This window comes from Drosophila persimilis, unplaced genomic scaffold (assembly GCF_003286085.1).
Source record: "Drosophila persimilis strain 14011-0111.01,24,50 unplaced genomic scaffold, DperRS2 tig00000622-arrow-arrow-pilon, whole genome shotgun sequence".
In the NCBI taxonomy this organism is placed as follows: domain Eukaryota; kingdom Metazoa; phylum Arthropoda; class Insecta; order Diptera; family Drosophilidae; genus Drosophila; species Drosophila persimilis.
The window spans coordinates 2,027,371-2,092,515 of NW_020825326.1; the positions used below are offsets into that span (position 1 = coordinate 2,027,371).

Sequence of the window (65,145 nt, forward strand, 5' to 3'; positions counted from 1 at the left end):
AATTATGGATTATCTATGTGTAATTTAATAAGAGGAAGGGAATTAGTGGTGGATATAATATGGTAGAGGGAATTATAATCCGAGCAAAAGACCCTAAACGGTTCATGCATGGCATAATTCGATCTACAATAATAATCGTGAAGTTTATGCGGCTCAAAAAATCAGGGCTATCTACGTCTCCCTAGATCAAGTTGCGCATACAAATCTCTCCAAGCTTTTTTCGACGGTTAATATATCCGCACATTAATATATCCGCACATTACTCCACTTATGGAGTAGATATACATACATACATACGAGTATATGTGGGTACACACAAATTTACGGATCGACTGTCGAGGATTCAAATATTTCAAAAATGTTTCGAATGGGATGTATAAATTGTCATTTATGTAGTTCTAATAGGTCTAGCAAATTGATTCAATCTACTTCTCATAAAACTGTTAGTGTCATTAGTATTATATATCAGTGGAGAATAGGCATAAAAACATCCTTAATCCTAAAATATGTATAAGTGCAGTCATGGATGCCAGTCCAGGCACTATGAAGAAGGCTGGGCTGACGAAGAAGACCAAGTCTTTGAGCAAGTCCACGCTAAATTACTTGATCGAAAAAGCTGTAGAGCTGAAACTCAAGCAAGCCTGCGAGATGCTTCGCAAGAAGCCCCATCAGGAGTAGTAGTACGACTCTTTCTCTTATCCCTGGGCGTAATTTTCGTAAGTGTTTGTGTGTTGCCCTGTCCACACAAGTAACGAATATTTCCAGTCCCCACAATTGCTGGACTTCGCTTCGAACACCAATATTGATGCTACCACCATCCTATCGATGAATCATTATGTGGTCCTGGCAATGTTAGTCCTGGTCATCCTTATTGTCATCCTTATATATTTTCAAAATTTGTTGTAAGAATGTTATACCTTTCAAGAATTAAAAATGTTTGATTTTGGGCAATTGGGAAATGTTATAGCAATATATGTATGTGTGTACATTTAAAATACATTTACATAATTCCTTCCACTTCCCAACCCATTCCAACGAGCTTCTGCTTTAATACTCAAGGAGAACGGGGTGGGGGGGAGTGGGGGCTATGCAACAATTTTTATTTCCTCTCACTTTTGCATGTCATTCAAACGTTTTGGTTGACATCCTGTCAGCGTTGACGTCGCCGTCGCAGTCGTTGTCGTTGTCGCCATGGTGGATTTTGGTGTTTGGCCTCTGGCTGACTTCTAAATGCATCACACACACACACACACAAACAGAGGGACATGTGTGTGTGTGTGTGTGTCCGAGCATTCATTATTGTTGCTGCATGCGCCCTCTTTCTCCCGTTCTCTCTCTCTCTCTTTCTCTCTTGGTGCGCGTTCCTTGTGCTGCTGCATTGTTGCTGGCACTTATTAAAAATGTTCTGGTATTTTTTCCTGGTTTTGTTACAGCCTCACCCAGTCCCAGTCCCAGTCCCAGTCGTAGTCGCAGTCCCACTCTCCCTGTCCCTATATTTCTCGCATCCTTTGGGTCTTTGTTTCCACTGCCCTGACCCACCTACCCACTACAAGGAGGAGGAAGAGATGGCGTACAGAGAATTGGTGGCCACATGGCACAACAAGACGGGGCGGCACGAAGAGAGAGAAGAGTATCTTCTTTTGTTTATTTATCTTTTCGCTCGGTTTCGAATAACAAATCCTTTTGGCTTTACACATATTATGCGGCGGCAACGGCCACCTCTCTCCCCACCGCTCTCTGTGGCTGCCTACTGTCGCTGGCCTATCCCTCATTGTGCAACGTGCAGCGTGCAGCATGCAGCCGTTGCAGTTGACTCCACTTTTGTCAGGCGTATTGTTCGCGGACCCCACCCCACTGCTGCTCCCCACGATCCCCAATCTACAATCCCCATATCCCCATTGCCCATTCCCCAAGACCGAGTCCCAACCCAAGCCCAAACCCAAGCCCAAGCCGATCCGTATTCATTCTGGCTCTTCTTCTTTCCCCGGTGGCGGTTTCTGCGTGTTTCCACTGCCTTTCCTTTGCTGCCTCCAAGCTTTTCTTTTTTTCTTTTTTATTGTTGCCACACAGATTGTCATAGATACAGACACTAACGTGTTTCTTTTTCTTTCCTTCGTTTTTGTGTTTTTTTGTGTTTTTTGGATTGTGTATCCGATTCCTGCCTTAGATACATTTTATTGTTTTTGCTCTGGCGGCGCTTCTTCATCAATCTTGGTTGCTTTTTATGCTGCTGCGAAGGAGGTAAAGGAGGATGTGCATGGGGCAGGAGGCTGGAGGCTGGAGGCTGGTGACAGAGGCACATTTCTATTGTTATTGCCGCGTTTGCCTCGCCTCTACAACACATTTTGCATTCATTGTTGTACTTTGGTTTCCATCGTTGTTGTTGTTGTTGTTGTTGGTGTTGTTCTTGTAGTTACTGTAGTTATTGTTGTGTCTAACTGCATAAATGTCAGCATCAGGATTGTCAGCATTGTTTGTGCTGGTAGGCTTGTGGCTCAAAACTCATTACAACTCCATCATCGTCATCGTCATCCTCATTATTATCCACAGCTCTACATCTGTACAAGCAATCCCCATCGATTGATGTGCATCCGCCTTCCACTTTGGACAGAGTGTTCAGTGCAAGTGGGTGTTGACACACTGTCCATGTCTAATAGCATCCATAGATATTTTGATTATGGATATTCCCTTATAGACACTTGCGAATTGCCAATGAGCCAGAGCTCGCCTCACGGTTTCTTCATTCCGGATGATCCAATTTCCCATCTTGACAGTGATCGCTGTACTGTATCACTTTACTAGCACTGAATTCACTGTAACAGTGCCAGCACTGAAATATTCCTACAATCGGAAATACTTAGAGTGCTCTCAGACTGGGGGGCGGTTTCTTTAAAATGGAATGCAGATATCAGAATCATCTCCATCATTATGTAATTTAAATATTAACGAATAGGGGACAGTGAGCTCACCTTGGACACGACACCTTAAGCCCGAATGTGATGTGTAAGTCCAGCAGTACGTTATAAGCCGTTTTCCATAAGATTCTTATACGGTCACACTGGCGACGAGTGTGCCCCCTAAGCTGCTTTGCTCGTAGCTCTTCTAGTTCAACCAATCCTCCAACTAGGCGATGGCTGAGGGTGAAGGTGCAGACCAACGGCTTAAGCCTGTCAAACTGTTGCACCTTAAATTGTGGTCGCCAACGCCACCGTCACCGTCACCGTCACCGTCATCGCCCCCTGCCAGTGCTGCCCACTGCTGACTGGCACTGGCTCACAGGTCGGTTCCTGTTCCTTTTCCTTTTCGTGCTTGGGCCCAGAGCTGTGCCGACCTCTTATCGCGTCGCCAGTCTGCGCTTCACGCTCCAGAAGCGAAACCGGATGTGACATCCTTTTAAAGTCGGAAGTACTTATGCTTAAGCGTGCGTCGACGTAGTCGTAGCCCAAAACCATGCCCGCTCGCTGTCAGTCTGAAATACCTACCACTCTCCATCGCCATTCTCAAACTCAACTCCAACATCAACCCCATCGCCAACGCCATCGCCATCGCCATCGCCATTGCCATCGCCATCGCAAAAGCCATCGTCTCGTCGTCTGTCTTGCGTCATTTTTGTGCTACTTAAAAGTTGTTGCCGACATTAAAAACGCCCACCAGCTGGCCTCTGCCCTCCACTGCCTCCCTATACTTGGACATGGGCCAGGACAATATGATGCTTCCTCGTGGAGAATACATAATATCTCCCAGAAGAGGCACACGAAATACGGCACAGCGGCGGGGACAGCATGGAATGCGCTGATTGCTGTTACGCCTCTGGTTTCCTCATTCATTTGCTTGTGATAGAGGATGATCGCTGACCAGAGAAAGTAGCACTAGTAGAAAACACACTTAACGGACTAGAAAAGCGTTTTTATAAAGCTTGAAATGCATTCAAAGTCAAGGATTACGCATTTGTCGAGCTGATCCAATTACATCAAATACACGCAGCTAATTGAAATATAATTTCCAATGTATATACGTATGTATAATAATCGTGCCTGTTTCCTCTTTTTCGTCTGTATTATTTGTATAAGTTTCAGATACTCCAAACCTAAAAGTAGTCTCGTTTCGTGAAGCAAAACTTACCGGATTAGCACAGATCAGATTGTTTTAACTGGGCCTCCAATGATAGATTTAATATTTTGTCACTGAGGCTGGGGCTGCTGGTCATAGGGCCGCTGCGTCCATTGTGATCAACTGTCAAAAATTGCCGTTCAACATTTTTTTGTAGGAGGACTGTGAACAATCTTTTTTCTACTGAATTGCTCCATTTAGACAAGAACTATAGAGAGACAAGCAGGAATAATCCAACATCAGGGATTCAGCTGGATAAAAAGTCGACAAGCAGAGCTGTCCATACGGCCGTTTGAGGGCGACTCTCTCCAAACTGAGTGGAGTGCCCGGCTCGGTTGGTCAAAGCCCCCCATACAAACGGCGTCGCGACCGTCTGCAGTATTTGGGTTCCAGTGTAAATATTTATTTGAAACAGACACGCGACTAGTGCATATTTTATAAGCGTTAATGTTAATGTGGTCCGCTGGCGGCTCGGGCATCGTCTGGAAGAGCTCTCGTTACAAATTGTAATAAACCTGCACATCCGCTGCCATTAAGTGACTTCTAATCAACTTTATGGCATCATTTTTTTCGGCTTACTTTTCTTCCAAAGGTGAGAGACGCCTCTGTTCAGGTGTTAATGATTCAATAACATTTGCCTCTGATAGCTGATAGCTGGCGGTGCTTGTGCTCGTGCCTGTGTTGGCGATGATGGAGGTGGTGGTGGTGGGGGTGGTTTCAAGACAACCGACATTAAAGTGGTGGCCAGGGCTACTTTCCCTTTCTGGGGAAGCCCACCCCTGCTCCCTGCTCCCTGCTATCAGCTCCCCAGCTGATCAATTGTGGCGTGACTCTCAATTTATAAAACATTTTCGCTTTTAATGGGAGCCGCCAGGACCTGGGGTATCCTGGGGTGTCCTGGGGTGTCCTGGAGTGTCCTGTCCCTAATGCATTCACCCTGATTTTGTGTGCTCCCTTTAAACCTAATCAATTTGGCTGTCTGGTCACACGGCCCGGCCCGACCCGGCTAGCGGAAGCTGAAGTCCTCCGAAAGTCGGGGCCAAGTCGGAGTCCGACTCGACTGGAGCATTAAAAGCAGTCATTAACTTTTAAATGAAGCAACGGAAACAAGATAAGCACGTGAAGCGACAGGCGACCCTGCTGCCCCATACCATGCCACATGGCGGGGCAGATGGTATCGCTGCCACGCCCACCACGTCGCCGCTCACAAATGACCCATAATTATTCAATAAGAAATAATAAAGTATGGGCGGGAGCAGACACTACGGCAGCAGAAGCAGAAGCAGGGGCTGAAGCACGGGAGCAAGGGAACAAGGGGCTTGGCATACATTGATGGACAGGCTCAAGCTGTGGATGGAGGGGGGTGGGGGGGTTGGTCAGCGTCGTATTCGTGTCTGTCCACCCATTTTGGCCCCCCCACGTTGACGTTGACGTTGACCCAGGCCAAATGATTGTTGCGTGACTGGCTACTTTTTTTTCAATGAAAATTCCTTAATTTGCCAGGCCATAAGGCCCTGGATTCCGCCTCACCGACAACACCCTATGGCAATGTTGTCGCTGTTAAGTAGTTACATTTTGTAGCGATTTGCCCCGACAACACCAATAAAGCATAGAGGAAAGCCCAGAGAGTGCGCTGACAGAGAGGAGGAGGGAGAGGGACCAGAGTTTGTTGATTTTTAAACATCAAAGAATGGCATGGGAAAATCGTCGTATGTCTGTCTGTTTGTCCTTTATGTGGGAAAAGAATGTCGGGACTGCGTTCGCGGAGCGGTCATCAAGGGCAGTGGCGGAGGCGGAGGCGGAGGCAGTGGCGGGCGGGGTAAACCTAGTCCCTCAATCACAGATGATTGTTGGTGGTAAAGGTGTTGTTCCCAGAAATATAAGCGCAGTCTAAGAAGGCTGTTGGAAGTACTACCTCTGCAGGCAGGGGGACTGGGCTGGCACAGAGCCGCTCATTCGGCTACATTATCGTTTGGCTTTGTGTATAAATAAAGTTCGATTTCTCTTTTGAAGAAGGTAGGTAGCCAATTTCAAATCGGCTGAAACCTTTAAATGTAAATAAAAATTCTAGTAAATCCTACTAAAAGCTGCATGCGGCATGCGGCAAGTCCTGGACTTTTTATAATGTTTGGATTGAGAAATACTTCAGGTTTCGTTCTTAGAGGTTGTTGTATGCTATGAGAAGTATCTGAATATGGATACAGACTCAGATTTAATTTGAATGGCAGTCTGTTGTCAGTGATTCACATCTCATGCACTCTTTTTTCTCCCAGCGCCATTTTCAGTTTTCTATCTTTGCTTTTTATATTAATAACCGAGGCCTCATCGAATATCTGACTCTGCCTTCATAGCTTCATTCGACTGTTTCTGTCTGTTTCCCTGCCCAGCAACTTCCCAGTAACAGAGCTCCCACAGAGCTATCTGTCATCTATATATGTACATCCTATATAGAACATACGCATTACGTATGCATCTACTGTGTTCTGGACAAAAACCTAATTTGACTTACTTTTGTTCATAATCATGTGTTGATCTGTCACCTGCTTCAAATTTCAGCTTTCGCTCATTGTTTCGTTGTTCATTTGAAAGTGCTCTCGGCTGTGGTTATTGTTGTTGTTGTAGTTTTAGTTGTAGTTGTCGGTCCCCAGTGAATAGATGGATGGAAGGATGGATGGGCGGATGGGCGAATGGATTGCATTGTTATGCAAAAGTTTCGACCACCCAACAAAAGCAAATCACATTGATGATGGGCTTGGGTTTCGTTTACGGTTTGGGTTTGGGTTTGGGTTTGGGTTTGGGCCTCTGTGTCTGTGGGTCTGGCCTAGGGATGGGAGATTGGGGCTTGGGGATTGGGGATTGGGGCTTGGAAGAGTATTTAGTGTCACATCATTAAAATCGACAAACAACTTTTGTCAAACAACAATTCAGCAGAAACTACATCAAGACCCACCCAGTGTACCCCAATCCCAATCCCAATCCCAGTCCCTATTCCTATTCATTTCCCTTCCCATATAAACTACAAGTGGAAATCTGCAAAATTAATGAGTCATCGTAAAAGTTAACAACTTGCACAAAATTGTTTATCTAAAGTGCTAAGCTCTTCTGCCTCTGCCTCTGCCTCTGCCTCTCCCATTGCTGCGTCCTGCCTCCCTCGCCTTCCCGACTATATCTAATATAAATTGATGTTCTCGATTGGATTGGGTGCCTCAAGCAGGTTCTGGGAGAATGTTCTGGGATGTGGGAGGGGTAAAGAACACGCAGACGTAATCACTTTTTAAGTGTTGGACAATTTATGATACATGAAAATGTTCTTCCTGCTTAGCTCTCCACAATCAACCGCACACCTGCACCCCATCTCACCCGCTGAATCCAAGCTTTCCCCCCCCTCTCAATACAGAGCTGAGAGAGGGTTGACAGTAAGACTCAAAGATTACTTTGGTCTCGGGCTTGTCCTCAAAGGGTTTTCTTCTCCAGCCACCCTCCACACTCCACACTCCCCTGCGCCGCCATTCAGAGGCTTCTCTGTAACTGTTGTTTCCCCCACAAAGCTATCGCCCTCCACCCCGCGGCCGCACCTGTGTGCGCAATAAACACCTCAAAGTTGATGACATTTCATTAAGATCAAGGTGTGGTGGGCCTGGGCCTGGGCCTGGGCCCAGAACGGAGAACGGAGGCTGGCAGGCGTGCCAAATGAATTTACTTATGGAGCATGAAAGTGGGTTTCTTTGGTTACTTTCGGTTAACTCGCCTCGCCCCCACTGCTACACCCCCAGTTCCCATGCTTTACCCCTAGCATGCCCCAACAGCATTGATGAAAATTTTCGTGTTCATTTGGTGAAAAGGTTTTGCAGAACGATGAACGTTGACAGCGACGCCACGGCTTCGTCGACGCATTGAATTTCATTAAAACAAGCGCAAAAGTGCTTTTACGTATCCCCACATATGAGAAGCGGGAGGGGGCGTGGGGACGTGGTGGCTTGGTGGCTTGGTGGCTTGGAGGAGACTTATGATAGGCAGAAGACGCCGGCAAGGACTCTCGCTCTCACCCACATCCACTAGGACACACACTGACGGTAAGAGAGACTAAGTGTTGCCGCCTTTCTGCCTTTATTGGTCTCCTTGATTTGCCTAAGTGATGTGACGAGATGTGTGAGTGTGTGTGTGTGCATTTTCCTCTTAATACTAGGGAGAAGGGGACGGATACATAAAGAACCCTGTAGGTGAGTTTTCAAAAGAGCGAGGCGACTTTGATTGCGAAAACCGCAGATCACTTACAATTCGAAAGCTGGCATATTCGATGGGAGTCCGTCTTACTGCATTTTTAGTTTTTCTTGGTGATGGAGAGAGGGAGATCTCCAGAGGACGATCATCAAACTAGTTCGCTCAGTCGAACTAAATCCCGAGCCCGTACTATATTCAATTAAAATTGCCCCTTTTTTCTAACTTCTCTCTAGGATATTTTAAGTTTCAAATATTCAAAATGACACCCAATCTTTCGATAATGCCAATATCGAATCTTTATATTCAGTAATTTCGTTTTTTCCAGAAAACAATCCGGTAAACTGGCTGTCCATATTTGGGGTATTGGACCCTCAGTCAAAATTCAATACGAAACTCAGTTTGAATCATTTCTTTTCTGATATTTTCTCGTCAGACGATTCTCGCTCTCGCGGAAAGTTTTCAAATGAACTCCATACATCTCGAAAATTCCTGTATGCAATGCATATTCCGTGCTTACCTCTTTAACTAAGGAACTATCCAAACATTATAAGTCTTTCTGCTTTTTTTTAAAAACGCAACTCAAGGTCGATTTGGTCTTCCTTGCTCTAAAATAATAACGGCCTTATACCTGTCATCTGTACATATGTAGATGTATACATATTTATATAAATCCGAAGATAAGTGCAACTTCAATGACCGATCGAATCAGTTAGCGTGAATCAACCTGTTGACCATTCTTATTCTTTTCGTTCGGCATAAGAAACCTGCTTCTAAGAGAAAGGTATCTAAATCGGATTGAATTGGTGCTTGATTGGTTTTTTTGCAGGTCAGGTCGATGTTGAAGATAAAACTAAAAAAAAAAACATTTTTAAACTACTTTTGTTTACTGAATAATGCTTGGAATGAATAAGCCGAATAAATTAAACCAACAGACAGAATCTAAAGTTAAGTCTAAAGGCTTAAAGATGTACCGAAGAAAAGGGTCAGTTTTAAGCGCTTACATATATGTATCTTCTAAACACTGCTTTAAAAACCTTAAGACTTACTCAACCAATGAGGTAACAAATACTCATCCAAAGTCGAGTCAAAGAACAGCCCGAACGGAACTAAAGCGTAGAAGAGCCGAATGTGAATTCAAAAAGCACCACATCCAGTCAAAATCATAATAAATACTGGTATGGAGATGAGCCAAAAAGCTGACCTGAATCAAAACTTAATTACAGCCGAGCCCCAGCGCAGAGCAAACATGAAGCTCAAGAATCTGCAATGAAAAGAGCCTGATACTCGTAAAATGAAGCAAAGCTAACCGAAAAAAAAAAACAAATACGAAAAGAGAGGGAACGTTGCGATAGTACCTTGTCGCGGCTCTACTTTATAGCCGGTACTCAGTCAGTATTTGTTCACATATGTGAGCTTATTATTTATGTGATCTATGCAATGGATTTTAAAGTCGTTTAATATCGCTGTTCTAAAAAAAGGGATAAACTGGTTTTTGGCAAAAAAATCGTATCTTAAAAATTCTGGATGCCACCGATATTGTTTTTTGTAGGAGCGCAGAGGGGCGTGGCAAAATTTTGAAATAAACTTGATTCAGTGTGATATCACAGTCTGAACACAGAATTTCGTTGCTCTCTGTCAGAAATCTGAGATAACCCCCGTTGAAAATGCTGTACTTTTTTACTGCGCGGCCTGAACTGGGATGTATGTCGAAGATTTGCATCCTACCCCAATAGATTGCTTTTAATACACGTTCCATCCTTAGTTAATCGTAGAAAAATGCTTGATGTGATGGTTATGCGCAACTTGATCAAAGGAGACGTAGATAGCCCTGATTTGTCGAGCCGCATAAACTTTACGATTCCTATTATATTCACTGGAAACTGCATAAATACCGTTGTCCCTTCCGTTTTGTAGATCGAATTATTTCTTTCATGACCCGTTTTCGGACTTATTCCCTCTACAATGATATATTTACTACTAGTTCCTTTCCTCTTGTCAAATTACTAATACTAGCATATAGCATATCTTTCTCATAATTAGTATTCGTTTTAGTATTTTCAATGCATGCTCAGATCTGTTACACAGGACACCAGACACCAGATTCTACTTTTGAGTGAAGTGTGGATGTGGAGTGCACACTTCGAAGATGGCCAGGGACAGCGCAACAGCTACGAGACAGGTAAGCAATCTGCTCGAGAGTAAGATGCTGGCAACATGTTGCCAAAGGACTGAAGCCCACTCCCACTGAGCCGCTAGCTCGGGCAGCCCGAATGCCGAGGAGGACTTGGCCGAACTGCCAGCGAGTGCTGTGAGCCTCGTCTGGCTTCGGCTTCGTCTGACTTCGCTTGCTCCGCTTCGCTCCGAATGGCAGCGACTTCGTCGCGCGTGGGGACAGGACAGGAAATAACGGGACAGGACGAGCAGAGTAGCCGAATTACGAGCGCGTTGTGTAAGGTCGGTCCAATGCGAGCAGAGCTTGGCGCGACAGGTTCAGTGCTCGGGCAACTTCCTAGCGCGTCGGTTTGGTTCAGTCCTCAGAACTCAGAACTCAGCTCCCAATCTCAACTCTGAATCGGGTTCCCCGCTTACCGTTACAAAATCATTTTGAAAACAGTTTTCCAACGGCCGCAGAAAAACGCAAGTCGCAAAAAGCGAATCGAATCAAGTCCAATCAAATCAAAACAAAACAACCAAATCAAGAAAAGATTAATTTAAAAAAGTGAAAACCACTTCAATAAAACTAAATAAAGAGAATTCCATATCTCAAAGTTGCGAGTATTTTATGTATATATTGCCGATTTGGTTTGAAAAGTGTTTTTGAAAAACCTTGTTTGTTTTTGCATATTTTTTTCGAGTGCTGGCAGGTGTTTGGAATCGGCTTGTGAACCGGCACAGGTAATCAAAATCTATCAAAATTTAAAGCTTAAGATTCTTCCTTTGAGTTCCCCGTGAGTGTTTGGAGTGTTTCGCAAGGACTTCAACTATCCGGGGAAGAAAATTATCGCAGGCCAAAACCACGACCTCGCTGCGGTCCTCTGGTTCTTTGAAATCCTCAAGTCTTCCGCCAGTGTCGACCGTTAGTCTCACTAATTTGCTCGTTCATGTAACGAATTATGGATTGTGTGCATTTTCATCAGCACTCCTTTTTCGATCACTTATGTACACTGTACATTCTTTTTGTCATAGCTCCAACCGCAAATTTAAATACATATGTACATATGTACTTATGTGTACATACGAGTATGAGTATTCTATGTCACAATCATTTACACAACCACTTGTATTTCACTGTAGCTTGCTTGTGAGTGTGTGTTTCTAATTAATAATCACTATTTTAAAACGTCGGACTGTATTCGATTGATTGGAATATTTTACTTTCATCAGACTTTTGTGTGTTCATTTACTTAGGCCATTGCCTGTTCGTGTATTCAGTCATTCATTTCTACATTCACCTGATTATCCTCTTCAAGGACCTTAACCTTAGTATTTTCCATTTCTGTGCTTAGCCATTTCATAGACAATACTTGTAGTATTTGAATCAATCCTTGACTGCTTACCTTTTAGTAATGAAATTCATTGTCTATAGCATGCCTTATTTCCTCCGTATTCAAATTCGTACTCTGTCCATTCATTCCGGCAATTTTGTCTCTGCATCATTCAAACATTGCGGTGCTTTTGTAAAGTTATTCACATGTTGTCTAGTGGATTTATTTTGTATTCACATTTTTTCGGTTGCTTGTATCCTTGTAATTTGTTAAGTTATTATTCATGAACTCACAAAATTATTTTGTCACATCATGCATTCAGTTGTTCGTTGCATCACCCATTCATCCTCTACTGTCTTCGATTACCCCACTCTTTTACCTCTTCAGAGTCTGTTCATCCCAAATTTGTAAGCTATCCCTTCACCCCTCACACACGTTCTTCTAAAATTAATTTTTTAAGGAAAACTCAAACTTTATACCATCGTCTTGCGCCTAACAAAGGGCGCCAAAAATGAAACTGCAGTTGCCATCCTTGACTCCTTCACCCCATTCGGCCGTCTTTCTGACCAGCCGCTTCAAGTTTTTAGCTGGCCGTGATTTATATTTTATTAATATTAAAAGTGATTTATTAGCCATGAAATTTGTGTGCAAAACTTGGCCATGCCCAGGGCCAGGTGAAACCTTCACCGTCGCTGCATGCACGATTGTTTAATTACATGGGGACCGCCGTCTCCGTCTCCATCTCCGGCTTGTGCTCCTGCGCCTTCGCCGATGCAATTTGGCAGTTGGCGCCACGTTCCGTAATATGTATTTTTAAGCGAGAGTCCTAGAGCAGCACTCATTAACCCGCTTTCGACTGCCCTGCCCGATCGCCCAAACTCAACCTAAACTGCAAAGTGAGATTAAAATTATAAATGACAGCAAGACTGACAGGACAGGACAGGACAGGACGAAGGAGTGGAAGCAGGACCAAGAGCCGCACCCGGAGCGGTAGCATCTGTTCATCCTGGCTGTTCTTTCACGTCATTTCGCCTTCTGTGTGTGTTTCACACTCTCCCGCGTCGCGTCTCTATTTGGCGTCGCATTTTGTCGTGTTTTTAATGAAAATTAATTAATCAAATAACATTTTTCACTTATTCGCTCGTTGCACAGTGGGACATTCGGCCATTTCAGCTAGCTAAATGAATAACTTGTGATCGAATAAAGAATCTTCATGAAATAAACTGCATTTGAAAGGAAAACGATTCTACTATGCCTAGAGCCTTTAGTGCATATTTTTATACATACATAAATTCTAAACTTTCATTTCTTTTTATTAAATTTTGGTTGAATCATTTCTGTTCTGTGTTCTTCTTATACATATGTACCTGCGCCACCGCTATTTTGGTTGTTTTGTCTGCGACGGTGCGACTCTTAAATCGTTCTAGAAGCAAAATCTCACAATAGCTCAGGTTTCGTTTCAACCAGTTCGTATGTTTTCTGCTATCTCGCACACTGCACGAGGAAGAGTGTGTGTGTGATAGAGAGAGAGCGAGAGAGAATGAGTAAGCGCGTGGTTGCCACTGCAATATCTTTTGTTCCTTCTGGCAATAATAATGATTCGATCTGATCCAGATCTTCAAAATTTAATCCTTTCTGGGGGCGGGCGAATTCTTGAAATACACCCTTAACAGTGGGTTATCCCAGGAGTCTGGATATAACATTTTGTTGCTCGCGCTCTTATGGTCTGGAAAAACTAGGCGTCAAACATGGCGGACAAAACGTCGGACTCGGCAATTTTTGCTGATCAAGAATATATATATTTTATAGGTGTTACACACATCCACTTTCACCACAAATCTAGTATATCCCTATAATCTGTTAGTATTAAGTTTTCAATATAACCAGGGGTAGATCGGGTTGCTCTGAAAGTGATGTCAAAGCGTAAAAATAGGTCAACAATTGAATGGTCCTGAAAATAGATATTGTTTTTAAGAACGGTCGGTTTAACAGACCATTCTCTTTCTTATTGAACATTTCTTATAGCACAGCTACTCAAAATTACTATACATACATGTACTATAAATCCCACTAGATTTACCGCCAAAATTCTTCAAGTTTTACTGTTTTTCTGTACCTGCTTGTGTTCAGTGCACTGTAGTGGCTGAAAACAGTATTAAATACCATATTTACGCTTCCAACCAAACCAAACTTTTTTGACAGATTTGGGGCTTTACAAAATTTTAGTGAACTGTGGTGTTTTTTTTTGTAAGCTGTAAAAATGGTGCCTCTGAAAAAACATGATAAAAATGCAATTTTTTACAAATTAAAAAGAACACACCATAACAAAAAAATCATAGTTCATTAAACAAGTTTAAAGCCCCAAATCTATCAGAAAAAGTCGGTTTGGTTCGAGGCGTAAATAAAAAGTTTAATTTTATCGGTTTAGAGGATGAAGGTGTAGATGAACATGTAGCAAGTTCGGAGAATGATTCTTTTTTAAAATATAACATGTTTTCGGCTATATTGAATCCACCATTTTAAATTTTTGAGAACTGAATTCAAATTCATAATTAGCACCTCCAAAGACCCCAGAGTAAAGAGTTTCGAGCGAGTCCGATGAATTTTTCAAAAATATTTCCTCCATATTTATTACTTGAGGTTATTTAAAAATCGTGGTGATGTAGTCAAATTTGAGTTTCAGAGCTACGCATAGTCAGACCCACAGATCAGCGCCCAACATTTTTCTTTTTACGGCTGTGTAATGGATATATGGACCTAATAAAATATGCAATTAGTGGGAACGGTGTGAGTTGCTGGTGCGACCGCAACTCTACATTTATACCCGATTCTTGGTCAGTATGGCTCTCCTCCGGCAGACGGCGCTAACATTGAACGACAAAGATTGTGTTCGAGAGAGTCAGAAATTCAGTCAGAACGTGTCGTCGGGCGCTTCGCAGCCACTGCAAATTAATTTGTTCCTTTTGGTTATGATAATGATTCGATCTGATCCAGATTCGGCAAACTGGTAGATATGGTCATACCCTATGATTGTGCGACTTGTCGTATCTTCAAAATTGTAGCTGCCACAGATTTTCATCCGTGGAGATTTGTGGGCGGAAGAGGCGGGGCGAAGTTTTGAAATAAACTTGTGACAGTGACATATCAAAAAAGTCTGGATACAAATTTCGTTGCTCTAGCACTTATAGTCTCTGAGAACTAGCCGCTCATAGGAACGGAAAGATGGATAGACAGACATGGCTCAATCGACTCGGCTATATATATGTACTTTATGGGGTCGGAAACCATTCCTTCTGGAAGTTACACACATCCATTTTCACTACAAATCTAATATACCCCTATACTCGTTTTGGGTATCGTGTTGAAAAGGATACTCATACCATACCCATTTGTATCCTACCATAAAGATGCTGAGTGTGCATAGAAACTGAGTAAATTGCTACTCACTAAAAAAATGGTCAACTTTGAATGCTCGTATCTGCTAAACTAACAATTTTTGGATTTTCTGAAAGCTTCAAATAATTCGAAGCGCTCTCTTAGAAAAATACTTTTGCCACCGTTTTTCAGCTTGTGTCCCACTGTGGGTAGTGCCGCCAATTGTCTTCCTTTCAATGTGATTCCAAGTATGCCTGAGTGCGTATTTGGGAATGCATTTTTTAATAAATATTGAAGAGCCCACCTTATATGCCCCAACAAACCCAAAGAGAGAGAAAAATGAACGACCAATCCAGACGAATACAAACATACATATGTATATACGTATAAGCCTTCGGATAGCCAATCTCAAATCTGCTACCCAACCTCTGCATACTCATAGGCCAATTCATATCACTTCTTAGAGTTAAAGATACATACATACATATCATTCAATTCAATTGACATTAACTAGAAACTAGACTCCACTCGATATGATGTTCGCGAAGGGTTGAGGGATATATGTATTAGTTTTGTGGTGGAAGTGGATGTGTGTAGCGCCTAGACCCGAAAAGGAATATAAATTCTTAATCAGCATCAATAGCCGAGTCGATATAGCCATGTCCATCTGTCTCTGAGACTCTTACACTAAAAGCAAGAGCAACCAAATGTTGTATCCCGACTTATGTTTCACAAGTTTTTTTTCAATATTTTGGCTTACCGTCTCCCGTCCCTACCAAAATCAAAAATCTGTCTGCCTTTCCAAGTATTTGATAGATTTATATCAGCCTCAGATCGAAAACATTGGATTTGCCTTATTTAAAGAGTAGAAAAAAAAGAAGGAGTAGAAATACAAGCCAGGAAACTAAATTGGAGGACACAATTATCAAAAATCAGTAGGGAAGATAACTTCCGACTTATATAAAATCCCTTCAGAAAATAAACGAACCAACGGATATGCATTAACATTGTAAATATGTACATATTTACAGTATGTGATCGGCGATGCCTACCCCTGGGCGTTACAAATTTCAGCCCAATTTCATAGTCCTGATTTCAACTGATTCGAATGGATTTGATTAAAGTTATGCTGATTCCGAATTTGAGGTCAGAATTTAATGTTGTTATTATGGCCAAAATGAAAAATAACCAATTAAGGCACACCTGTCGTTTGGTTCTTTGAACACTATTGATCTCAGAAACCTCAGAGAGATCTCGCCCCTAAAGCCCACCCCGCAGTAAGAGACAACAATACCGATAACGCAGAATTGTAAACAAGAAAAAAATCTACACTGTAGACTCCACAGCGGCAAAATCGCTCTTCCCCCTTTCCACACTCTCTCTCTCTCTCTCACCAAGTGTGAAATAGCAGCATCAAGCCATTAGACTGGATAAGCGTATTTTGACTTTTAGGTTGAGCTTCATAAACATGTGGACATTTTGAAAATATAGATCCCACTAATTTCAAAATAAAGAAACAACTTTCTATAGCCGCAACAGAGGGTTGGAGCCCAAAGATTAACCAAAACAAATTGTGCATTATTCATTCGAGTGCTCGGTCTAAAAACTAATTGCCTACTAGAAAACATTATAAAATACTTCTTTTAAAAAAACTCTCTGCTGGAATGTTCTTTGTGCCAAAGTTCCTTGATTGCATAAATAATAAAATACACATTACTTTGTATTTGATGTTGTGTTTCGTTTGACTCTAACCAATTTTGCCAGGATCGATAAGCTATTATATGTATATATTTAGTTAGGGTGTCAGATAGATTGATTTTATTTAAATATTTAGAATATTTTTTGAATACTAGGCATATACCCGAAAGTTTATCAAGAATAGGCTGGGTACTTCTAAAGCATCACAGCCGAGCGAAACCGTTGTCGAGAGCATCAGCATCCTCGAAGTAAGGCTTTAAAAGCCCCCCACGCCAACCTCCAACTCCGCTGCTTTTTGTGGGCTCCCGACCGGAGTCAACCAATTCACGGACTACCAGTGACGGGCAAACGGCGCTAATTATTTGGAAATGGGATATGGCTGGAACGATGAATGATGATGTGGCCATCAATGCATGATTCGTCTGGTCAGGCACGGTCCAATGACGGCCTGCAATGGCCTCCCGCCATCAGCACCCCCTCTATGAGGCAGAGTGAACCAGATGGTAATGTGAATGCATTTCTGGAGGGGATTCGAGTGGTCGGAGAAGAGACTCCGCACAGCCAGCAGGCAGCAGGTTGAAGGTTGCAAGTTGGACCTGGGAGAGTAAGAGTTCATGTTACGTGAATTTGGTTTATTAGTCTGGATAGAGAGGTGGACAGCTGCAGTGATGCAGGAAGGTACAGAGGAACATTCCGATTTCGAATCCGATGCATTAAAAACTAATTAGCATAAATTTTTGGCCATCGACGAAGGCCCATGGTTTTGGATGCCGAAAAGCCGCAATTAAAGGCATCGATGAACGTGTGAAAATAGACACATCCCCTTACCCTTACCCGTACCCTTACCCGTATCCTTACCACACCGCACTCTCCACCATCCTCCCCCTACTTCCCGCATCCGACACACGAGGCAAGTCGGACCCAAGCTCTCGACCAACAAAGGAAATTTGAACTGTAATTACGAGTATAAGGCAGCACCAGCGGCAGCAGCAGGAAACAACGGACTCCGAACCAAAATGTTCGCATGCATTGTATCCCGGTCCAGCCCCAGATTCAGTTCCGGTCCCAGTTCCAGGTCCTTCCAGAGCTGGACCCGGCCCAATACTACAATAATTTCTTATAGTTTCGACAAGAGGATAAGGATCGTAGAGAAGGAATATAAAATTCATCATGTAGAGCGCTGCTGCACCGATCCGCAGCCGATGACGAACAGGAAACTGAATATCCATTGCAATAAGATATTTTTGATGGTAGTTTTACTTTGAATACAACACATTGATGTTTTCCATGACGTTTTAAATGAAAATGTATCTCTTACGGAGAAGAGAAAAAACGATTGATCTCTTATCGAATCAGCAATTGCCCCAAGGTAACATATTTAGGTAATTTAACAGCCATTTGGAGTGTGGGGATACAAAAAGTGGGGCCTGGGGCGTGTCGCCTAATGAATGACGTGTCACAGTGAAGCGGAAACAAACACAATTAAAAACGCATCAGGGCTAAAATGGTTACACATATGATGGATACAATCGGGAGTGGTCAGCGCAAAGGGGGTTAGGGGTAGGCCACGAGGCAGGGAAAAGCTCCTCAAAGCGGCCACAAGCAAACACTTGCACATGAACAAAAGAACAAAGCGGCAACAAAAGAAACAAAAAAACAAAATGAGAAGAAGAATGAAAATGGAAGTGGAAATGGAAATGGAAACAAGAGGAAAGCTTCCCCTCTTATGAAAAGAAAATTGCACAAACAATTGTGGGAAATAGCGGTAGTTGGACGAGGGTGCCGCAGTTACTTTAAGAGAACAAAATAAAACTACTGCAGCAGCAACAAATATTTCTCCAAGCCCACCACCGAACCACCTTGCGTATGCGTAATGTGGTTCAGCGAAGTGAAGAGGGAAAACGAAAACGAAAGCCATTTGCCATTTGCTATCAGAAATTAGCTAAGCAGGGGGGGGAAGAGAAAGCAAAACAGAAGAAATGAAAACAAAAAATATTGTTAGGTGCAGTACGAGGAAAGCAAAATAGAAGACTAGAAACAAGAGGAAAGCAGGGAAAAACTGAGCTGAAATGCAAAAGCCCATGTCCAGGTTAACAGAAAAAATCAACACGGAGGAACAAGTTTGGAATTTGAAGAAAATGGGAAGAGAGCAACTACGTACCAAAATCAAAGAAAATCATTAAAATTATTAAGTTCGTAAAGAAAGTCTAGCTTAGGGCTCCCCAGCTTCTCTGCCGGATGGGTTATTACTACAATATCTGGTGTATACATTTTCTATGATTCGAAGTAAAATGAGACAATTTAATGATTGAACAGTGTGTAGCATCGATCCGTAGTACCGTGTTCCACAGAAAATACACAGAAAACACTGTTCAAAATTTCAGAAGAGTCGAAAATGACCGAGACAGCAATACAGAAAAGACAGTGGGACACAATGGGCCCAAACAATAAGACAGTCTGTCTGGAGGCTAGTTATTTTTCAAATTCTAGTATTCAGGCCCATTCCAGCACTCACTGTTGCCCCTTTAACTGGTATCCACTGTATCCGTCTCAGAGCGAACATGACGACACACAAATTGCTGGAGAAATAGGAAAATTGAACTTTCACTGTCATATGTGTGTTGTCCCCATTCCCCCAAAACCCTTCCCCCAAACCATTTCCCTTGGCATTGCATGCCACCTGTGTTCCCCTTCCTGTCCGCTGTGCCCTCCCCCCAACAGCCTTCCATACATTTCCTTGCATGTCAAGCTGCAATAAGCGAGTGGAGTAGATCGTTTACAAAACATTTGCATTGAGCGAAACGCAAATAAAGCATGAAGTAACCATCAGCACACACAAACACACACTCATTTACGCACTGGAGTGAAGAAGGGGGCCTATACCCACTTGAATTTGGATTAGACTCCACGCTGGGGGGCAAACGCAAAAATGTCGACACAAATATCTATTTAAATATCAACAATAAAAGCCGAAACAAGACAGCGAACAACTTAATGCCGGTCCCGGCACAAAGGCATATTGAGCATGTGCGTGAATATGAGTGTACTCATGAGTATTTGCTAGTGGGCACCCATACAATAGCGTCTACTCTAGAGTATAGAAAGCAAAGCCTTTATTTTCCGAATTACTCGTATAGTTTATAAGACTTCGGCACTCGGACAGCTGTGGATGCTGATCAGAATTATATGTATATACTTTATGGGGTCGGAAACGCTTCCTACTGGCTATTTCATATGGTTCTGCACCTCTTGGGTGCCTGGTATACACACCCTCTTCCTGGGAACTAAACACTCGCTGATCGCGATTGCGGGTGGGAGCTGTAGGAAAAAAGCTGGAACAAAAGAAAGAGTTTTAAGAGCTGCCAGTCATTTATTGCCTAGTGATTTCATATGCAGTGATGTGAATTAAAAATGTACATTGAAGAGCACTCTTTATCAGCTTCCCAAGTGCTAACCCAACCTCCACAATGGTGGTGTGCAATATTGCTATTTTAGCATATTTCAGGCCAGCATATTGCAAAATGTATACTGAATTTCTTCTGGTTTTTATCGTTGCATGAAAACTATATGGACTACATAGTTTCTTCTGCAATTCGTGATGGGAACTTTGTTCATATGAACGAGAGCTTTTTTCCACAGCTTCATTTTTGAATATTTGATACCCAAAATGTCGAAACAAGCACTGCTTATGGTTGCATAAAATGCAGTTGAATTATTAAAAAAGTCGTACCTTCAGCATTCTTTGGACAATTTTAAAGATTGTGTGCCTGTTTTGTTAGGAACTAATTCCTGTAAAAAGTCTACAGCTAACTAACTAGTAGACTAATAGGTCCTCAGTTGGAGAAACATACGCCAAAACTTCAACTCTTTTTATCCTCGGGTACAGCCATTGTCGTATAAAGTCATATAATTCTCTTAATAAAACTATCAATTGAAAGTGCAGAGAGTCTCGAAAGCGTGTTTTTTCAATATAGAAAAAAGACTTTGCGAGCATATTTTACATTCGAAGTATGAAAATGTGATCTATGTACTCATCCAGGCCTACAACCTAAGTTTCGTCTCGTACACTCAAAAATGTATTCAAAATATACATTAAATTTCGAAAAGCGAAAAAAAATTTGGTATCCGCACTTCTGTTATCTGTTGCATCCACAATATAGCAATATAGCATTCGAGAAAAACAAAAACGCACAATCATAGAGAATGACCATATCTATCAGATTGCTGAATCTGGATCAGATCGGATCATTTTTATAGCCAAAAGCAACATATCAATTTGCTGTGGCTATGCAGCGCCCGACGTCACGCTCAGACTGATTTTCTGTCTCTCTCGCACGCACTCTTTGTCGTGTCGTTCAATATTAGCGGCGTCTGCCGGAGGAGAGCCATACTGACTAAGTATCGGGTAAAAATGTAGAGTTGCGGTCTCCGCAGCAACTCACAACGTTCCCCCTCGTTTGAACTCGAATTGAACAAATGACTATTGAAATTTAACAATCGAAACGAAGTTTTACCCTTCAATGGTTGGTGCCCAGTGTTTACAGCAGTTCCCTCACATTGCTACAAGTGAAGTACGATATTCACAAGAAATATTTAAAAAACTCGACAATATTTGCTCCAATTTTTCCGAAATAATATTGAGATATGTTCTTCAGTGATAGTTTTTCGAGATTAAATATTTTCAGAACAGGTCATGAATAAAGTTTTCCTTAGGCTTATCTCGTTGAACACGTTGCACATCTTTGCCAACTATTAATCTTAAAATATTTGATCTGTTTCCGTTTTCCCGCTCACTGCACGAGGAAGAGTGTGTGAGAGAGAGAGAGACAGAGTAAGCGCGTGGAAGGCGTAGCGTAACCACTGAAAATTGTTCGTTCATTCTGGACAAAACAATGCTTCAATCTCATCCAGATTCGTCCATCTGGTAGATAAAATCATTCTGTATGATTGGACGCTTTCGGTTTTCTTGTGTCTTCAAAATTGGGGATATTTTGTGGTTGTTCGAGGGGCGGGAGAACATTTTGAAATACGTTTGTGACACTGCAAAAAGCATATCCGAGAGCGTATCAGAAAAAGAGTCAATAAGTCAAAAAAGGTCACAAGTCTTAGCTCTTCGAATGTGAATACGAGTATAATGAATCGATAATGTGTGATTGATTTCGGTCGGTTGGTCTCAAATGATCAGTCCAATTTTATGTGGACGGGGAAAGCGGGTTGAAATGTAAAAGAAGGCACCGTCGACTAGCAATAATTATAAATAATATGCAGTAAATTTTGCTCTCGTTTCGTCGCTCGCGGCTGGCGCTGCCATTGCCAACTGGCCACGAAATTTAATTAAAACGATTTTCCAATACGGAGCCATGGCGATGAGGGGTGGTTGGGTTGTTGGGACGGGTGGGGGGGGATGCGTCGGAAGGGCGAGACCCGACGAAGCTCTCCGCCTCTATGTCACCACCCCCAAGCGATTTTTGTAACGCGTTGTTCGTTTTATCATTAATTTAAACATTTTTCTGAACCCTTTTCAACTGACAAAATCGGGAGATCCAGAGGACCTCCGCTCAGCCTCCGTGCCCCATCCTTGCAACACACACACACACACACACACACACACCCAAAAACACGCACATACATATGTCTGGGAAACTTTGCTTTCGTTTGAGGTTTCCCCTTCTCTGGTCGCCCCTGCAAATGTTCCATTTTCTCTCTCTCGCCCTCTGAAAACATGAAAAAGGATGTGTCCCTGTGACGTTGACTCATTGCATTGCCAAACACAAAGCACACGCACGCACACAGCAACAAGTCAGCGAATCATGTTTTGCTTGCCATTTGTAGAGTTAACCTCAGAAGCTGCCCCAGCAGCCACCCCCCGACCACTGCCACTCTCCCCTCTATTGAATAGGATTCAGCTATTTGTAGCATTTAATACATATCCCCATCCCCATCCTCATGCTGAATGCGGTTGCCCCTGTCTCTCTGGCTGGCTGCATCAGTTCCTGACACCCTATCGTCCAGGCAATTGTCACTTGCTCTCCCCATTGCTCATACGAGCATTTTCACTCTCTCTGTGCGGATGGAAAGCAAATTGTTGGGTTCCAACATCCTGTCACTTGACACTTGCAAGCATTGCAACTAGGAAATATTTCCAGTCGGGCCCGCAAGAATTGTTCTGCGTCAAACGTGGAAACTATCCATGAAATCCTACCCGGCCACTCGCCACCAGCAATCCTTCAGAGTTCGTCTAGGACTCCACTCTGTGTTCTCTGTACTGTGTGAGACCACAAAATTACTCAATGTGAGCACCTCGAGGGTAGCATTTTGCTGCAACTTGTTGGACCAATAGGGTCACCTACCAGTAACTGAGACAAAAAAAAAACTGGTGCAAAGAGACCCATACCCTATGTACATATATTTTTTAAATAGTTGTTATTAGCAATAGAAAGTGGGGAATTCAGATATAAGCAAAGTGAACGAGCTCTCACCTGACCTTCATGGATAAACCTTTCTTCCTGTCATTCAGAAGCAGTCCAGAAGAAGTCCATTAGCCCCAAAAAGTAGGCATCCGATTTCTGCTTGTCCACAGCGATAGACAGCATCAGCCAACATCAATGTGACATGCCTGTAAGTGTAAATGCAAGTGTGTGGGTGTATATAGCACAGGTGCAAAACCAGTCAGTGCCCCGCACTCCATATCCACCGCCACCGCCACCACCACCACCACCACCACCACCACCACCATCGTCTCTCCGACGACAACCATCCAGCGTTGTAATATAGCAGATGTCCAGACGACAGTTAATTTCCTATTTGATATTTGCTGTTAATCTAATAAATTTGCACGTTGACTAAATCGACAGGCGACCAAATGAATTGAAAGGCAACAGACTGCCAGGAGGAGGGTGCGGCGCTAGGCATGTAGGTTGACCTGTCCAGCTGGAAGCTTTTTGATAACCACAAACAGACAGACAGACAGACAGACAGGCTGGCAGACAGACAGACAGACAGACAGAGAACAGGGAGTAGAATGACTGCATCCTGCACAGCACATTCTGGTGCCAGTCCTGCCACTGTTGAAGCCGCAGTTTAATCTCGAAATTAATCTTATTTAGCCTATAAACTGCACTGTCCAGCAGATGGGGGATGGTGCGATGGTGAGAAGACAGAAAGAAAGCGCCAGAAACAGGAGAGAGCTACAAAAGTAACTCTCTTGTAATCCTTTTGTCACAGTTCATGACTTGGCAGCTTTTCCTTCTCCATCAGGTCGAGGAGTGGAGAAGAAGCGCAGAAGGGGAGACATAGACGTAGACAGAAGAGAGGAGGGTGTTCCGTAAACGGGGAAAAACGGAGTATGCTGCTCATAAATTCCGTTTCCAGCTGTGCGCGAAAAAAGGACAGAGGGTCCTTTTAGTGCTTTTAATCGGGAGTCGAAAAATTGATGCCCTGCAAGGATGTTTGGTGGGAAATAATGCTCCCATATCGCACAGCCATCAATTGGGCTTGGAAAAGGACAATTGAAAGAGGATGAAGAGGAGGGATACGGATACATCCAGCTATCTTTTGGTCATATCTACTCTAATACAGTCGGAATTATTTCCGGACTACCAACGATCCGCAGGGTCTAATCTACTCTGGTTACCCCCCTCCTGGCTCGCACCCTCTTTGGCTTTTTTCACTTCACTCCTGTCCTTTCTAATAATATTTTCCATTCATTTTTTTTTTTTGTCTTGACTTGACTGGAAAAGATTAAAACTGAAGTTGAAGTAGCGGTCAGGCAGGCCCTTCCTTTCTGTCTGTCTAGGTATCCCTTCGCCTGCGGCTTGCCCTCTTCTGTCCGTGGAGTCGCACGGACTCATCTCAGTTACTCGGCAATTACACGACAGAGCGTGGAGAGGCGTCAGATCCTCCTTTTCCAAATGGAAGGAGTGGTCGTTTGTTTGCATACCTGGCTAGCTGGTGATAACAATAATCCTTGACAAGCCATAAACATCTTAACGTCCTTGTGCTCTAGCTCCAGCTCCAGCAGCAGCCCCAGCCCCTGCCCCTGCCCTTGTCCTTGCCCGAGCCTCTGTTCCCTTGCCAGACAAATAGACTAAAGTTACAAATGTCGCCTGGGAGGTCCTTGAGCTCCAAAGGTTGAGGTTGAGGTCTCGGTTCTGGAGTTGCTCTTTGAAATTGTAAACCCGACAAATGCTCCGAGTCGCAAAGTCAATTTGAATGTTTGTTCGCTTGTTTGTCTGTGCGCCAGCGAAGGGGGCTTTTGCCTTTTTTCAGCCTTACCCCCTTGCCTGCCTCGACCTCTGCCGCTACATCGACCTCTGCCTCTGCCCCGGCCTCGGCCTCTGCCGCTGCCGTTGCTGCCTCTGTCCATGTCTCTGCCCTATTGTGGAGCTGTGGAGGACGGCCCCTCGGGTCAGGGCCCTTGAATAAGCAGCTAATTCGTTTATTATTTTTATTGTTGCGTTGACATTATTTACGTAAGCTGCTTGTCAGCTTTTCACTTAGGCGTCAAGGAGTGCTTCACGGGGATGAGAGGTTTGCAGGATTGGATGTAATGGCAAGAATGGGGGCAGGGGTGGCGATAGGGGTAGGGGTAGAGGTAGAGGTAGAGATAGAGGGGCAAAGCTTGGAGAAGCGGAAAGGAATAGCCAAGAGTCAGGAGTCTTTATTATATTCATTTCCATTTTATTTGCCCATTTACAAGTTTCAATCTTTATGCCTTGACTTTCCGCTTCTCATTCTTTCGCTGGCCTTTCCCTGCCCGACTGCTTCCTACTTTAGCAGCCTGCCTTTAGCCACCCACTCCTTTTGGCCCTGGTAGGTCGGATGTCGTGTCCTGACTGCCGAGTTATGCCTTTATTTGGCACTTGACGGCAATTGCTTTGACTCAACTGAACTGAACCGAACCGACCTATCCCTGTCCCTGTTTCTGTCCCGAACCGCACCGCACCGCACCGCACCGCACCGAGCTGAGCAGAGCTAAGTTCGCTTATTGACTTGCCCCAGCTATTGATACAGCTTATTACGGATTAGGGATAACGAGGAGTGGCCAGGGTTTCAAGGGTTCCCGGCTCATTGAAATTGACATCTCGGATGAGGGAGGTGGACATTCCAGCTGTGGATTTTGGCCAAAGAATCTCTCCAAAGCTTTCGAGAAACCGACTACGGCGAAAAAAAAAGCTTAACGAGATCTGACTGCAATGGAACTGAATCGAAGTGGGGTAGCCCGTCCTCGTTCCCGTCCTCGTTCCCGTCCCCGTCCCCGTCCATGTTCAATCCCTGACAACTACGGTCACAAATCCCCTGGAAGCACTTCGATCTGGTCTGACTGGGACCGGGACCGGGACCACTCCTTCATTTCTTTCGCTTCAGTGCCGGAGCACACAGCATAACTAACGATAACTAACGATAAGGATCAAGCCGTGGTCCAATTGTCGTGGCCATGAGCCTGGAATAGCAACGAAGCTTTGACCTGCTGCTCTTCACCCCTCACCCCATACCCCATATCCCATGCTCCTTGACACTGCTGCACATTCGCTTAGGCGGCTCAGTGCCAGTGCCAGTGCCCGGCAGCAGGACAAAGCCATGGCGCTCAATTAGACAACACAAGGCGGCGGGGAGCGAATTATGGGCGTGGCTAAGCGTGCGTCACATATAACAACTGACGAAAAGAGAAGCAGAAAACTAAGAAAGAACTAGTGCAAACTGGGGGAGGAGGAGGGTTGAGGGAGGAGGTTGAGGGAGAACAAAAATGGGGACTGGGGACTGGGGAAAGGGAACGGAAACGGGAACGGGAACGGAAAATAAAAATATGACACTAGAATGGAATTTTTCTCCCCTCCTGTGGCAATATTTGTGAGTGTGTTGACCGGTTGACAGTCACGCATATTCATGCATTCAGGCTGGGTCGGTGTCTTTGTCTGTGTCTGTAGCTATGTGTGTTTTTGTTTCTGTGTTTGTCTTTGTGTTTGTGCCTGTGTCTGCGTCTGTGCCGGGGGGTCGTGGTACGGGGGTGGTGTGGGTGGCTCCCTCCTGGCATGACATTTGTGCCGCTGGCTGCAGCTAGCCCTGGCTATGACTGCTCATTTACACTTTGCCACATGGCCCCTTCTAGTGTCTCGGAAATCTGTCGCATCAGCACCATCACGGGATGGGTGGAGGAGGGAAGGCAGGGACACCCCGGCAGGTGGGGTGGTCGGCCCAAGTCGCATTGCTTTAGTGGATTATTATGCGAGGTATCAAATGCCCCAAAGGAAGGCAGTGAAAATGGATCGATGCCTACAGGAAAGAGCAGATGCCGACCGAAATGCGATCATGAATCGTGTTCGTGTTCTGTAATTTCGAAGAACTTGCATTATATTATGGGGGAAATCGTTGAAATAAGATAGAATTTCAGGTTTATTTTTTTTCGGGTAATAGCACGACCCTAAGGTCGTACTTTTCCAGACATTACGCTTGTGGTTCCAAGTGGCTGCCCGATGCGAGTTTCTGCTCTCGATCAAGGCCCTACATATGGCATATGGAAATTTGCTAAAGCTCTACAGGGTGTTGGCTGGTTGGAAGTAGCAAAAAGTTGAAAGAAGTCCACTCAACTGGACTAAACTTATTTGTCTTTCATATAGGAGTATTTATACATTCCTACAACCATGTATGTATGTATGTATGTTTGCTTATGTTTGGGTTTTGCCTGTCGCTTTCTGTGGCCCTGTCTGTCTCTCAGTGTACGTTTGTGTGTGTGTGTGTGTATGTGTGTGATGTTAAGCAAATACAGTTATACTAGTTGTACAATTGTACCCCATACCCCATACCCCGCACCACATTCCACATTCCATTATCACGTCCACCCACCCACAAGCGCCGCGAGAAGTAACTTTTGCTGACCATGACAACGACCACATTGACCAGAAACGTACACAGGACGTCTGTGGCACTAGGAGGCGTGGCACGTGGGGGTGGGGCTGGGGGGGAGCGGCCGGTGCGTTGAGGTGGTGGCGGGCAGGATGGCGAAGGGAGAGGAAAGAGAGTGGGTGGAAGATGAAGATGACTTTGTTGTGGAGTGGGAAATGAGCACGTTCCATTCGATGGTCAGATGTCATTTCCCCCACGCAGCAGATCCCCCTGAGCCACAGCATACACCCCTATGTACTATATACATACATACATTCCTTCGTTCATTTTCCTTCTACGATTCGTCCCAACCATGTGTTTGCTTAATTTTGCTTACTTTGAAGCCAATCCTCTCCTTGTTCCCATTCTCTTCGGGCATTCCCAAGAGTGTAATTTTAAATGTCAGCAACAATAAGCACACACAACAGAGCACAACACAACACACAAGAAATATGTGTGCACACATGTGCATGGATGTATGGGTGTCTGTGTGTGTGTGTGGCTCCGACTTCGACATTTCACTTTGGCCACAAACAAAACTGATTTGCTTAAAGTTTCCTTGTTTCGAATAAAACAATAAACGGGACCAAAAAACCAAAACAAATCTACGCCAAGCCAAACGAATATATTTCCATGGCAGTCCAGAACGGAGCCTGGAGAAAATGGAGTCTGTAAAAAAATTGAAGTTAAGTGAAGTGACCCAATGTGAGGTCGAGGTTGAGGTTGAGGGAGGTTAAGGTAAGAAAACGGCAGACAAGAAGCTCACTTGATCAGCAGGCAAAACAAATAAAAGCCAGGGAATGCGCCCTCGGCTTTAAACAATCACAAATTAAATTAAACCACTTTGTGGGACGAGCATCCATCTCAACCCGAGCCCAAGCCATGGCCATAGCCATAGCCATAGCCAGAGCTCAGTAAATCATTTCGATGGCATTGAAGCACTGAATTGCTGTATTGCTGTATTGCTGTATTGCTGCACTGCTGCACTGCAATTAAAAGTCCAAAAGAGGGCCAGAATCTCCTCAGGCACTTCAACGTTTGCTCCAGTGGCCCTCACCTCAGTGCAGGTGAAACCTGCACTAGCCGTCATTTTGTTCGACAACAAAGTAATTTTTAACCACATTACCTTCCCACTTTCCGTGTATGTGGTGCGTGTGTGTGTGTGTGTGTGTGGGTGGGAGGGGGTATAGGTATAAATGTACATACCAAAATCAATAGAATATTATCATCATTAGGCAGCTAATTCAATTTTCCAGGCCACAGACTGCAACGAAGTGGAAATGCACTGACCGAACGGGTGCCGTGCCCACAGTGCCCACAGTGCCCACAGTGCACGTGCGATCCACACTCAGTGGGGAAATTCGACTGTTTTACATGGGATATCGAGTACGTTGAACATTTTCCTCGTATGGCATTTGCATGGAGGTCGAATGGGAGTTCTGCTGGGAGAGATATGTAGCTGATTAAAGGATGGACCCATACAATGCCACAGGCCACACGGGGGAACGCTATATCACAGGAAATATTTATTTGCACTCAATCTGCATCCAAGGGCCTGTATGACAAAAGAAATTAAACACCCTTGCTGAATTATGGGATGCCAAAACAAATTTCAGTAGTTGAATAGTTTTCCACCATCCTCCACTGAGGATTCCCAATGAATAGGAGCCCCCTCGCCGCAGAGTAAAGGGGTTTTAGGTAAGGGTGTGACTCTTACGAGTGTTGGGCCATTCGACAGATCTTACTCGAGATCTAGGGCACAAGAGGGACATGGATGGGAGAGGAATGTGCTTAAGCTCCCACAAAAGGCACCCGCAGCCGGCGACAGGATATGATTATAGGGTGAGACGGAAAGGGATAGGCAAGTGGTGGAAAGCCACCATGGTCTTGGGCGACAGATAGGACACGTATCTAATAAAACGACTTGCACACGTCCCCATCGTCCGCCCATCGCCCGCCCATCGTCCGCCCATCGTCCTGTCCCCATTTCGGCCTTCACTAATGTGCTGGCTTCGATCCGAGCTAGCAGACTCGCAAATATTTGCCCACTGCTTTTGTGAGCTCATTAAATTTCGTCAATGCAAATATGTGTCAATGGCATGGTGGAGCCATGACTGGAGCCCAGTGGTGGAGCAGAACGCTGCCCATTTTAATGCAACACGTTGGTCCCCACGATGCAGGTGGTGTGAGATGGGGCGTGGTACGTTGGGCGTGGGGCAAACGACAGCCGGCATATGCACTTCCGGGCACATTTCCTGTTGCAAGTTCTCGTTCTCGTTCTCGTGCTCCTCCTCGTCCTCGTCCTCGTGGCCCTTGTGAATTTATTACGTGCAAATGTAAATAGCGGCACGTGCAGGGCGACTGTCCTTTCTCTGTCCTCTCCAGCCATGTTCTGTTCTGTCCTGCAGCAGGTCCTAGTCCTGTGAATCCTGCAGAAGAACCAGAGCCAGAACCAGAACCAGAGCCAGCAACAAAATGCTGCTCCTCTTTGACTTCCTGTTGCTAACTGTTAACTGCTCCTTCTTTATCCACTCCACGTCTCTGGAAAAATAAATGTTGTCCTCGCCAAACAAAGGGGAGGCAAGTCGCTGTCCCAGGCACCAGGCAGCCTTCTGCTTTCCTATAGCTCCCTTCTCCCATCCGCGCCGGGAGATGTAAGCCCTTTGTCAATAGATTATGCATCTACAAGACACCAGATACGATGTAGCCGCATTTGTATTATTTATTTGGCCATGTGCAACCAGCATACTGACTGACAAGCGGATTCAAGTGCAATTTTGAGAGGTAACAGCGTACAAATTGGCAGCGAATGATCGACTGATGGAGAAGGCGTGTAGAGTTTGAGCCATACAGTGAGAGGCCAATAGGAAAATAGCCAACAATATGACGTTCTCTGACCGATGATGGTAGCGAGCAATGGTATTATTTGGGTGAAAAATATAAAAAAAAATTTTATAAAAACATTGGGAAGATTGCATCGACGTCTCACTAGAGAGGTATCACATGAAAGTTGTGTAAGCCTTTCAAAGTTACAATTTGTTACGACTAAAATCCATTCCCAATTATTTTCTAATATTAAACACCGTTAGCCAGTTTCAAGCGACAGGCGGTGCTATGAAGATTCAAGTAGTTTATCTGCTTGAAGTAGGTACGGCAGTGGACGCACTGATACGGCCAGTTGTGGTGTCCGTTGGCGCGTTGGTGTGAGCGCAGATTGGGGCTGCGGGAGGGGATACCAGACAACATTAGATTCCCATATATTTACCCTTGAAGTTACTCGAATACTAACCGATTGGCGAATTCCATGAGGCATTTTGGCTCGGGGCAGACAAACGGAGCCACGGCCCTGCTCCTTCTCGTGCCGCTGTAGAGGAGCTGCCCTTCCTGCTGTTCGGTGCACTGTGGAACATTGGCCGGAGAGTACTTATTCTCATTGGATCTGAGGCATCTATTTGTTTTGGTCACCATTTGGATGTAGCCTATTTTGGCACCGTCCTTGCCCTTTTCCGGGTGTCGCCTCGGCATCCCCATTTTCCAGATGGTGTGGCTAAACTCGGTCCCCTCATTAATGGGCTGAAGGGCCATCAGCTGGCCCGCTGTTTCCTCCAACTCGCGCCTCGTTACGATGGGTATATCATCGCTACTGAGCCAGTTGTTGTTCGGGACCCCACTGCCGTAGTGGAAGGTAAAATTCGACAAGCGATTTGATACACGTTCGCTGCTCCACTTTTTGATGGTTCCCATCGGCTCTGGTCTCGGCATTTGTGCCGTGTTGGGTACAGTGCGGCAATTGGCTGGGAAAAGTTTGGTTTCAACTACGCGTTTCATGTACCAGAAACAGCCTCACCTTCATAGCGCTCGGAAGAGCGGTCTTGCTTGCCGTTGTAGCGATTCGACAAGAAGCTGCGGAAAATGTTCGGCATGGCAAAAAGCAAACAACACAACCTTAAAACTGAGAAAAAAGCTACGTAGTGTTGGAAACCACAAAAACAAAAGCCACCATCTCGCAACGATTCAGTGCCAAATGCAGCCCTGCATGGAGCCAAGTTATCGAGCGAACACCTTTGCATCCACATTGTACTAATTGAGTTCGCTCAAAGCCAGACTTGCTCATGGATACCTAAGTCTATCCATAATCGAGGCCGGCTTGTTTGTGAACGCCGGGATTTAATATACCCTAGGTGGCAGCCCTGTAGTGCTGCCACCCTTGTACACTTTCCACAGCTGATATTTGATTCAAAATGGACGGCGAGTGCAAATAAGCATATTCCATAGCAATTTGTAATGATGTATTTATAAACAAATATTGATTGCAGTTGATTGGGGTATTTTCACAGTCGACTGGGCCACAATCGACTGCTGCACCGCAGCCACGTAAAACACTTCAAGCGGTTTCTTCTTCGTTTCTTTAACAGATCTATGGATCATGCATCTTCCTCCTTGAATAAAAACATCCCCGACCTGATCCTCGATAGACCTGATCCTTCATAGCAAACACATATTTTTTTAAACTTAACATCGAAAAGAATCAATTTGAAAACAATTAACAGCTACTTTGCGTTGTGGCCGTAGCCGCGTGTCGGTTACGTCACACACTGCCAACGGCATACTAAAGAACTTTTAAAGGGCGCGCAATTGTATGGAATGTATGTATGTATGTGTGTGTGCGTGTATGATGGATATACATAGCAAATTCGCAGAATCTTGTGGGAAAGACATGTACATAATTCGAATTTTGCTCTGATTCCTTGCCTTGACTTTGAGTATTCTAGGGTATTAACACTTTTCTAGGAAGCTTGCCACCGAGACATCAAGACAACAGTACTTTTGAATACCCTCATGCAACATACGAACGTAATAAACTGATATTTTTATGTATGTCCATGAGATGTTGCATAATTGAATACCCATACATAATGGGTATTGTCTATAAGAGTATTCAAGGCGCGACACGCATCTACAGTTTTTCTTTGAACATTCCCGTCGGAAAGCGCGCGATTGACAAATGATTTGAAATATATGTAAAACTAATTCCATATATACATACATACATATGTATGCATATTTATTTTAGTGTATATATTTTGGTTCATAGATCGTATATTTAAATATATCATTATTTTAGTTAAAGTCAAACAAAGGGATAAACAAAGAAGTAATATAATTTATATTAACCTGTCTAAAATAAGGATATACATAAATGCGTAATTATATTATTGTAATATTTAATATTTTTTAGTATAAATCAAACAAATAACAGCTTTTATTTTATTTCCCGCACCCCCTGCCCGTCCTTCGTTTATTTTGTGGCGGTAGGTGAGTTCATCAAAAGACCCAAAACAAGGACCAATTGGTTCGAAACATATTGAGTGTGTACTAACACATGCAAAGATGTTCTTTCTGCGTTTGGCCCATAATCATCGCCGAACGCCTGAGCCGAAGCCGAGTTGGGGAGCTCCATCATGGTATGCCCTGGCACATCTATGTATATATCTACTGTATGGTTAGTGGTGTCATCTTGACGACAACAATATCTATTGAGGCTTCGGCAAAAAATATCGATTGCGTATTGAATTTGAATTATGGACTTTTGTTGCTAGACTTTTCCATTTAAATAGGTCCATTCGTATTGTTAAAAGCGGTGATCTCGTTTACTTTGTATACCCTTGGAGACTTGCAGACGATTTGCTATGCGAGCCAAGAATTTCAACAATTCATGAGTTGAAACTATTAAAACTAATTGGACAATGTTGTCCGTACATCTTCCTTGCGTTTACAGAATATTCAACCAGATAAGTCTGCACATAAAGTCATGCCAGTAGGAACTACGTCAGTCTTATGATGGCGATTCTGGTAGACAAGAAAATCAGCGAGCCTATCGTCGATTCCGCAAACTGCAAGCTGAACGTTAAACCCGCTCAGACATTTACATTTGCTTTCACATCCAGCAAGCCTTCGCAACGGAATCAAACCAAGCTGGCGCAACTCCGGATAGGAAAACCAGGAGGATTCGGAGGAGGAGGAGGAGGAGGAATCGGAGCTCGAGGAGGCCTAAGAGGCCATTGGCTATCGCTTCTGGTACTGATGCTGTGCAATTGCGTTGGTAAGTATATGAGAGGCACGGAGGCAGAGGGCCCGGTTCCGCTAGACGTCATTCTGCTTGTTTGCTGGACAAATTCGAGCTAGATATTTGTTTTCGTTAACAATTTGTGTACAATTACTTAATTCTCAATTCATTATGAAGTTACCCCGTCAATTGAATTGTACTCCAGTGGGGCAGCCAGTCTGCTTTCGAATTCGAACTGTTTATATGTACATACATACATCAGATGAAAAAACTCCTTTGGCTTAGGGATAGCGTAAGTGCGACGACGCGCTAGTGGAACCGGACTATAAGACCGAGTTTGGGCGCCCAAGCGTTTGGGCAAATAGCGATAACATTGTTGATCGTTCAGTGTGGAACGTACCGTTTTTGCTTTGCTTTGCACACACAAAACCATATCGATAACCGTCCTATCTTTGCTTGAGTTGCCCTGCCAGATCGATAGCGACTCAAACTCCAGCTCTCTGCAACAAGCATCGCTATCGATCGCTATCGATCGCTATCGATCGATTCGTTTAGCTTAAACTTATTGATTTGCCAATCGTTTGCAGGCCATGCCGCTCGTTCCCAACACAAACACACCCACATAGATATGCCTACTCAAATACACACACACCGACACACACACACACACACAGAACTGAGAAACACATACAGCCATTTGTAAATTTGTTTGAAATTGCGTTAATTGTTCAATCAATGTTTTCTCTTCATTGAAATGTCAATTGAAATGAAGATTTTACCGTTTCAAACCAAATCTCCTCAGTGGGCGCCTTCGAGCCGGACTTTGTCATCCCGCTGGAGAACGTGACCATCGCCCAGGGCCGGGACGCGACATTCACGTGCGTGGTGAACAATCTGGGTGGTCATCGGGTGAGTGGCGACGGTGCAACGGTCCCCGCCAAGGTATGTATCGGTTTCAGGCGCAGCGTTGAATGAGTTTCTGTTTTCAGTTCAAGTTTCAGTTTCGGTTCTCTCAGTATCTATATATCTCTATTATCTCTCTTACCTCTCTCTCTCTGCCTATCTATCTTGATTTGGTCCCCTTTCATTTGTCTCATTTCAAGTGCACAATATTTGAGATTTAAGAGTTTTAACGATTTCAAAACCAAACAAATACGAACATAATAACGAAATCAAACTGCACAACAACTATCGCAATTATGTAACTAGCCCTTAAGCGCACCTCTACTACTCTACTACTCTACTACCTACCTACCCCTATACCAGTAAACATACATACATACATAAACAAATGCACACATACCCATATAGATAGTTAATTACAAGTATAGCTGCCATAGCACCATACAATATCTAAGATATATATTCATACCTACTGCATATACATACATAAATATGTCTACATATGTATATGTATGTATATACATATATAGAGCACTCTACTCTGCATATTTAACGCACCAACGCACAGCAGCAGCAGCAACAACAACAACAACAACAACAACAACTACTATAGCAACAACAAAAGAATTAAACAAAAACAAAAACAATAATGGTGGGGAGAAATAAAGCACATTACCAACAGATCACAGGCAAACAGAGCGGAATGGGGCCGAAATAAATTTAAATAAACAGCGCGCAATTTGTGCGAGACGAGGCGAGGTTAAAACGAAAACGAAAACGAAACCGAAAAACGAATAGCTTATTGTTTTTATCATCGTATTATATTATTATTAGCACTCACATTTAATTTATAACACTCACAGAGAGGGTCTGAGTCCCGGGCCAGGCCCAGAGAGTGTGCACACTCTGGTCGCCACCCGAGAGGCAGCCGCGATGAGCGTCCACTGTGTGAAGGAATTTAAGCGATAAAAGAGCATCGCATTGCATCACAAAAAAGACCTGTAAGCGATTGTTGTTAACAACAATAAACAATCGACAATCGACAGTCGACAGCCGACAATCGTTAAAAAATAAAACACAAAAATGTATGCAAAAGAGCCATTATATGCCGAACAGCCCCCCAAGGGTTCGATGGGTAGGATGATAGCGCGCCAGCAAATAGACAATGAAAACAAATTAAGTCATTTCATCAACAAGAATTTAATCGCTTTAAAGCGCGTAATCCGTTTTGCTTTTTTCCGTTCGTTCTAAGCGTCAAACAGCTCCAAGCTTCAAGTACCTATAGTTCAAAATTTACTGTTCGAACTCCCACATTTCCGCACTGTGCAGAACTGGCAGTCGTCATATTTGCTTCAGCTGACAGCTAAAATCGGTGTAGAAATTGAAGAAGTTCCTTGGAAGACCATTAGGCGGTGCTTCCTTCTAGTCCCATGAAGCTCGAGGGGCATGCCAAAAAGTCATCAATAAAAAATGATTAAATGTGATAGGTTCTCACACTACAAAACAGCTACAAAAACAAGGCTGCACCGGATGAAAAAACTGCCTCCAAAGAAGCAACTGGTGACCACACTGAAGTCCAACGAGCTCCAAGATGACTCCGATAACACGGACATCGAGCTCGCATTGAGATCGCATGCTGCTGAGAAAGATTGTAGTAAATAGCATTTGGACGGGGCTGTCATTTAGGACTTAGAGGCCATCCCTTCCAGGAAGACCAACAGTGGAAGTGCTATGTCGGAGCTTCCACAAATGCATATGCAGATCCACGCCTGCAAGGCCCTGACGAAAACCTTAAGGTTGTGGTGGAAGATTTCTGCAAGACGGTCGGTCAGACGGACAGACGAGTGTCTGTTCGACACCGGACCCGATGGGTCGATGATGCCAATTGAATCACCACTAAAGCTCCTGAAGCCTCTGGAATGGGGAGGATATCATTGAATAATACATCATGAAGTGCACATGATGCCAATCTATCGCTTCTTTATTGATTAGGCAGTTCAGATCGAAATATTGTCAGCCGAAATGTTCGAAGTGTAACCAAAATGCCGGTTACCGCTATTCCTCTTGCCATTTTGGGACCGTTTGGCTCTCTTTCCTTTTTTTTTTGCATTCGTTGGATGCGTTTTGTTGGAGCTTTCGTCAGAGCTGTTTTTCTGTCTCTCCCCTCCGTTTGTTTGCGTTGCACGTCAAAGAGTGTTAATCAACGAAATGGCCTCATAAATAAAAACGCCATTTCGTATAAATCCTTCGATGTTTCAATCAAACAAAAGCAACGGGACAGCGGTGCAGCGGTGCAGCCATACAGCCATTCAGCGGCACAACGGAATGAAAGGGGAGAGCAGGAGGGACGATGTCATTTTATTTAAACAACAAATAAATATATAAACTGTGGCGAACAGAACAAAACAAATGGCACTGGAGTGGACAAGGCCGGACCAACTAACATCGAAGATCCAGGATACCCCCAAATTGACTCTGTCGATACAATGGGATCTGAGTGGTAAACATGGAAATTCCAACAAAGAAATTCCAATTTTGAGCTACAGGAATTCAAGCAGCGACTGTTTCCATCTGTTTCCATTGGCTGGAATTGCTGGAATGCTGCAGCACTTCACGCAAAACGGCTGCACATGCTTGTGCCAAACTTACATAGCACATACATCCATGTATATGGTTGGACACATGTACATATGTACATACATATCTATCGGCTCTGGCCTCCGCTAGATATGCTTAATTAAAGATTTCTTTCGCAGCCAAGGTTTGGATGCAGGAGCATTCGCGACCTTTGTTTCTGCTGCCGCACTGGCTCTGGCTCTGGCTCTTCGTCTCCGTCTGCCTCTGGTCCTGTCTGTTGTTCATCCATTTGTTTAACAACTTTGCCAGCAACAGCGAGGAACAATGAGGACAGCCGCAGCACCACCAGCAGCAACAACGGGGACAACATTAACAATACGAGTAGCAACAACAAACAGTCGCATAATCGTTGCATTGTTATACCCTACCGGAGGGCACTATAATGTTTATTTCAAAAGCAGAGAAGGCAGCGTCTCTATCCCCAAATACGTCCGTCCGATGTCACAGCCACGATCGATCGAAAATTAATTTCCCATGAGCGAGGCGTTTTTCCCTCTGAAGATGTGTATTTCAGTTTCTTTTCATTTGAATTCAACAAAAATTTGAAAGTCGCAGCATAGTTTGTATATGCAAACTTCAAGTCGGATCACTATCCCCGAACTACATAAGGAAGATAAGCTAAATCCAATGAATATGTATTTATACAGAAATTTATAGTTTCCATTAGCAGCACATCCACATTTGGCCGTTCATTTGCCGTTCAATTCAGAGAAAGCCGTACAATTTCCCACATAAGGTTCTTATTACATCCACTCGTTGCATTATTCAAGATATCTTTCTATACGTAATCGTTAAAATAGCAGAATCTGCTGCTTCCGCTCGCTTATGAGAAATTAGTACAGGGAATCACAGTACAGTCCTTAAGGTCACTCGATGAATGTGCCCTGCCCTAATGGGCTCTATAGGAACCAGGATTATAGCAAAACCGAAAAACCGTTCTGAAAGAATATCAAAAACTTCGGCGTCCGAAGATAGATTCTTGTCCTCTTTTTATTTCTCTCTTTCTCTCTCTCTCTCTCTATCTCCATCTCTCTGTATATCTCTGGTTACTATCGTTTAATTCGTTATTTTCGTGTTACTTTTCCTTCCCTTCGCCTCTTTTATATGGCATTCTAGTTTTCTTATTTTAGTCCATTTCGTTGGTATTTCCTTTTTCGGTTAGTATAATACTTGAAAAATAAACCCGAAAAAAGATTAATAAAAATAAATTCAAGCGCACCGAGTTCAAACCGAAACAAACTTTGCACCATTTTCGTATAACTATGAATCTATGTATGTAAATGTGTAAATGTGTAAGTGTACATGTGTATATTGCCATGTGTATGTGTGTGTGTGTGTGCTTTTACGTAGTCCTGTTCTCTATATGTAGTAGTAGTACTCTGTGTGTGTAACTGTAGACTTACTTTATGACATTTGCTCGGTTTATTTGCATTTACATTTGAAAATTTTTTACAATCCCCTTTACATTTCTCTGTTTTTTTGGGGCCGCCTTTTCTGTTTGCCCCGATTTTCGTCACAATCCGTTTGAGCCTTTGTTTGATCCCCCCCTCGTTCCACCCCACCCCCTGGCTGGGTTCTGGATGGCCCCATCGCATTCATGCATTACTCAATAAATTTGCTTTATTGAGTAAATAAATAAAGAGAGCCAGCGGAATCCTCCACCAACATCAAAGAGACGGACGGACACACTACTGTCCGTGGGTATTTATTTTCTGTGGCAGAGCCGCTGCCACCCGATCCCGATCCCGCTCCTCCTTTTCCCTCCTATTGACACACGAACGAACGGGTGGGGATTGGGGGTGGAGGTGTGGATGGGGCCGGGGCTCTGTATGGGGATGGCACTGTATTGGCTCTCCTACTTATTGGCTTGGGCTGCGCGGCACTCGATATGAACCAGCAAATAGTCGGTGGATTTCAGCCGACGGAGATGCAAGACAACAAGGAGCTAATGTCAAATATTCAAATAATTCCCACCATTCGTTCCACCATTTTTATTGGCTAGTTATCAATCAACTGTTGTAAAAGTCTATCAAATCTAAGCCGATTCCAGCCGGTCCGAAAAGATACCAGCCCAGCCCGCCCCGCCGGGCAGCTAGATAGTATTCTGTCCAGCATCCAATATGCACACAGCTTTGGAAGTGGCTCAAATATGCATAAAGTGCAGCGCATGAGCGAGCTCCTCTCCTCTTCCACGCGATTACAGTGCCTCCGCGTTGTTCCCCATTCCCATCTACCATCTACCATCTCCCATCCCCTGCTCCCCTGCTCGCTGTCAGCAGCAGATTGCGAAACCCATTTTGGACCGTAGAAAAGCTGCTTAAGCCTATTAACTAAAACTCGGAGACCAGGCTTAGTCTGCACATCATAATGCTAATTAAAACTACGTATGCGAGAAAAAGTACGTACATATATGCAGGCACAGGGAAGGAACAACGACCAAGGACCAAGGACGAAGGACCGGGGCCAAGGAGCAAAAGAGTTGGATGGAACTGCGTCTCTCGGGGATAAGCTGATGTGTCAAAGAGATGCTTTCGGTTGCTTCGGCTGCCACGCCCTGTACACGCGATGTATATCTTTTCCTCCTAACATCCCCCTCCCCATCCCCCATCACAGCCCATCTTTTCCCCAGTTACTGTACTTCTTTTCTAATTGTGCATGCCATGTTAATGCCAACTGATTAGCCGCTTCAGAACGCACCGCCAACTGCACCCATTATTCATGACTTTTTCTTTTAATTCCGTTTCGTTTCGTTTCGTTCGTTCCGTTCGTATTCTATCTCTCTGTGTGTGTGTTCGCCCAGCTGTTGCACGCACGCACAAGTCTCCGGATTGGGGCAGCTGCACTGCGCGGGTGCGACACTTGCTTTTCATCTACTGAACAGCCGCTGGATTAATTAGGAAAAATATTACAAATTTCCATGTCGTGTTTCATTGCAGAGTAATGTGATCTATAAAATAAAGTAAGCTCGAAGAAGATCGACAGCACTCGATTTCTCTTATCATTTAAATAATAGCAAATATCCCTTTACCTGACTCTGGCTGCTATAGTATTCTATTTACGCACTTGAAGACCCCAAATTGACACTTTAAAAACTCTATGTAAAGATCATTGTGCGCGTTCAGCAACATAGCCGGATCAGGGATCAATGATGGATTTCTTACGATAGTGCTGATGAAATCACACGATTAGTGATTTTGATGCATAAATTCATGCATCATATATTCATAATAGTACGATCCAATTTCTTGATGCATGATGCAACTCGATTATACAAAGCCAGAATACCACAAAATCACGAATCTAATTTGATGTGATTGTTTTTTGGTGCGAGTCGAAGCCAATATCGATAGGTTCTGAGCCGATTGGGCTCACCAGCACTTAAAACATGAAAGATGACAACTGATACATGGTTCATGATACACGATACATTGTGCTGGTGAAATTCATCCAAGTACATGTACAAAGAAGTATTTAAGAACTGCTATATGAAGGAAGATGATCTGCAAAATATTGACATGCAAGATTTGAGTTATTTTTCATAGTCGCATTGGGCTCCAAATGAATTGTTTTTAATCCAGGCGGTAGGAAGAGGGGTGGGCAAGCGTCATACCCGCATTACCTCATTCACAGCAGTTTGCAACCTCTGAGCGACCTCTCCATTGTGTGTCACGTTTGTTTTATTCTTTGTGGATTCCTTTTGGTTGTACCCTCCCTGAAAAAAAAGAGAAATCCCAAAATAGAAGATGGGAAATGAATGCCAGCGAAAGCAGAGCATAAGCTAAAAATGTTAACTAATTGTCGAATGTTTCTTCTCTCCACACAAACACACTGACACACACACACACACAACCAACGCACACAAAAACCATTCACCAAATGGCCAACAACGATGGACGCCAAAAACCGCAAACCCAATTCCACTAATTGCACTTGAAATATCCCTTTTCATATCCCCAAATACCAACAACAACCAATCTGACTCTAACAATCTGCACTCAAACCCAAAAACCGACTAAAATCCCTCGAAAAAACAAAAAAAAAAATCAAACAAAAAACTTGCAAAAACTTTGCGGCAACAACAACAACAACAACAACACCTACGACGTCTGATGCCACTGCTGCTTCTGTTGCAACAAAATGGAAATGGCGTCAAATTGCGCTGGCATCTGACGATGACAACAACAAAATCCAACAACAACGAACCCCAAACTGACTATCAACACTCTCGCCTGCGCCTTTGAATCCATTGTCAACGACACTGACACCAATGCCTAACTTTCTGCCACCCCTCAACCCCCAAACCCCCAAACCCCCAACCCACTCACCCACTCTACCCTGACCGACGCCCTTTTCCACTGTCGGTGGCGTTGGCGGTGGCGGTGGCGGTGGCGGTGGCACAAACTAAATTCTAATACATCCGCAAATCGATTTCAATGGTCTCTGATCTGGTTTGTGCGGTTGGTTCCCGCCTGGGATCGAACGGAATCCTCACGAAACGGAAACGAAACGAAACGAAACGCAACGCAACGCTATCTAACGAACCAATACCAATACATATCACCAATGGTATTGATATTGTTTATAATGATGATGACGACAATGACAATGGCAATGAGCGACATTAACTAAATATGACGACGTTTGTCCCATCAACATCAACATCGAACTTTTTCCATATGTGATGGGACTGCTGTTGTGTTGTGGGGGCTATCAAACTGCAATTTCGAAACATCTGGCGTGCAAAACGCTGGTCCACACAAACACCAACACCAACACTAACACAAACAACACTTTGACATGCAACAACGGCCGACCGTTGTCTTCATCAACGCCACACACAAAACGCCTGTGTCATCAACTCAACTCAACGGCAACGGCAACGACAACGACAACGATACCAACAATGGTCATCCCTTTATCCCCATTCCAATTTCCTGACTGACTCTGACTCTGGCTCTGGCTCTGGCTCTGTCGGCGTTCCCGTTCCCGTTCCCATCATCATTCCATTTGGCACATTGGGAACTGTGGTGTGGTGTGTGGCGCCATCAGGTTGCCTGGATTAAGGCCGATGCCAAGGCAATTCTGGCCATACACGAGCACGTGATAACCAACAATGATCGATTAACGGTGCAACACAACGACTATAACACATGGACTCTCAACATACGCAGCGTCAAAATGGAAGATTCCGGCAAATACATGTGCCAGGTCAACACAGATCCCATGAAGATGCAGGTGAGTGCACAGTGCATAGTTGGATGGCCAAAAATGGCTAAAGAATGAATCGGAGAATGCCTAAATAATACTCTTATACAATATCTAAGAGCCTTTGTACTTTATTGTTCTATTCGAGAGAGAAATGCTGCCGAAAAGGGGAATGAATAGTGAATAGTGAATAGACTACGTTTACTGTATTAGGTTCTTTTGGAAGCCGCCGCTTATCCCTTTCAGCAATCATCTAATTGCTGATGCTGTTGTTAAATTTATAATTTCATTCTTTTGTATGCTGAGTGCATTTGAAATTGTTGGGTGAGAGTCGCCTAGCTGTGTTGTCTTTATCTTTAAATGCTTCCCATTTCCATCCGACCTCTTCTCTGGGCTTCCATTTCCTTCTTTACTCTCCATTTTTTTTCCTCTGCCCACTTTCTGGGACCGACCAAATCAAAGCTATCTCTGACAGAAAGGCGAAAAAAGCCCAAAACTGGAAACATGCCCGAGAGTATAATGAAATGGTTCTGGAGGCTCCCTCATTGCCTGCCTGAGCTTTAAGTTTCACCATCCTCATTTGACATATGTATGTGTGTGTGAATGTGGGGATGTCTATCCCATTCGTTTTTCTTTCCCCTATCTCTCTCCCTCTCCCTCTCTCTCTCACAGTCCTCTTTGTGGGGCACAAACTTGGGTGGGTGTAAGAGGGAAAGGGTAGGTGGCACTGACATTTAAACACGATATATAAACAATGAAGCGCTTTAATGACAAAAATAAATAACAACCAGTGCGGTGATGCAACGTTGACGTCATCAAACCATGCTCCAGTGTGGTTACCAGAGTGTGTACATATGTTCATTGGTGTGTATATGTGTGTGTGTGTGTGTGTTTGGGGGAAAGAGTTTAAGTGTGGGAGTCAGTCTCATGTGACGCTTTTCCTCTGACTACTCGAGTCGAATCAAGTAGAGTTGCGTTTTTTATGCGAATACCAGGACCAGCCCCCAACCCCCCAACCCCCCAACCCCCCACCCCGCCAGTAATACATTTTCCTCTGGCCCGTTCCCATTTCGTTCCCTCCATCACATGCATGCCCGATAGCCGGCCCGTTTCCACCTTCCCCATCATGCCATTAAACGCTCTCGCTCGACATGTGCAAAACGATTGCGTTTTCAATTTCATTTCGTTTATACTGTACGAGTGATGATGGGGCGGATGTGCAACTGAATTCTGGGGGATGGAGGTGAAACGAACCCCCTCCACATCCATCCCGCCCCTCCGAGTTCACCCATGGCTTGTAATAAAATCAACCTAACAAAGCGAATTGAGTGAAAAGCAAATATGAGACAAATAAAAAGCAAACAGGCTTCACGTCCTCCCCCTGGTTCGCTTTTCCTGCTTGCTGTCCTGCCTTTCAAGCCTTTTCCATTCCCTTACCCTCTTGGTGCGCGCCCCCCTTGCCCCACCATCTCCCTCTCCCTCTCATTTGCTCTCGCCCACTCTCTATATCCATCTTTAGTATACATTTCGCGCTTGGTTCGTTTGGGGCTTTCTTTTTTCCTCATTTTGTTATTTTTTTCGTGCTTTTTTTTCTCTCCGACGTCAACTTTATTTTATGACACAACTGTCAACTGCAGCGGGAACAATGACAATGACAATGACAACGACAATGATAGCAGCAATTCGGTTATTGCTGGTGGGAGTCAACAACCGCAAAATGAAACAAATGTAAAAAACAGGCACCACGCTGAATGAGCAAATGAGACATAGAAAGACAGAAAGAGAACTATAGAACAGCCGCATAATGAGACAATTTGTCCACTCGTTCCATTAAGAATCGTTGGCCAGCACTATCGGAAAGCTGTTCAACAGAGAGAACCAATCTATCGATTAAGGATACAACTGGCATAATCGTTGAGCAGATTGTGCTTTGAACAGAGCTAGTTATGCCACTTAAACTGATGCAAGGGATTTAGTTAGTTGGTGGACTGGCTCCAGCCCAGGACAGCAGGGGCAAGCAAGGTCTTGGAGCTGATGGCTCCAACTTTGAGGCACCTGTTTGAGTTATGAAAGCTTAGCATCAGGGTTTCGAATGCACTGAGCTTCTCTTTGCGTCAACTCTACTACTAACCTAAATGTAACCAACAGAACAATATTCGGCCCCATTGTCCAGCTGCAGTGAGTTCGAGCCAAGCAACATGGGTGGCTGCAATTTGGCATTGGGAATTCCATTTTATGGGATATTTGGGAGCAAGGGAGGGAGCGAGCGAAGCAAATGGCATGGAAATTAATCCCCTACTAACTAGATCGACGCCCTTCTCTGTTCACTTACAGACAGCCACCCTCGAGGTGGTCATCCCGCCCGACATTATCAACGAGGAAACCTCTGGCGACCTGATGGTACCCGAGGGCGGTGCGGCCAAGCTCGTGTGCCGGGCCCGCGGGCATCCCAAGCCGCGGATCACCTGGCGTCGCGAGGACGGACGCGAGATTATTGCACGGCATGCCGGGCACCAGAAGACCAAAGGTGAGCCATCCATCCACTCCACTCCGCTCCACTGCACTCCAATGCACTGCAGGTGGAGACTAGAGTAAAGTGACTAGCTAACCCACCGCATGTCAATCCTTCAGCCCCGTCCGTCGAAGGCGAAATGCTGACGCTCTCCAAAGTCACGCGATCGGAAATGGGCGCCTACATGTGCATCGCCTCGAACGGAGTGCCGCCATCGGTGAGCAAGCGGATGAAGCTACAGGTGCACTGTGAGTATCCCTACCAGGCCATACCCTACTGAACTGCAAGCAACTGTAGATGATGAATGGGTGGTGCCACATGCTGGTGGCGCAAAGAAAATGATTTCCTTTGATTTATGGGGCCCGGCAGGGAAGGAGCTAATGCACCATAATAATCATAATGGTAACTTATAGCCCGGGTCGGATATGATGTGCGTGCCACCATATGTACATATGCATGTGTGTGTGTGTGGATGCTTGTGTGTGTTTGCGTGTGTATATGTATTGAGAAGGAACAGGAAGAGAAACAGGAACAGAACCGCAGCAATAACGCTATGGGCGCCAACTGCAAGTGTTTCCGTTCCGATATCCGGCAGCTTCCTTCACGTGGCCGGCAAACTTTCCAAATGCATTAGGACAGCAACGCGACGCAACGCTGGGGCGGCAGGGTGGATATCCACATCCAAGCAAGCAACGTCACGTTCCTGTTGTAAAACTTTAAGGGCATTCCCCATTTGTTTATATATATACATATACATATACATATGTATGTGAGTCTGTATGTGGGCGTGCGGATGTGTGTGTGCGGTGTAATTGTTAAGGGCAGCTCCCGCACTTTTTCCCGTACTCCCAGCCCTCTTCCATGCTCTCTCTGTCCCTGCCTTACCTTCCTGCATCAAAGTTAATGAAATTTTCCAAGCGGGCAAAAGTTTGAACGACGACATTTTGGCAAGCGGTAGAAGCAGGTAGAACCACCTCTTAGTCTTGCAAGGAGAGTCGACCCAGTCAGAAGAGGGCTAGCAAGCAGTAGAAGGAGGAGGTGCAGGTGGATGTGGGGGTGAAGGTGAAGGAGACATAAGACGGATGAAACATAAGTAGGTGGGCATAAGTAGACATACAAATATGTACATAGGTAAGAAAAACATACGATGGTGTGTGGGGAGGGGGAGGGGGAGGGGGTACAAAGAAAAGGACAAAGAGAAAAAAGCAGCACCCTGGCGGAAGACAAGGTCTTATCTAGAAATTATATTGACACGGGCGTGAAAATGTTTCGCCACTTTTCGAGAGATGGAGTATCTTGCCACACACTCGCGCTGTCTGGCCCCCTTTCGCACTGTGTGCCGCAAAAATTAATTTTCATTTTTATTTTATCTATGCCACAAATTCGTTTTTCAGGTTTTGTCTTTCATTTCATTTCTTTTGTCATTTCATTTCCATCAGCTGGGTTGGTAGGACCTTCGTTCACTTTCTCTCTGTACTGTCCTCACCCAGCATCGATAAAGCTGCTCTCCTTTCCCCTTATTCCATTGTTCCGTTATTGCTTTTGGCTTTTTCCTTTGGTCGCTCTCAACCTCCTCTGCTGACATTGGCACCGAAGACGCTGAAGATGCTCCTCCGACTCAATTTCAATTTTAAAATCCATACATATGTATGTACATACATACGTCTGTGTGCGAGAAGAGGCGAGTGTGGCGCCTCTTCCTCTCTCTCTCTCTCTCTCTCTCACACTGTTCTCGTCTTCTCATTGCCTAAGTGGCTGAGAGAGAGAGAGAAAGAGAGAGCTGCTAGCTTTGCCTTTGATTTCTTGTCATTGTGTGACGCCCCACCCCTAGGCGCTTGCCTGCACTGCTTGATTGATTCTAATCAGAAAATTAAGTAGATCCTGGGCTTTGCCGGGCTTTGCAAGGGCGGGACGTGTATTAGCGCCAAAAAGGTGTGCGAAATTAAAGTCTTAGCCCACTGCTAAGTAGCTGGTGTTCCTTGGGGGAGGAGTCGCCTGTGGGATAGATGAGCCTGTTTAGTTTGGTCTAAGGTGCTACCACTTCCTACCTGTGGGTACTTCTAGTATGTGCCCAATGCGGTACGCAGTCAATTGATTGGTGCATTTAATTGCTAATTCTAGGGGTTTTTTTCCGGGAATTAATTAATTTCTGATAGACTTGGGGCTCCGAAATTTTCTAATCAATTATGGTTATTTTTTATAATTAGGGCGATAGAAGGGTGACTGGGTGACTGGGTGACTCCGGTCGAACTCTGGACAACGTTTCAGGCTATCTGCTAAATATATTGCACAGCTGTTTTAGCGGCAGGATGCTCAGCATGGACACGTTGAACTTTCAGCGGGAGTGGTGACATCCACGACTGAGTGCAACACATAGAAGGAAGCTTTTCCGACTCCATAAAGTATCGATATAGTCGATATAGCCATGTCTGTCTGTCCGTCTGTCCATACGTCCGCCTCGATGAGCGCCTAGATCTCAGAGACTATAAAAGCTAACGCGACCAACATTTCGCCCCCACAAACGACGAAAATCTGTGCCATCCATATGTGGATCATTGTTATAGCCGGAAGGCCAAGCCTCAATTGCAGTGGCTACCCAACTCCCTTCAACGCCTTTAATCTTTCTCCCTCGCACACTCTTTGTGTAGTGTGCGACATAGTATTTCTGGTGGAGGGGAGCGAGATAGCAACACATATATTGATTGAGTATCGGGTATAAATGTGCTATTTTCCACATAACTTGAGTATGCTTCACCTAGTTTTAAAGTACACATTTTCATTTTTTCGAAATCGCGATGGTACAGCTCTTAAAACAGGAGCATACTGAAAAGCTAGTAAGTCCTGCATCTGGATCAGATCACATTGCATTTCATTGTATCTAGGCTCAGGAGAGGGAGGTCGACGCAGAACGCCCTTAGAAGGATTGTGTAAATTTCGGAGAAGGCCACTGCTGGGACCAGGTGGAGAGGTGGCACAAAGCCCTATTTCTTGGTGGTGACCCTGAACATCAGGAATGCTTTCAATTCGGTAGACTGGGTTCGAACACTGGAGGCTCTGAGCACATATGTATAACATCCCAAGCTATCTGCTGAATAAAGCGCGCCGCTATTTTAGCAACAGGGTGCTCACCTTGGACACGAGTCTGGGCTCCAGGGCATTCGAAGTGCCAGCCGGAGTCCCTCAGGGCTCCGTTTTGGGGCACCTGCTCTGGATAGAGCGATAGTGGCAGTAGAGAAGGAACTCGCCTCCGTGGAAGATCTTGCCAAAGTGGCCGTCCAAGCCGTAGAGGCATGGCTTGCCGCCGCGGGACTAGAGATAGTCCTAATATCGCTCCGGAAAGTGGTTGAGACCGCCAGAGTGCAAGTTGGTGGGACCACAATCCAAGTACCTAGGAGTCCTCATCGACACGCGCACGTACAAAGAATACCTGGGGTACGTCCCCTGTATGGCCGGCCGGACCCCGGGAGCGCTTTCCAGGATGCTACTGAACACCAGAGGACCGAAGCAGGCAACGAGGAAGCTGCTGACGAGCGTCGTGACGTCGCTAATGCTCTACGCCGTGTCAGTGTGGGCGAAAGCCGCTGAGGTGAGGAAGGTGAGAAGGAAGGAGATCTACGACGCCATGCAGGACAGTGTAGCTGGGATACTCACCAAAGCCGAGTTAACGGACAACGCCAGAAGGATCAGCATTGACGGATGGCAGACTCGGTGGGATACGCATCCCACGCATAGCATGCTGGGTTGGAAGGAAGCACGGCCTGGCACTTGGCACGGCCTGGATCTCCCTGGCACTGAGTCACTCCCGGACATGGCTGCTTCCGCAGCTACCTCAAACGCTTCGGCCATGAAATAGAGGACAGAGTCCCCAGTGTGGCCCAGGCATAGAGGAAGATGCGCCGCACGTCCTCTTCGACTGCCACAGGTTTGACCACGAGCGACAGACACTGGAAGCAGTAGACGGGCCTAGGGACAGCACCGAAACTCTGGTGCCGCTGATGCTTCCCAAAACATACAAAGATTTCCACGATCTTCTGCAAAAGAGACTCTCCGCCTTTAGGCTTATCAAACGCAAAGGGAATCATAGAAAAAGCGCGCATCAATGAAGACTTTAAAAAATACATGAACGCCAAGATGAATATTATATGGAATATTTTAATCGGCTACAATACGCTTCATAGATCCTTCAGTTCTCCTAGGCTGAAGCTGCTGGGCGAACCATGATGTGTCGAGATGCAATTGTGATCTTAAATCTAGGATAACACAATAAGGAACTAAAACGCCAGATCGATTCTTAACGAGAACCACGGCCGTCGCCAGGAGCACAACATCAGATCTAAGGCAGAAGGTAGAATCCTCAACAGACGAGGGATTGATATACTGGTTGTAGCGCTGGCTCTGGCGGACTCCAACGTGGAGTGCAGAGACTGGTATCACAGAGCGAAAGCTCTGTGGGCATTTAGCCTGGTTGGTGTGGCACACAGAGGCTGCAAAGTCTGCAGCCAGTTATTTTATTGAACATCATTGAAATCTAGATTGTTCCAATGGGTAACAGTGTGTCGAAATATCATCAGCAAGAAAAGAATAGTCGTTCTTCTGAGGCAAGCAATTCTCCACAAGATTCCAAGTGAATAAGTATTTCACTAGCCAAACGTTCCAAGCTTTTTGTATCTTCTACCCTTTAAGAAGCTTGGCTTTTTGCCGCCTTCTTGCAAGCAGAAGGCGTTAGATTTCCAAAGTGGTGTTAAAAAATTATTTGTTAAAATACAAAAATTGTTAGATTTTTTGACTTTTTTGCATACAGTCCACAGTTGGCTACCGCCGATTGGATAGAACTCTACCCTAAAGGCAATACTATCTTATTAATTTATTTTAAAGAAATTCTGCAGTGTGCGCAAGTTTGTCTTACTTTGGAAATGAAAATAAAATTTCTTTTCACTGGTTTTTTGTTGATATACTCACATACGTCCATCTACTTTAAAAGCGTTTTAATATTTGATTATAATTTGGGAATATTCTGTTTTGTAAGCCAGCAAATAACTCTTTTCAAGAGAGGCAGACCACCTTTCCATCCCAGGCCAACACTCGCCTGTCTCCCGCAACCCTCGCATCGGACAGAACGGGGCAAATAAAAAACAACGGCCAATTCAAACAATCGACACCTGTTATCCAGGGTCTGAAAACCCCACTCCGATGATTAGAGAATGGAACGAAAGAAGAATGGAACGGCAGCAATGGATTTTGGGGGTTCCATTGCCATCCGTTGACTTAACTCTCTGTCTGGCTGGCTGGCTGGCTGGCACTCTTTCGGTGGTTTCGGCCAAGTTTCAGCTATGCACACAAAAATATACCACTATTTTGACGTCAGCTATGACGCAGCGAAGGCTCAGAGCAGGCCTTCCAATTGATTATAAAAGGTGATTCGGTGGGCAGTAAAGTCAGTTGCTCATCTGATTGCTATCTAAGACTAAGCATGCGTAAATACATTGGACTTGCACTTCTCGCTCTTATAGCGGTGGCCATGGCCCAGGGCGGTCCTGGCGGTGGTCGTGGAGGACGCGGTGGCAGAGGTGGAGGTGGAGGCAGTCGGAGTCGCGCTCTGGGCGGACCTGGTGGCCAAGGAGGTCGAGGTGGTCGTAGGGATTTCGATGGCTATGGAGGACCAGGCAGCTATGAAGGCGGCTTTGGTGGACCAGGTAGTTTCGGTGGACCAGGAGGTCCTCCGCCACGTCGTTTCCCAGGTCGTCGTCCCGCGGGACGCCGTCCCCCGGGTCGTCGTCCTAGACCATGCTGGCCCATACCCCCAAGCACTTCTACCACAGAAAGCGGCTCCAGCAGTGACAGCACCACCGACAGCAGCTCCAGCAGTGACAGCACCACCGATAGTACCACTGATAGTGCCTCCACCAGCGATAGCACCAGCGAGAGCAGCGATAGCACCAGCGAGAGCAGCGACAGCACCAGCGAGAGCAGCGATAGCACCAGCGAGAGCAGCGATAGCAGCACCGAGGACAGCGACACCAGCAGCACCTCAGAATCGTCGGGCTAGGCGTTAAAGACTTCCAATGGAAGTAAGCCATTAAGAAATGCGAATAAAAGAAAAATCCAGCAGGAAAATTATTCTTTCCCTCAATCTTATTCTCCTTTCACCACTTTTCTACCTCTCTCTCTTTCTCTCTCTTTTCTTTTCTCATGCAGAGGTGCATGAAGAATATTTACTATTTCGGCCGTTGCATCTTTGAGTCGCTGGAACCAGCTGCCTGCTACAAAACTCTATTAGGACAAATTGAATTTTCAATAAGTGGAAGGCTACCGCGGGGCATGGTGGTCGGGTGGGGTGGCGTAGGGTGGTGTGGGGTGGCGCAGGAGTGTACACCACACATCACACAAGCAACACCCGACATATGCTGCACTATTCCCAGCGAAGGAGCAGCGAAGAAGCAGCCCCACACGGACAGAAGTACGGACACGGAAACGGCCACATGGGGAATGTAGAATGGAGCATGCAAAAATCCAATAAATTGACCAATAATGAACGCTCGAACACAGCCAACGGCAGCGGATGGCAGCCAGCTGCCTCGGCGAAGGAGGAGTGGGTGGAGGAGGAGGAGGAGAGGCTGCGGACGAGAAGACCAAAGTTGAAAAGCCAAAAAACAATGACGGCGAGTGGCTGGCCCCGAGCTGGTTACGGCTGTGGTCCGGACCTATGGCCCTTGGCTCTACTGGTGCCGCTGTTCTGTTCCCTCAAGCCAACCAAGACAGCCCAGCCTCAAAGACAGGAGCTAGAGGGAGATGAAAGGAGGGACAAAAAAGGGGCAACAAATGATGAAAATAAAGAAAAACTGAACGTTAAAATCTCAACACGACACACAAAACATGGTTAAAGTCCCAAAGGACAGAAGCCACTAGGAAGGCAATGACTACGGTGCACTCTGAATGCCCTTACCAGGATATCCAACGAAAAAGAAAGTGAGGACAAATGAAATATTCTTCTCCGCCTACTGAATGTAAAATTGGTGGTAACTAAAGGGCAAAACTAGGGTAATTCTATGCAATTCAAGATTAGCATCATCCAGTGACCCAAAGGACTTTCTTTGAAGCATGTTCCAATTTACTCAACCATTAGTGAAATATGTATCCTACCCATGATCATTCCCAGCAAAAAATTTACCCACATCACTGATTAAATGACATATGAACGAATACAGAACATCTAAGGAAATCCATAATTCCCGTGTGATATCATTATTTTTGAATGAAAGACTCGTTAAGCCCTTAAGGGATCATCATGCTATCAAGCAAATGGTTGATGGAGCCAACTCCTATCAACAAAAGCCACAACCAAGTGAGTGTATAACCAACAAGAGGACGGAAAAACAACAAAAATGGGATCGGAAAAAGAGAAAAAGCCACTTTCGTTTTTCCACTGACTACTGGGCGAGAAGGATGGACGGTTAGCCCGACTCTGATTGTTGGCCAGGATTGTTGGCTCTCTAACAACAAAATAATTCATTTTCAATTAAAATCGTATCAGTTGTTGTTTTTGGGGTCTGGAGCTGTTTTTGTTAATACGAGCAGCGAGAAAGAGATGTAAGGGAAACGAGTGCCTTCAATCGTCTCGTAAAAAGGTTGAGGGATGGGATTGGGACTGGGTCTGGGACTGGGACTGGAACTCGGACTGGGACTGGAAGACGAACTGAGACCGGACACTGATTTGAAGTTCGACTCTGGTCCGTTGGGGCTTAATTGCCAGTCTAGCCCGGTAGGGAGCGACAAGGTCGCAGCCGCTGATGGACTAACAATTGGAATTGGCATAACCAACTTACTAACTCTCATTCTCTATTTGTTCTTCCCCTTTCTCGTTCTCGTTCTCGTTCTCTTTCTGTTTTTCTGTTTCTCTGGCTCTCTTTCGCAGTTCATCCGCTGGTTCAAGTGCCAAATCAATTGGTCGGCGCCCCGGTCCTAACGGATGTCACATTAATTTGCAATGTCGAGGCATCGCCAAAGGCCATCAATTACTGGCAGCGCGAGAATGGTAAGCCAGGGAGTAGTGACGGGAGCAATGGCGGCAACGGCATTGGCGGTGGCAGTGGCAGTGGCACTGGCAGTCAAAGGTTGCCACCATTGGCCACGAATTGAATTTTTCATTTAGCATTTCCAAGTTTGGTACAGTCGTTGAAACTTTATAAACCTTTCAATGCCGCAATTTGTCTTTATTTGGTTCGTGTTCGACGCTGAAATATTTTGTTGTTAAGAGGACTGGTGTGGAGAAAGGAGTAAGCAGAGTGGGTAGAGAGTAGAGAGTTGGCTGGATGGCTCTTTTGTCAAGTGCATTTGACGTATATTGCAAACGTGACAGGAGCCACAGCGTAAACGTGAAACGTTCAGCAGCCATGGCAGAAATGTCATCATCAATGGCTCGACTTCTCATCAACAGCATTCTCCGTGTTTCATGCTGCATGCTTCATGCTTCGTGCTTTCTCTCTCTGCTCCTCGCTCTTTTCCCGTAACTTAAACTCATTTGGTTAAACCTCCTGCTTCGGCCCTGCTTCGTATTCATGACTCCATTCACACCTCGTGCACCTCATCACATCTCATCTCGTTTTCATCGTCTGCTCTACGCTCTGTCGCAGGTGAAATGATTATTGCCGGCGATCGTTATGCCCTCACCGAGAAGGAGCACAACATGTACTCCATGGAGATGGTGCTGCACATCAAGCGGCTGCAGTCGAGCGATTTCGGAGGCTACAAGTGCATCTCCAAGAACAGCATCGGGGACACGGAAGGCACCATTCGACTGTATGGTAAGTGATATACTCGTACACCGTGCTTATACCCGGTACCTAGACAGTAAAGGGGTATACTAGATTAGTGTAGATGTATGTAACGGCCAAAAGGAATCGTTTCCTACCCCATAAAGTGTGTGTATTTTGGTTTCCTATAAACTGGTTCACCGGATGAGCTGGATATCGCATGTGCATGTACTATGTATTTGATTGCAGTTGGTCCCGTTTCCTCCTTTACTTATATTCAAGCTTGGTCACTAGATGAGTTTAGTTGATTCCAACCGATGCTCCAGGGAGCTACTGACCAACACTACATTTCCATTAGGAGTACACTAACATATTCAAATGAATGAATGAATGGTAATCTTCTTACTTTTTACTATGATGTGCCACGCCTTGAAATTTATATTGCCGACTTTCTGTTTTCAGGCAGAACAATACTCTTCCCTTTAGTATTGGAAGTTTAAATTTTCAAAACAATTCCAAAGTTGTTCAAAATATTATCTAAACAGGTGTCCATTAAATCAGCTTTCTAAACTGATTGATAGAGGATTGTTTCTTAGTAGTATTTAAGTATAATATGCTAACAAAAAATCTGTATCAGTCACAGCGTTGTGAGTCGCGGCTCACGATTGTAGTAGGACTCTCTCAATTTTGCTGGCACTTTTCTCTCTTTAGAGAGATCTAGCGCGAACTCTGGTTATGTTCTAACGTTAATTTTTGCACTTTGTTTATCTCCCTTTACCTTTTCACCTATTGACCTATTGGATCAGAATTTTTAAATATTTCCTAGCCTTTTCCATACCGCAGCATTGCTCTGTCTCACTCTCTTTCTATCCCACCGTCGAAGTATCATGCACCCGTTATATCTCGCTCGCTGCACTAGAAAATGCACACTGGACGAAGAAGAGTGTCAAAGAAAGTGTCAAAGAGAGGGTTCAAAGAGAGTGTCCGAGAGCGAGAGAGGGCGGGTGGCATGGAAGTCAGGGGAGTAGTGCTCCGATCGCAACTTTTTATCAACATAATAGATAGGATCCTTCTGTTTGAGCTGTTTAACTTGAGTGTCCGAAATTAGAGAAACACTTGTGGCAATGTGTTGTCACAGCAGTCTGCACACAAAATAGGTTTGCTCTAGCTTTTACTTATGTTGCCTGAGATCTACGCGTTAGATGGGACTGACGGACAGAGATGACTGTACTTTAGCGGTCGGAAACGCTTCCTGCTGACTGTTGCTTACAGCCACACGAGTGTAATATATCCCTCTGAGTTCCGTGTTCAACTATCGGCTGTTCGTCCAGTACAATCTAGTGGCTCTGAAGAATGAAACATACTCGTATATACATGCACAATAAGTATGTTAGAACTGTATGCTCTTTTTTCTCTCCTAAATTTCCGTTTTTTGTTAATATTTTAAACCGTGGTTAGCAGTTAGTTGTTAGTTAAATAAATAAATAAAACTAGTTGAATTAAAGATGATTGCACTGCTTCCACAGAAATGGAACGTCCCGGCAGGAAGCAAATGCGCGATGACGATATCAACGAAGTAACAGTAAGTATTCATATTCAGATCGAAGTACAGCCTATGTATATCAGTTCCACACCGCAACAACGAGTACTTCTGAACAACTTTTAAAGGCCGTTAACCAAATAAAACGCTCTCTCTTGATGCAGAGACACGAGGTGGAGAACCGGCACAAGGAGAACCGGCACGAAGAGGGCGCACGCAACCAGAACGGTCGTCTCTACAAGGACCGCACGCAGGAGCCTGAGCTGGGCAGCTCCGCAGACTCGACCCGTGCCCCAGCCCCAGCTCAGGGTACAATGCAGCTAATCAAGACATTTATATTAGCCCTATTGGTAATATTAGCCTCGACAGCGACAGCGGAGGCGGTGGCACCAACAACCACAACGGCGGCGGCCACAATGTTCTTTTACACAAAGGGCGCCAGACAAAAGGACACAAAGGAAACGAATCTGAGACTTGAACTGAATGGGGCTGGGGATGCGGAGCACGAGTACTGCGAAAGATCAGCGACGACGGCCAGGGCCGGGGCAAATGGCATTGGCTGGAGCGTGGAAGGATTAGCCCGAACACCATCAACAAAGTAAGATTATTATAGCTTAATTCAATTGTAATTATACAAACGCGATTATGGGGGCCCAGGGAACGAGCACCATCTCTCTCTCTCTCTCTCTCTCTCTCTCTCTCTCGTTACCTCCCTGTGTCTATGACCCTCGGTTCTTGTCTCTCCTGGCCCCCACACGAGACTGGAAAGTCCGAGCATAAATCATCGACCTAATCATCTTGCTAATTACAAAGGGTGAGAGAGAGAGAAAAGGAGGAAAGAAAAGGAGCAGGCCAAATTGAATGAATATTAAATCAAAAGCAAGTGGAAAAACTAAAGTTTCGTAGTTAAGTGGAAAATAAAATGCGTTTAAATGTTACCTCGTTAGTGGAAAATGAAAAATGAAAAATGAAAAAGAAAAAGGAACGAAAACGAAAACGAAAACAAAGAAGAAGAAGAAAATCAACTATAAAAATAATAAGATTTATCGGTGTTCGGTTCTTTGAATGCCTTTGGCTGCTCTGGAGTACACATTGACTGAGTGTGACTAAGGAACGATCTGCATGTGTGCCCCAAATATACATATATCGATAGCTATTATGATGATCTAGTTGTCTAACCTATAAGCAGACCTCTACGTTCGGTGTTTGTTATTTGGTTTTTGTGTTCTGTGGTTTGTGTGTTTTTCTAGGGGAAATATATTGTATATCTAAATACATACTCGTACATGTGTGCAGATGATAAGCCACGTTCTGTTAGCCCAGAGTTCTGTATATAAAAGTGGCCTGCTCAAGGGGGGAGAAGGAGGAGAAGCTGAAAGAAGCCAGTCATGGACTAGTGGAGTAGACTTGACGTTCAAGTAAAATCGCAAATGTTCAGACGAACTATGCAGCCCATAAATTGTAAATATCTACACTCGTAGTGATCTGGAGAACGTTTTCGTTGATGTCATGGTTCTATTTTTTGACTCGTTTTGTTTGTCTCCTTTGCATAGCTCAAAAGACTAACTGCGGACGTCCGTGGGTCTCTCTAGAATCTAGATGTAAGCCAGCTGCGTAGGTACTTTTCCGAACCTGGGACCGAACCTCTGTGCGGGTGCGGGTGCGGGTGCGGGTGCGGCTGCGGGTGCAGGTGTGGTACTGGTCACCTTCGGGGACGTTCTACGTGAGCAACTTAGTACCAATTCTGTGGTGGTTGGAATAAGGGGAACTGATTTGGGAGAGCCAAATTAAATTAAATTAAATTAAATTAAATTAAATATGTCACTTGAAGTGCATCCATATCCTATGAACTATGAACTAGTTCCAACCAACTAGATGAGTGTCCCGAATGCCATAATTGCTTCAGTTTGAGAGAATGAATTACTGATAGAGAAAGTATTTATACAATATGCAGATTTCGCCATTTCAATGGGCAGCTGTAACCATTCACTGCCAGAGCATAGAGTACGTTACTCGATTTTTAATCAGTTCTGTGCCACCCACTTGGCATTCTCCATTCCTGTGAGAATTAGTTCACCTCACTGCACCCCTATCAAAGCAGACCTTTGTTACCGTGCAAAGAAAATAATAATTTGGATCCTTGGTCTCTAACTACTCCCACTAGAGCATCCCCACTAGAGCCACAGACCAGACCGGTGCATGGCTCTATCCCATGCACAGAGACAGACAGGCAGATAAAGATACAGGAACCACCCACAGTCCATACGTATTCGTATACGTATACGTGTATGAATATCCAATATCTACATGTGTGTGCGTGCTCGATTCAATTCAATGCTAAAATATTATGTAAATCAAAAGAAGTTGAGTACGAGGCAGAAAAAGCAGAATTAAATGTGCCAAAAGCATTAAAAGCAACTCAGAAAGAAGAAAAAGTAAGGAAAAGACGGAAATAAATCAAATAGAATTTGTGTGCTCATATCCAAAATATACCATAATACCCATACCATACATACATACATATGTACACACATATGTGTGTATAACCCACATATCCCGGATCCAGACCCTAGACCTTAGACCCTAGAACCTTGACCCCTCCCCTCAATTGCAGCCCCATTCCAGTAGTCAAGTCTTCAAAAGCTGACTACTCAGATGTACTCTGACTCATATACGTACCAGGAGGATATGCACTCGTATAAGCAGGCACAGGGAAAAGGAGGGGAGGAGACGATACATTTTATATATGATAAAGTAAAATTAATTATACATAGGGAATATTTTTTTTGGTGGATATAATGAGTAACGATATCGCCTAGCAAATCAAAGTTAAATTTAATCTAAAAGTGTAAGAAAAAAGAAATATCCATATCCATATATGTATGTATATGTATGTATGTATATGTACACAGAAATCCCATGCGATCAAATTGTTCAGATTGCAGTCAGGCAAGAGCGGGAATAAAGCAAAAGAATGAGAATGAGGGAAAGATACATATGGGAAAACAGGAAAACAGACACCCAAGAATCTAAGAAGGGGAACTACGCGAGTCGAGGGAATAGGAAAAGAAACGAAACTAAGAAAAACTATAACAATACCTAAGTGAACGTGAAATACTCGTAAGACAGCAGCCAGCAGCCAGAAGCAAGAGAAACCATTCAAATCGTAAAGCATTCAATGTCTACTACGCTACAACCATACAAAGATAAACCATAAACTAAATATACAAATATTCAACAATTAAATATTGCATAATACACATCCAATGGGAATATCCAGCAAATTCAACACGTAAAAGAACAAATAAAAACAAAAACGATAATCGGAAAATGAAAAATGAAAAACTAAAAACAGAAGTATGCCGCATAATGCGAAAATTCATGATTCTCATGTTAAAACACATTTAAGTAAAATTAATAGAATTTAGTTGGATTTGTTTTTATGTACATAAGAAATGAGCAAAACAAAAACGTTTGTACTGTAAAATCTGATATACAACAAAATATTTCAGCTGTGCGAGCTACCAGGAAAACCCAAAAAAATCAAGACAAAAAAAATGAAAAATAAATTTAAAAAATAAAGATAAAAATATATGGAAAAAAGGTATGGAAATATATCGATTTTTGTTGTACAGTACCCAAAATAAACTTTCTATATACATAGTAGCAGGTCCACTGCTCCTGTGCTTAGGTACGGTAAGTAAGGTAAGTAAACATGGAAATAGTTTAAGTTTTCTCGAATGTTAAAGGCACAAGGAAGCCACAAATAGTCGTAATATACATACATATATACATAAATACATGCATATGCCGACCAAGCGCCACCTTGGGTGGTTTGCAGTCCTGCCAGTTTGAAAATCACAGAAGGATCCCTTTCCGCACCAAAAAATGCATGTATGTATATTTTTTTTTCTTGGACGTTGACATGTAATGACTGCATCTTTCAAGGGGCGATGCAGTTACTGCACCGTCAAGTGGCCCGTGTGAAACCAGCAGAAGGCTGTTACGCGCGGATCCCAGGCAAAACGCAGCCCTCCTCCCGCCCAACCGACCGAGGGGCGCTGCCGCATGACGCGCGGTGCGTAGCCGAACCGAACACGAACATGCAAGAAAGAAAGCTATTAGACTAACATTCGAGGAAAATGAGCAGTAAACTTACTAAGAAACTAATCATGCAATCAAAATACAAATACCACTACAGTTACTAATTAATCGAAAGGTGTGTAAGGATTAATAATTTAATAAGAGGAAGAGAATTAGTATTGGATATAATATGGTAGAGGGAATTATAATCCGAGCATAAGACCCTAAACGGTTCATGCAAGGAATAATTCGATCTACAAAGTGGAAGGAACAACGGTATAAAATTTCTAGTCAGTCTAACAGGAATCGTGAAGTTTATGCGGCTCAACAGATCAGGGCTGTCTATGTCACCCCTGATCAAGTTGTGCACAAATATCACACCAAGCTTTTTTCTACGGCTAACTAAGGATGGGAGGTTTACTAATAGTAGTCTACTAGAGTAAGATGGGAGTCTTACACCCGCATCCCAGTTAAGGCCCCGCAGAGCAAAGAGTAAAAAGTTGTTCTGTACTGATTCTATACCGTCCTGGTGTACTTTGTACTGAGGGCACCATACACAGGAGCCGTATTCTAAAATCGGACAAACTAGCGTAGTATAGAGAGTCTTTGTTATATAGGGGTCGTCAAATTCCTTTGACCACCTCTTTATAAACCCAAGCACGCCCATGGCCTTATTTACCATGGTAGAAATGTGTTCGGAAAACTTTAACTTGGGGTCTAACATAACACCCAGATCATCCACCAGGGTAATTCTCTCAAGAGAACCCCCAAATAGGGTGTATGGAGCCAACAAAGGGCTAGAACGATGAAATGTCATAACTTTGCATTTCGAGGCATTAAGGTGTAACAAGTTTGCACAACACCATGACTGAAAGCTATTGAGATCGGATTGCAAGCGAGAATGAAATGAAATGTCCTTGTACTGGACACAGAGTTTAACATCATCCGCATACATAAGTACTCGAGAGTATGTTAATACTGAAGGCAAGTCATTAATAAAGAGTGTGAAGAGTAAGGGGCCTAGATGGCTGCCCTGTGGTACTCCCGAAGAAACCTTTACTGGTAAAGAGAGGGAGTTTTTGAAGAGGACTCTTTGAGACCTAGAACAAAGATAGCTAGAAATCCATCTCAGGAGGTTGGGCGGAAACCCTAAAAGGTCAAGTTTATGTGCTAGAAGGGTATGGTTTACAGAGTCGAATGCTTTACTAAAGTCGGTGTAAATAACATCCGTCTGTAAGTTACCTTGAAAGCCTTTAATAATGAAAGAGGTAAACTCTAACAAGTTCGTGGTGGTTGATCGCCGCCTTATAAATCCATGCTGAGTTGGAGATATAAGTGACTTGCAGAGATGTTGCAAGTGCGGAGTTAAAACCTTCTCAAACAATTTGGGAATAGCGGATAGCTTTGCTATACCTCTATAATTTTTTGCATCAGACTTGCTACCTTTTTTATGGAGAGGAATTATAAACGATTCCTTCCAGATTGAGGGGAAGCAAGAGGAATCAATGGACAGGGTGAATAGTTTAAGCAGTACCTGAGTACACAACCTGGAACCCCGTCTGGACCCGGTGAAAACACCGGCTTAACTAGTCGAAGATCATGAAGTAGGGAATATTCATTTAACAGGGGACTGAAAATGCCGTTCGACCTCGGTAATCCGTATGGGTACGGTTGACCAGAGTAGCGTTCCTCAGAATACGTGGTTTGGAAAAACTGGGCAAAAAGATCGGCAATTGCCTGATCATTATTTGCCGACGTATTACAAAATGATAGCGAGGATGGGTGTGCGGACGTTCTACGCTTACTGTTTACGAAGCAGTAAAACTGTTTAGGGTCCTGAGAAAAACGTATCCTGCAACGAGATAGACAGTTCTTATAGCATTGAGCATTAAGAACTGAAAAGTTTGACCGAGCTATTACATAACGAGAGTGAGAAGTATTAGAGCCCACTTCTTGAAATTTTTTATAAAGTCTTGATTTTAAGTTTTTTAGACTGGATAACTCTTTGGTAAACCAAGGGGGTTTTCCAGATCTAATCGGACAAGAAAGCGGGACACAAGAATCAAAAAATGTGCCAAGAGCATTGTAAAAAATGTTTGTGCCTTTTGTCACATCAGTGCACAAGTACAAAGCGGACCAATCAAAATCCCTAATTAGGTTATTAAGCTTCGCAAACTCGGCTTTACGAAAGCAGTGGACACGTTCAGGTAGTCTACTCGACCGATCCAATACAGTTGGTCCTATATCTAGCGACACCTCGAAAGTAGGGTGGTAGGCGTCTTCAGGTATAGTGAGCGGAAGGGCTCGGGTTAACAACACTATGGTCGGATCCGATACAAAGCATAGATCAAGCAATCGACCCAAGGAATTTTCCACATGATTGACTTGAGACAGGGACAGGTCAAGCAAGCCGTCAACAAAGTCATGTCATGGGCACTAGGATACTAGACTCGTTTACCGAAGACCAAACAGTTCCTGGCAAGTTAAAGTCACCAAGAACTATCATACGATCTTTATCAGATAGCGAGGAAGCAACAGCGGTTAAAGCGGACAAGTCCGAAGAAGGTGGGATATACGAGCAAGTAATGAATATAGCGAAAGCGGGAAGAATCAGTTTTACACACAGGAATTCCAGTTCCTGTTGAACTTGGACTGTGAAGTGTTCTGACGTGAAGTAAGAGTCCACTGCAATTAGAACCCCTCCTGCACGTCGAGACGAACGGTCCTTTCTAAAAGTTGTGTACTGACCTGCCAAAACCTCGGAACTAAGAATGTCCGGCTTTAACCTGGTTTCAGTAAACACAATAACGTGGGAAGCAAATGCAACACTATCCCGGAAAAGAATGCTGAGCTTACTACGCAAGCCTCTTACATTCTGATAGGTTACTAAAAGAGAAGTTAGTTTTTTGGAAAGGTTGGAGCAAGACGGGAAGTTGAGGAAGAGGAAGTTGAGGTTGAGGGTGGCACGCTGGAAAGATTTGGAAGCGATATGGGGGGCCTATTCTTCTTCTTAGCCTTAAACTCCTTCACCACCAAATGCTCCGGCCAAAATTTGGTGGAGCAAATGGTGTCAAATTGAGTTGGGGAGATGCTTATCTTAAACGACGCTATCTCCCTATTCTCCACCTTTAAACCCACGGCTTTTATTTTGCTTTGAATAAAAGCAGTTACATCATTAGATGTGAGGTCAGGGGCCAGCCGTGAAACAAAAACTTGTCGTTTTGGTGGGACTCCCACCAGTGGTTTAGTCACCACAGGTCTAGTACCTGTAAGTTAAAATACTTGAGCCAAACTTTAATTTTAATTGGGATATAAAATGGAAAATGTCTACGAGTTATGAAGAATAATGTGGGAGATCTCGTTGACAAAATATACAATATAGAAATCTGCGACCCTGACAATCCACTTGCGGAACACTGCGAGCAAGATGATAACACTTCAGGATTGATGATATATGCTTTGAACATGATTTGATGACACTCAGAGACTGGGAAATCCACTTTGAAATGAAATGGTTTAGCAATGAAAACACAATCAGGCAGTTGAAAAGAGATGTAAGTCAGTTAATGGTGTGGTGTTTCCTAGAATAAAGGTCGTGGAGGCATCGGATTCGGAAACTTTCGTTTTCTTCTTCCAAAGAAAATTCGTACTAAAAAATTCCAACTGGACGTTGTTAGTGCAATCGACTTCCTCATCTGAGGTTTAGTAACCAAAACCTATGCAACCTATGTTAAAGTTAATTGCAAACTTTAATCATAAATGAATTCAATATTCGGAAATTCTCGTACATGATTTAAAACAAACCCATTGTTCGAATCACAGAAAAAAGTTAGGGTCGCAGAAACGAAGAGGGAGGCGTCACTTTATACAGTCCACACACAATCCATAATCGTTAATTCGATTTTTGTACCCGATACTCAAAATGAGTATTGGGGTATATTAGATTTGTGGTAAAAGTGGATGTGTGTAACGTCCAGAAGCAATCATTTCCGACCCCATAAAGTATATATTTTCATGATCAGCATCAATAGCCGAGTCGATTGAGCCATGTCTGTCTGTCCGTCCGTCCGTCTGTCCGTCTGTCCGTCCCCTTCAGCGCCTAATGCTCAAAGACTATAAGAGCTAGAGCAACGATGTTTTGGATCCAGACTTCTGTGATATGTCACTGCTACAAAAATATTTCAAAATTTCGCCACACCCCCTTCCCCCCCCCCCCCCTCCCCCCTCAGAGACTATTAAGGCTAGAGTAACCAAATTTGGTATCCGCACTTCTGTAAGATCTCACTATAAACCGTATATCTCAGAATTTCGCCCCACCCCCATCCGCCCCCACAAAGGACGAAAATCTGTTGCATCCACAATATTGCAGATTCGAGAAAACGCAGAATCATAGAGAATGACCAGAATCTATCCGGTTGCTGAATCTGGATCAGATCAGATCATTTTTATAGCTACGCAGCGCCCGGCGTCACGCTCAGACTGATTTTCTGTCTCTCTCGCACACACTCTTTGTCGTTTCGTTTAATATTTGCGCCGTCTGCCGGAGGAGAGCTATACTGACTTAGTATCGGGTATAACTGTAGAGTTGCGGTGTCCGCAGCAACTCACAACGTTCCCCCTCGTTTGGGTTTATGTTTTATGCACGATATAGCAAAATACGAGTATTTATGAACTCAACTCAAGACTAACTAAGGGCAGGCGTTAGAGCGCTCACTTTTGGGTCCTATTCTTAATCTAAAGCGTAACTCACATCCTATTCATTACTCACACACATGCAATCAAAACGAAGCTGCTGTCACTGAGCAAAATAAGCCCCGAAAAGAGAGCGCGTTGCGGGAGTGGACCACCGTGTTTATTTGCTTCATGGCTCGGGCTGCTGCTAAGCCGAGCACAAACAATGGATAGAGGGACAGAGTGAGATACAGTGGGCAGTGCAAATAGTGAACAATAGTAAGGATTTACTTGAGGCTACTCCACTATGATTTAGTTTGATTGTTAATGGTCGTAGGTTGACGAAAACCCTTTGCCATGTTTAACGGCATTTATAATTTTGTTTTTTTAAGGTACAATACGTTTTCTATTCGATGATCTATTTGGGAATTTTTAAGGATTATAATGATAGCATATACCATATCCGAGCATTGGAAAAAGTGACTATGCTTGTTTATAATCATGAAAATTATGTAATTTTTTGCAGTTTGAGTTAAATATTCAGAGGTATATATCGAGGTATATTAGATTTGTGGTGAAAATGGGTGTGTGTAACGGCCAGAAAACGCTTCCAGTTTTCAACCCCATAAAGTATAGATATATCCACCCTTCTGTCCGTCGGTCCCGATTAGAGCCTAGATCTCAGAGATTATAAGAGCTAGAGCAAACTAATTTTGTATACAGGCTCCTGTGATATCACACGGTTATCACACGCCCCGGTCCGCCTCCACAAAGTACGAAAATCTTTAAAAACGAACAATTTTGAAGATACGAAAAAAAACCACAGACGCAGAATCGTAGAGAGCGCCTACTCATTTTCCTCTTCCACACACACTCCTATCGTTCAGCGAGCGAGCTCTAACGGAGAGAATGAGTTCTGAATGAGTTCTGGGTATACGTGTAGAGTCGCGGCCCGAGCTGCGACTCACAACGCTTCCGCTAGTTTTACAGCTGCCGTGCAAGCCCAA

At 44.2% G+C, this 65,145-nt stretch overlaps 2 protein-coding genes across 2 annotated transcripts; one reads left to right on the forward strand and one right to left on the reverse strand.

Annotated features, from left to right (window-relative positions):
• The first annotated feature begins 11,170 nt into the window (after nt 1-11,170).
• Nucleotides 11,171-55,986, forward strand: LOC6602644 (neurotrimin). Its single transcript, XM_026990914.1, has 10 exons — nt 11,171-11,226; nt 33,550-33,873; nt 34,640-34,779; nt 42,427-42,612; nt 44,917-45,109; nt 45,214-45,342; nt 53,007-53,126; nt 53,725-53,895; nt 55,371-55,426; nt 55,549-55,986. The coding sequence occupies exons 2-10, from the start codon at nt 33,609-33,611 to the stop codon at nt 55,984-55,986; spliced, it is 1,698 nt and encodes a 565-aa protein (XP_026846715.1). The 5' UTR covers nt 11,171-11,226; nt 33,550-33,608.
• Nucleotides 30,846-31,693, reverse strand: LOC6602624 (zinc finger protein 362). The gene is made up of 3 exons (XM_002027632.1): nt 31,618-31,693; nt 31,060-31,564; nt 30,846-30,990 (listed from the first exon to the last, which is right to left on the reverse strand). Exons 1-3 carry the CDS (start codon nt 31,691-31,693, stop codon nt 30,846-30,848), a joined length of 726 nt encoding a protein of 241 aa, XP_002027668.1.
• Nucleotides 55,987-65,145: the final 9,159 nt, after the last annotated feature.

Bases quoted from the DNA above. Each gene is read 5' to 3' on its own strand.
- LOC6602624 (XM_002027632.1), bottom strand. From the start codon at position 31,693: ATGCCGAACATTTTCCGCAGCTTCTTGTCGAATCGCTACAACGGCAAG. The intron at 31,565-31,617 runs GTGAGGCTGTTT...AACTTTTCCCAG, and splicing joins CTCTTCCGAGCGCTATGAAG to CCAATTGCCGCACTGTACCC. The intron at 30,991-31,059 runs GTTAGTATTCGA...CCCCTCCCGCAG, and splicing joins CTCATGGAATTCGCCAATCG to CCCCAATCTGCGCTCACACC.
- LOC6602644 (XM_026990914.1), top strand. From the start codon at position 33,609: ATGATGGCGATTCTGGTAGACAAGAAAATCAGCGAGCCTATCGTCGAT. The intron at 45,343-53,006 runs GTGAGTATCCCT...TCTCTTTCGCAG, and splicing joins GATGAAGCTACAGGTGCACT to TTCATCCGCTGGTTCAAGTG. The intron at 53,127-53,724 runs GTAAGCCAGGGA...GCTCTGTCGCAG, and splicing joins TTACTGGCAGCGCGAGAATG to GTGAAATGATTATTGCCGGC.